Here is a 72,089-nt window from a genome sequence, read left to right as displayed (position 1 = left end):
TGTTTGACAGGGACAAACTACGACATGCTGATGGTTTATCCAGGCACCGAGTGAAGGATTAAAAAGTTTACAGATCACAACACCTCTTATGAGTATGATATATAAATCATAACCATAAGATATGTCACTTTCCTCTTTTTGGTTTATTATCCCTATTTGATATGCTGGACAACCTTTGATATGCTGCAGTCTCACTGTTAGTAAAGATCATCTCTTTTCAAAATTAACAGAGTTTGCTTGTTTTGTTTGCACCAGTGTTCAGATGAGTTTTCATATCTGCCAAATTAAAATTGACTATCTGAGGGAATAAATATATGTGTTTAAAGTGGATCGAACAGGTCTGGTTTTAAAGTTCCCTAAATCACACAAACATGCTAGAAAGCATAAACCAGAACTCAAATTTGAGGTTTATCAGAGAACTCAAAATTGAAAGACTAGCTTTTAAAATGACATATCTGATATATAATGTGTAATGTACTGGTGTGTGGAAACAACACAAATTCTACTCTTAAGTGTCATTGTAAAATCAAGCTGTACAAATTGAGCACTGACAACAAGACGCCTTCTGGATATCACCAGAGCCCTACTACACTCTCATACAGTGGCTGCACCTCTAAGCTTTTAAAGTGAACTCTCCAAGGTATTCTTTCCCTTTCAGCTGCACAGCTGAAAGGGAATGAAAGGTACATATTTTATTCTTTCACTTTTAGAATAAAATATATCCCAATTTTAGCCTAGACATCTATGGACTATATAGGCATTGTTTAGACATATTTTATAAAATGATTTAATTTGGTATAAATTCTGACTGGTTGGTTCTGAAGGCTAAAAACTAAGAGCATGTTGGAGAAGAGTTAAGTCCAGAGCAGGCTCGTACAGTTTCAAAAACGTTCTGTACTGAAAAACTGCAGACATTTCTGTGAATTTACATTTCATTAAGCCTTGAAACATGATCATGTTTGCATTGGGTGGGTTTTTACATTGAGCACAATGATTATTTAATGAAAGTATGACATGCTACGCCTCTCATTATCTACCTGTGAGACTGGAACTTGCATGCTAACCATTCCCAGTCATATATAAAAAAAAGAAAATATTTCCCTTTATGGTCCTGCAGAGGGGAAATTTGTCTCTGCGTTTAACCCATCCCTTAGGAAGCAGTGTGCTGCCAACACCCACTGGCCCATGGGGAGCAATCTGTGGTCAAGGGTCATACTCAGGGACCCAGAGTGACAGACTGAGTTTCGAACCCCCGACCTTTGGGGGCCTCTCACAGACGCAGACGCCCAGCTCTCTAACTAGTAGGCATCCACTCCCACATAAACTAATGCAAAAGTAATCTTTAGTTTCACAGGAGACAGTTATTTTTTTTTTACATGTTTCTTTCTAAGCATTTGTCACACAGGCAGATCATCAAATATTGTTGGCATGAACTTGGCAAGATCTTTTGAAATGATTGAGGTCCACTTTGGTCCACTTTTGGGGCGACTTTGGCTCCGTGTATCAGTGTATGAATGTGTGTGTGTTAATGAGTGCCATTGGGTGAATGTGGCTATAGTGTGAAGCGCTTTGAGTGGTCAGTATGACTGGAAAATGCTAAATAAGTTCAGTGCATTTACCTTTTGGTCTTGGCCCCTCTTTTAACTACTCATTAGTCTCAGCCTCCAGGTTGAACAAATCTGGATCTACAATAAAGAACAACACAGCGAGGATTATCTACCGGAGGTAAGATATTAACAGAACCTCACTTGGGAAACCCTGAACCGTTCAGCCCTCTTAGATACTGATGTCTTTGCAATACTTGAGGATTCCAACTGTACATTAGCAATGGAAACAAAACGCGGCAATGACACTGCACTGAAAGTTGTGTTTCGATAGTAGAATTTGCTGATCTTAAATTAAACTTCACATTTCACAAGTCCTTTTAGAATATTTAGACACATCTCAAGCACTTCTCTCTCCAAAATCGTATGCCCCTATAACTCCTTACAGCCTGCGTTCCCCTAAACCCCCAGTGCATGCATTAATCTTGTCGACTCAGGAGGGAAAAATCCAGCAGCTGCCATTGCAGTCCCACCCAGCAAGCTGTGTCCCAGGAGTTCTACTAATTCCAAGGTCATGTGCATGCCTCCGCCCCTTTCCTTTCCCCCCTGTCTGCTTACCTCAGAGAGGAGGTTGTAGGATGGCACGGCAAAAGAGGACAGATGCTTTCAGATATTTCTCTGTCACACAGACTTTTGGTTGCAAAGAAAGCACAGATTATTAAGGTGTGACGGGGCCAGTACATCTAGAGGTGGGAGGACAGGGGAGGCCCAGTATTGTCCTCTAGCCTGTCTCCATCTTCTGTGATTGAATATTTCATCAGTGGCGCCCAGACCAGTACCAGACATTCCTAAAATTTCCCTCCTTCTCTCCCTCGGTGACCTCTGGTAATGGCAGAAAGAGATGTGGCCTCTATTCATTTGGTTCCCCTAAAGAAACAGTGGCCTACTAAACTCTGTTTTGCTTTTATGGATGTGTGAGGAAAAAATGTACAACAAAAATGTACCTCATTAATAGTTTAGCACAAACTGATGCCTTTTTGTTAACAGCTTTATGTAACTATGAACTATGAGTTAATTCTTTAGAATCAAATATGCATGTGAAATATAAGACAAATACATGTAAAATACAATGACCATGTGCAAAGCAATCCAAATGAACTTGAGATGCTGCTTTAAAAAAAAACTGAATATTATTTACCCTGACATAATGAGAAATGAAACACATGTGTGAAATATTATATTAGAAAGTATATTGTTTATATTTAAACATGCACTCATTTTGAAATTTTTCAGATGCATTTTTCAAAACTGTAGTTTAGCATGTCTGTGATGCACTGGCGACCTGGCAGCCCAACCTACTTTCTGATCATTCAGCTGACATTTTTTTGTCCACCACTGACAATCTTAGGGCATTGAACATTCTCCCTTGGATGTCAAGGCTATCATAAGGTATAAAAGAAAAATTAAATGAGATGATGATGCCTCAAAAGTAGCAAACTCCTACCCGATGCAGGAAAACACAGAACTATACACTCTTCATCCAAATCCACAGCACAATACAAATCAGGGGTGCATTCAGAAAGCAGCACAAATGTTACTGCTAATACTATTTGGTGCAGTATGATATGTTAACATTTACTTTTTCTCTCAGTTTTGTATATTTCTCACTTGTACACCATTGTGAAGTCTTAAGGCACATAACTTAGATGCTGGCAAGTGGCAACCATTGTTTTGTTACTGTATTACTATTTATATGAGAAATAAGAAAGTGTTTGTGTTTTAAGTCCCTATGACAAAAAAGTCAAGATAACAAAAAATAAAACAGTAATATATGCTGCCTGAGGGCCCACAGTTCCTAAACACTCAAACAGCAGCTTTGCATGGTGTATATACAGTAGTTTCCACCAAAATGCATAGCATTGTGTACAACCAACCTTTGTGAAACGTATTAATTCAGACTAGAAGCTGAAATTAATTGTATTTAGTTTCTTTATTATTCCAGTTGCATATGTACCCTAAAAGTATTTTTTTAATGAACGTACAACAATTTGCCTCCACATAGGGAACTATTGTTAGCATGCATACACAATTTTAAATTAGAACAGGACGTTATAACTACTCTACCTGTCTGCTCACATGTTGCTTGGGACTGATGCTCATTTATCTGCAAAGCTGAGGTCTTTTGACCCTGTTTTTTCAGCACATCTTTTAAGTGCAGAAAAAAGGACACTGTCTGTTCGAGTAACGGTAGGGGAGATGCTCATCATAAGAAACAGTACACACCAAACTTTGAACAAAATGTGTTCACTTTGCAGCTGTGAGTAAACAAAAATCTTTTTCACCATGCAATGCAAAGTTCAATAACAAGAATGGCCATGAACCCAACAAAAGCACATTAAAATTAGGTTTCTCAGCTTTTGTTTTCTTGAGTCACCTTATTTGTTTCTTGTCTAGTATGAGTCACTTAAGGAGAGTGGCATTAATCATTGTCTTTATGCCTGCTCTGCTGCCAGCATTTTGTAAAGCTGTAGTTCAGGCTTAACCCGAGCTGTGGCGGTCATAAATCCTTTTCAGGGGCGCAGACTCTGGGATGGAACATCCATGGGAGAAATTATCAGCTCAGTCGTTCACAATTAATGGAGTTGCCTACAAAGGACAGATGTGGGGACTTGAAGGAGAGAGAAAAAGCCACAATCTAGGTGTCAACAAGGTCCAGCATCTTTAGCTCAGGTTGGTGATTGTGGGATGCTGACAGTGGGAGATGAATGGGAGGGAATTATCTACTCACTCGGCCAGATAATTGCTCCATTTGGCCCTGAGTTAGAGAATAGTTTCTAATTAGCTCCCTGCAGTCCCCTAGAACTTCATTCCACCCCCTAAAAGAAAACACACACACATGTTGGAGGTTTGACCAACTGGGTGACTTTAATGACACCTAAAATGCTTCTAACTCCTCAGCCAGTTGGCAGCATGTCGGATTCGATTGTCCACTTTGCAAGACATAGAAGGTGTTTGACAAATTTGACTTTTGGTGCAAGTTAGATTTTAAACTGCACTTGGTGACTGAATAACATTCAGGTTTTTACTGTCTGGTTAATCTGTGGGGGTTGAGGTCTCGCCGATGATCATGCAGTGAAGCTAGAGTTGAAAAAGAAAAAACATCAACCTTCATGTATCTTTTCTTTCAGGAATTACTGAAATGCACACATCTAGTTTTGTTGCAGAGAAAGTCAACTCTCCCTTTAGTGATGAGTGGGGAATGTAAACGTCAGCCAAAAGTAGTATTTCCCAAACATTGAAAATATTTTTTTATTAATACAGTTTACTTATTGTTAAACAATTATAATTTTTTTTTCTGTTTTTGTGACAGTATTTGATCTCAACACATCTGCTTTCCAGTTCAGCCAAAGAATTATGAAAGAACTTAAATGTAAATTGCTTCACTGGATTTGAAAGAGTTCTCATAATCTAATTACATTTCTGGTAATAAAATGCAAAGCTCTTTTCTCAATGGGTAATCTTCCTGCTCCGTGTGTGTGTGTGTGTGTGTGTGTGTGTGTGTGTGTGTGTGTGTGTGTGTGTGTGTGTGTGTGTGTTTGTGTGTGTGTTGGGGGAGGGGTTGCATTTACACTTCTCTAAATTAGCATTCAGTTGTCCTCTGACCCACCAAAGCAGTTCCTACCTGTTGCTTGTGAGTTGATTGCTATTAACAGAGTCACATCTGTAGTGTAATTTAAAAAAGAAGCAGCTTTGCTGCCACTAGAAAAATATTTTATTCATAAGGCTCCAAGCCAAAGAAAAGAACTTAACTCCTATGTCCCATATTGTAAACATCTGACTTCAAAATTCTGTACTCCTTCCAGTATCCAAATGTATGGATACTGTGTGCATACAGCTAAAAGTTGCTAATTAATTATTTGGATGTGTTGTATCTGATTTCATTCATTGTATCAAAAGTACTGTACAACACCTGTTCATGAAATTAGTTTCTGCAGGGTTTGAATGTATAAAATACATACAAACATTCTGATTTTTGTTTGCTTGCTTTAGGATGTCTCAGACTTGAGGTCTGAAAATGCTGTATTCTTCTTCTTATTATTTTATGACTTAGATGAACAAAAGCATTCTACCAAGAATGAGTTGCAAAGGACTTGATTGTAGCATGTTAAAACAACTCTGCCCCAAGAAGAAGATTTGCAGCATAGCTACAAGGACAAGGAAGTGATTGGAAGCTGGAAAAAAAAAATCAAGATAGACTAAGTAAAAACCAAAGCAGACCCAACCCTCCTGCAATCATTACACCAATAACTTCCTCTTTTTTAACTCCTCGATCAGTATGGAACTGTTGGTCCTTTGCTGTCCGTTGAAGTTTTGTTATTAAGAGACAGAAGTGTAATGGGACTAGTTTAGAGCTTGTGTACCTCTGGGTCCGGAATAGAAATGTCCTAGGAGAAAAATAAACATGTGGATGAAAGACAGCCAGCATGAAGTAACTCATTGCTTTAGACTGGAGCCCTTCTTACCTAAAGGTGCAAAAAATAACATCCCAATTAAGCTGCTGCTGTTCCCCTGTGGCAAAGACAGAACAGATGCAGTTCAGCACAATGTTGGTGTGGGCTTAAGTATAAGAAGCCATTATTACAAACCAGTGGACTGACAGCAATTTTTGCCAGCTTACTTAAATGTATCTGTCGCTGACCAAAGAGGATTACCTTTCACTGCCCCTGTTACTACATATACTTTAGTATGACATCCATGGAAACGAAAGCATATTAATCCCATCCTGAGAGGTCAGGTCTTAAAAAAGGGCTTGAGACTGCTTCGGTGGCCAAGTTAGAGGTGTAACATTAAAGAATGAACTCAACCAAACTGAAGATGGTAAGGTATACAAATATTTTCTTTACCATGCCAAAACTTATTCTCTATATGTGTCCAAATCTCATTCTGAAGAAATTCAATTCAATTCAATTCAATCTTATTTATATAGCGCCAATTCATGAAACATGTCATCTCAAGGCACTTTACAAAGTCAAATTCTATCATATTATACAGACAAATTTCCTATATAAGGGAACCAGATGATTGCTTCAGTCCCGACAAGCAGCATTCACTCCTGGAGAAGCGTAGAGCTACAGGGAGAGTCGTCTGCATTGTCCATGGCTTTGCAGCAATCCCTCATACTGAGCAAGCATGAAGCGACAGTGGAAAGAAAAACCACCCATTAACGGGAAGGAAAAACCTTCAGCAGAACCGGGCTCAGTATGAACGGTCATCTGCCTCGACCGACTGGGGTTACAGAAGACAGAGCAGAGACACAACAAGAGAGACAAAAAAGCACAGAAGCACACATTGATCCAGTAACTTGTTCTACATTAGATGGTAGTAGCGGGTGAGCCGTCTTCTCTGGATGATGTCACAGCTAACAGAACGCCAGACCAGGTGTACTTACTATGAAGAAAAAAAGAGAGAGAGCAAAAAGTTAAAAGCTGAAATGACAAAAGTCATTTCAATGTAATGCAATGCAAAAACTGGAGAACAGTAGGAATCAGTAGAGTGAGAAAATAGGCCCTGATGTCCTCCAGTAGCCTAAGCTTATAGCAGCATAACTATAGAGGTAGCTCAGGGTAACATGAGCCACTCTAACTATAAGCTTTGTCAAAAAGGAAAGTTTTAAGATTAGTCTTAAAAGTAGACAGGGTGTCTGCCTCACGGCAAATCCATAAGACATTTTGCATAGAAGGGGCCTCTGCAAGGAAGACAACCCACAGCTCTGGCACACGGAGAAGGCGGTGACAGTTTTAGAGCACATATCTCTGTCCCTACGTCTGGACCGCATAGGGACCTCTGACATGTGTTCGCTTGCAACGAGTGTCTCATCTCTGTCTTTCTGTTAGGGTTGAGTGGGGTTAAAGTGGGTGATGATGGCTGCAAGGATAGATGAGTTGCAAAAGGTTTACAACCTTGTGATAACCACCCTGATGATTTCTCGCATTAACCTTGGGCGCGAGGAAGACAGCAGGCCTCACGAGGCATTGAATAAATTTAATGCTGCATGATGTGTTTCTAGAACTGCCATTAAAAACTGACTTGGTTGGCGATAGGATCGGGAAACACTCCGAATGCAGGGAATGACGCACAGTGCAGTTACAGGTTTCACTTTTAAAAATCATTAATATACACATGAAACTTAATTGCTTCGCTTGATATTTGCAAGCTTTCATTAGAGCATCAGTTTCAAGTTCATACCTTCATTTTTTTTTTTTTTTTTGGAGATCCATCTCCAATGTCTGCTGTTTGTTTGAAGTGATTCAAGATATCCCAATCTAACCACAGAAGCTATGAGCTGTAGAGATTTTACTGGCAAATGGGTGTGGATAATGGGAAAGGCCGCCAGGGAAAATAAACTGCAGCAAGTTATCCCTGTAAGCAACACAATCCGTTCTCAAACTCCCTTGTTTATGGATGTTGGGATTTCATCTGCAAGTGTGACATATTTCTGACCCCAAACATAAGACCAGTCTTCCAAATAAAGTTGGGGATTTATAAAGGTAATGATTTGTCGATCAACCAGTCATGCTCGACTGGAGGACAACTCTTGGTTACTAAACGATGGCACTTCATCAAGGGTCCTCAAAGACAGTGGTACATCATTAAGTCATCAGTCAATAGTTTTGTTTGAAATCCTAGGGATTTATCTTTTGAAAAAAAGGTTTGGGGTAAATGAGGGTCAAGAGAATACAAAGATTCACCAAATAAGACAGAGACCACATAAGGCAACTAGCTGTTGCCTTATGGTTGTGTGTAACTTCAGCAGCATGTAGCCTTCTTTTGGTGATTTAAATTCCTATAAATCACCCTGTAAAGCTGGTATTGGCGAGTTGAGAATGTGTCACACATCACCTCTGTGAGAATGAGCACAGCAGAGCTCAGCAAAGTGGATGGAGCTGATAAAGCTGGATTGTCTGGCTGTAATCAGAGCCAGATGTGGTCAGGCTCTCGCCACGGTGGTCCAACCACATCTGCTATTTCAGGAGGAGGGGGCGGAGGGGGAGTCACAGCTGGGTGACCTCTGACCCAAAGAAAGAAACCACGAGCCAAGGCTGACAGCCGCCATAGCTGAGGCAGGCGACTTGCTCTCATCTCCTTCGTTAACATGGTTTATAACTCTGCTCAAAGGTTTTAGATAAACCCTGAGTTGCTTTTAACATCTCAAACAAGTTAAGGACAAATAAAGACAAGCTTTCTGATGTTCTGTATTTACAGTGTTTTCAAAATTGGAAGTGTCAATATTGAATTAATAGAAAGATTTCCAAATAATTAAAATTACATACTATTGTTAAAAGGAAAACATATATAGAGGAAAAGAGAATATAAGCTTTTCACACTAGATTGATTGCTTGTTTCACTATTTTCTAAGGAATCCAGATAGCATGGATTAGTTCTAGTTTAAAATCCTGAGCACTGCGAATGGTCAAGCTGAATTATTCTGGGTTGAACAGGGATTCTTCAAAACACAGACTGACCAAACCTAACCAGAAATACTCCACACTGACTGCAGATCCTTAAAAATAGTGTTCGAATTTGTTAAACCTATTTGTGCAACCCCCTACAATTTACGATTATTACCCCACTCCCCAAAAAATTATATCTTCACTCTTTTATAAACCCAGTATTGCACAATTGTATATAGCAATTACAACAAAAACATTTTTGTTTTGTTTTGAATATTCAGTAATTTACTATGATTTAGTCTCCTTTGTGTTTGTCCTAGATTTTTTTTTTTTTGTTGGACTGAAGTCACACTTTTATTGAGCATTGCATTTTCACCATAGGATAATCTTAGGTGGAAGAAGGTAAGAAGAAAGTATTCATTGAATGTGTTTCACATATGTCATCAGCTGCCCACAGGGTAACAGCCCATTTCAGCCGAAAGAATGCTACAATAAAGGCTTTTCATATCTGGTTTTGATGGATTAGGTGGGCAGGCAGTCAGACGTAACTCCCTATATTTGAGCGATAGGGGAAAGTCAGCATCGCTACGGCAGCAGGCCCTCTATCTCCTGGTCCCGATGATGGAATTGGCATAAAAAAGTGATCTATCTGTCTTCACAGCATAAGAGACAAATGAGGTGCTGCATAAATATCTATAGGACAACCTCTCCACTTAGTTCTAGTGCTGCAGGTGTCTCAATTTCCCCTCACTTTCTGCTGCCATTTTACTTGAGTGAAGGCATGCAGTTAAAAAGAGAGACAGTTGAAATCATTCCCTGCACAGAGCTGGGGCTTTGGAATGCAATGTCTAATTTGAGTGAAAACACAAACATGCACCTATAAATGTATGATCATCTAAATAACATAAATGGGCAGTTATGAGCACAATGTTGCTACATTTTTAAATATGAACGTGTGGCATCGATATGTGTTCAGTCCCCTCTACTTTGATATTCCCAACAGCAAATGCTGTCAAAAATAACTTCCTTAGTAAATTGAGTCTTTCTGTGAATACTTTAATCTTAGGCCTTCACAGAACAGCTGTATTTATACAAAAGGTGGGAGTGTCCAAACTTTTTTGTCACAAGGGCAAAAATTGTCAATTCAGAACTACTCAAGGGACAAAACCTTTGATTAAAAAACATAAAGTTACCAAAAAATGATATTGTGATTATTTTTTTCCTGACTCCACAAAATATGAGCTTACATTATCTAAATTATACAAAGAGGTTAGATTATCTGTAGGAAAGGGAAATGTAAATCATTGTAGATCTAAAACAAGAGTTTTGCACCATTGCCTGATTAAAAGATGTTCATCAAGTTTGCAAATTATGTTGGAATCAATTAATAAAAAAAACAAGAGAAAAAGTAATAAATACATTAAAAACGCTTTGGCGCACCAAGCTCTGGAAATGACTAAAAGTCATCGTCCAGAGATAGCCCAAAATAAAAAGAATATAAAAACTGCGGTTACCAAAAGAGAAATACATTGTGCTGTACCCAATGTTTTAAATTGTAAGAAGATTTTAGCTTGCGTTCACACTGAGCCTGGTTCTGATGGAGGTTTCTTCGTGTCAAAGGGGAGTTTTCCTCCTCAGTGTTGCTACATACGTGCTCGGTATGAGGGATTGCTGCAAAGTCAGCAACATAATGCAAGCAACTGTCCACTGTCTCTTCAGGTTCATCCAGGAGAAATGAATTCTGCAAGACAATCAGTTAATGCAATAGAACGGGTTTCCACAGATAGAAAATGTTTTAACCAGTCTGTCCGAATTATTTGATAGAGCTGATTTTGTAAAGTGCCTTGAGATGACATGTGTTGTGAATGGCCGTTATATAGATAAACAGAATTAAATTGAATCATCAGCAAACAGCATCATGAAGACCAGGGAAAAAACAGCAGGCAGGTCAAGGATAAAGTTGCAGTGAGGTTTAAGGCAAGGTTACGTTATAAAATGAGACCTCAATCTTTGAAGGTCTCACGGAAAAATGTTCAGTCTATCAGGTACCGATGGAAAGAGTGTTTCACAGCTGCAAGTATATGAGGATTCAGCAGTAAACCTTGATTGATGGACAAGGCAAGGAAAGTAAAAATGAATAGCAGCCAAGATAACCTTAGAGGAGCTGTAGAGATTCACGGTTCAGGTCTCAAAATCAGGATAACTATTATTTGTGCCCTATACTGTACAAATCTGGCCTTTAAGTAAGATTAGAAGATAGATGAAAAATCTATCCTGGAAAAAAAAAAACCTGTCTGGAGACTGAAAACAACTTGAGACTGAGGCAGAATTTCATCTTCCAGTTGGACATTGATCCTAAACATGCAGCCAGAGGTGATGTTGAAATGTTTTGGTCAAAAAATATTCATGTGTTAGAAGGCTGCTTCCAAAATTCAGGCCGGGATCTGACTTGAAGCTCTATTTAGTTGTTGTAAATTACACTTTCTTTAGGTGAATGCTTGCCTTTTAATAAATAGATTCTAAAACAAAGAGCCATCTAAGACAATCAAAATCCTTAAATTGCTACCATCAGTAATTGCAATTTCAGCATTTGTCAAAAACTTACCGTGTGGGATAATGAGCAATAAACTTTGTCACCAAAAGTATTATTCGGGCAATTATGAGGTCATGAGGTAGGGGGAGTCATTGTGATCTCTTCTGACATCCTGTTATCAGCACCCAGCACTCCATTACATAAGAGAGATAACACCCAGGACAATGCCAAATGCAACGAGGGGAAGATACAAAGCACAGGCACCTCCTTCAGACCTCAGGCATTTCCTTCTGGGATATCCCCCCATTATGACCCCTGATAGTAAAAGGAGAGGTAGTGGTGAGGCGAAAAGCAAATGTCAAACTGGCAGGGTCCATTAGGACGTGTCCTCCTGGGAGAGTTTGAGTATAGTAAGCTACACTGACCTTTAATGGGTCTGAGTGACAGGCAGTCAGAGTTGGATCGACCAGTAAGGAGTGGTTCGAAAAAGGGTCTTTCTCTATTGTTCTTTCTATGCTCCCTGCCATGCTTGAATGAGGGCAGGTGCTTCATGGTGTCAAAATAGGAAGACCCACAGACAGGCCTGGCTGCTGTCCATGCTCTTCTGACATTTGACAAAAGCTCACCTCTCACCTTAGTACAAAAAGGATATAAAGTGAGAGCTGGTCCTTTCCAAATGGTGGCTGGAGACTTTTTGCCTCACTTGGAAGGAAAAGACTAACTAACTTGGAGTTTTTTTTTAGTACCTCCTTATTTGGAGGTTCTGGAAAAAAAAAGTCTATCAGTGTATCACAGTGATCACCTTTAGGTGAAGATATGCGACTTCTACTTAATAAAGAACAGGAATTTTGCTTAGTCAAACTATACTTCAATATCTTTTGGAATGTACTTTTTTTTTTAATTCAGTATCATTCAGATACAAATAAAAACAGATATATACAGTAGTGCATTCAGCGTTTTGTAACCGAGTATATGTCACATCCAGGGAACAAACTCAGAACTGTTTCCAAATTATAGCCAGAAGAAGTAGCATAGTTGTTATCAGAGACCAAGTGATTATTTTCCACAAGATTTTCCTGTCAGGATGTTATGAATGTCTCCATTTGCAGTGGTCAGTGATAAATGGTGTCCCTTTTGCTGAGCTGATGTCATAGTCAAGGACTTTCTTCCCCTTCTGTGATTGAGAGAGGGCCAAAGAGTGCATTCACTGCGTCCTGTCCAGGACACATGTCTAATATCTGAGTGTCTCAGTGTGGCACGAACAGCTTTATGCTTCCACAATTTCCTCAACTATAAAAGGTATTTTGGGGAACTCTAGTCTTTTCCAAGCCACACGACCCCCCCTCATTTGCAGGCCTGGAAAGCCTGAGCACATTTCTGTACAGAAGCAATTGGATCTTTCATCCTCACATCCGCACCAAAGGGCATTATTTACACTGGATACAACTTTATTGATTGCTTTTAATTCCCAGTGTGAGACTGGAATGTATTTATGTTAGCAGCCAAGAATGCTTCCTCCGGAATAATTTATGTCATAGCATTACATTAGCAAGTCCCGGAGCTTTGTTTGTTTTCATTGGGAATCTAGCCTTTACTTTGCATTTGGATGACTGCGGGTTAGGTTTCCTGCTGTGCAACGAAACCGGTGACAGCAATCTGTTCATTTGACTGGTTGCACTGGAGAGGAGAGTGACATAAAATGTTGTAAACAATTATTACTCCAGTCTGTGCAGAAAAACTACAAAGTCATTTAGGTTGCAAAAGAAAAACATTAGTTATTATGTACATAATGTACTTTACCATTTATTTGAACTAGTGTCTTTACCACTTGTAATACACATGCAGACTGATTGTCTTAATCAGAGCTGGCCTGGGGCACAAGCAAACCAGACCAACAGGAGGCCATTAAGAGATCCTAAATTCTTCAACAGAAAAAAGGTTTCAAGAAAGAGAACATTTTGAAACATGCTAAAACATTTTGTGTTATAAATTTTAAAGAATTATTTCATTAATTTTAATGTATATAAGACTGTAAGGTATTGTCAGTCATATATCTTCTCACCAAAGGACAATTTCAGTATCTTGATTGTTATAATGTCATGAAAAAGTATTAACCATTTACAGATTTTTTTCCTTCCCATTTGTCACAAAAAATGTTTCATTCAATTCAGTTCAATTTTATGTGTATGGCTCTCATGGCACTTTACAAAGTCAAATACAATCAAATCTTACAAATTAGTCAAAAAATGTCCTATCTAAGGAATGCCAACAGATTGCATCGAGTCTTGACAAGCAGCATTCATGTCATCTAACAAGTCATAATATGAGACAAAGCTAACTAGTTCAAATAAAAACTTATTTTTTTAGATTATTATTTCATTTATTAAGTATTTAGATTAATTTATTGAAAAAAAATTATTATGCCCCCTTATTAAATCATGAAGTAACCACTTCTGTACACTCATGAATCACTTTAGTAGAACCTTAGATCCCTCCATTCATTATCTTCTGCTTATCTGGAATCGGGTCACGGGGGCAACAGGTCCAGGAGAGAAACCCAGACATCCCTCTCCCCAGCAACATCCTCCAGCTTTTTCTGGAGTATCCCAAGACGTTCCTAGGCCAGAGGGGATATATAGTCCCTCCAGCAAGTACTGGGTCTTCCCCGGGGTCTCCTCCCATGTGGATGTACCCGGTAAATCTCCATAAAAATGTGCCCAGGAGGAATCCTGACCAGATGCCTGAATAACCTCAACTGGCTCCTTTCTATGCAGAGAAGCAGCAGCTGTACTTTCAGATACGCCCGGATAACAAAGCTCCTCACCTATCTCTAAGACTGAGCCCAGTCACCCTCTGGATGGCCCATATAACTGCAGATGCAGCCCTAATCCATCTGTTCATCTCTCGTTCCATCCTGCCATCACTCATGAACAAGATGCCAAGATACTTTAACTCCTGTGCTTGAGACAGAGACTGACCCCTAACCCAGAGGGGCAACCCACCATTTCCCGGTCGAGGACCGTGGCGCCAGTAGAACCTGTCTGATAAAATGAAGTAGGCTAAAAATCTTATAAGCAACATCTTTGCTCTTATCTAAAGGATCCAAGACAAGGGGGGGGGGGGGATTAGTAATCCACATCTTAAAGGGATTAGAAAGCAGTTTCTAGAACTTGTGTTATTCACAAATACACAAAACCTTCCTAAGAGTGGCTCACCCACCAAAATCACTCCAAGAGGCAAAGGACAACTCATCCAGGACGATTTAGTTAAGGGCAGTGCTCATTTTGCAACAATAAAACAGAGATTGAACAATGAGGCATCCATGGTACTGTTCCAAGATGAAAACACATGCAAATAGAACTTAAATGTCCATCTCACATTTGACAAAACTGTTTTGACAAACCTCAAGACTTCTAGAAAAATATGTTGTGGACTGAAAAGACTAAAGTAGAATATGTGCATCCCATTACATCTGTGTAAAACTGATTGAACCATTTCAGAAAAGGAACATCATACTAAATACAAATTGCAGTGGTAGTTTGTCTTGGTCTACTTTGCAACTTCAGGACCAGGATGACTTGCTGACTTATAGTTGACGGAGCGATGAATGAAAATAGCCCTTTCTCTACAGTTTATTTTACAGCTGTCACCGTTTATCCAAAGCGCTATGTAAGACTTGCAAAGTGACTGATCACCTTTCCTCTTGCTGTGAATATAATGAATTTATTTTTCTGACTAAACACTTAAGAACACACAAAGCATTGATAAATCAAGCTTGCACAATTTATAAAAGATGTGAGTAGAGATTGGTGGGTGTCTGGTGGTAAATGGGCCTGCTATCCCCATTCTGCTTTGGGCCCCATATAGGCTTGGGCTGGCTCTGGTTTAATTGAAATATCTGAACGTGATGTGACCACATGTACTTCTGTAAAGGCAATTTCACTGATTACTTTCTTTTATTTTCCTGTGAACTTTATCTTCTCTTTTCCTGCCAGCTAGATTACGCACTGAGTAGGTTTTTCCCAGTACCCAGAGGGAGTCCGTGGCCATTGTTCTAGGCTCTGACGGCAGCAGGGCTGTCGTTAATGGACAGCACCACTGATTTGCCTGCACTTCCTGTGCAGACCTTGACAGAGCTCATAGACTTTTTCTCTGGCCTTATAGCATATACCACCATGCCAGAAGTCAGAAAAAAGGGGTAGAACCTGAGGGTACGACACATTTTTATCAATATTATTTCAATTTTGATAATTTTTTTGTCATTTGCTGGACAAACAGTTAATCTTTAACAAGGGTTAAACATCCTACATAGTGCATATTACTTTCATTGTTAGTGTACAATGTTGTGGAGGAGTCCAAAGCTGTAGTATCGTTTCATTAAGGTTCTGTTTCTCCCTGGCTGGGCATGATGCAACGTCAGATTGCTGTTACTGATAAGATAAGAATGTTGCAGCCATCAGCACTGTGTTGCTGGTGCACACGGAGGAAATTCCTATCTGATGGGGTTTTCAAATTGAATTCTAGATGGTCAGACTGGGAGAAGGAAAATATTTACACAAGTGACATGTCCATCCCTCTGAGTCGCTGGCACGGTCTATTGGTCTCATTATAAACAACTAAAATGCTGGGAATGTTTTATTATTTTTATTCCACTTCTCTATTACACACTACTTAGTGTTGGTCTGCAACATAACTTCTCAATAAAATACATGAACTTGTCAAGAAATTTTGAAATTGAATGGGTTTTAAACGGTTTATTCAAACATGAAACCGTTGGTGAAAGTCAGGGAACGTCTGCGGGAACAAGCAGATAGCAGCTTGGCAGTGGACACAACAGGCTTTACTCTCTGCAGCGGTGTCAGGCAGTTTGGCGGAAAACACCACAAAAAGGAATCCATGGGACAGGCAAGGGTCATACATGTTGGGGCAGAAGTCAGCAAACAAATCCAGACGTTAGGCAAGGCTCTTAGGTCAGGGCACAGAAACAAAGTCTTGGTCCAGAAATCAGAAGCTTGGTAGAGGTCAGTAAGGGCAAGGTGAGGCATGAAAATCCAGGACACAGAAACAGGGTCAAAACAAGGAAATCGGACATGAAAAAAAACATTGGACATCTACTTGTAGGAGCTATCAATAATTTGGTTTGTGCTTGTAAGGTCAAAAAATGTGAGGTCAGGTAAAAAGTGTTGCATTTCTTCAAATACTGCAGCTTTGTTAAAAATCAGTTGTCTGCTTCTCTAAGTTAAAAAATCTGTGTTTTGTCAAATAATTTATATTACAATAATAGATGCTGAAACTGGACAACTGTTGTAGTTTGGAACTTTCAACCTTGCTGTCTCTTCATAACAGTCGGGTTCCTCATTAAACTAGACAAGGGGAAAGCTTGGCACGCACCAAACACGAAGAAAGAGCAGTAAGTTCAACATGTTTTGAGACAACAGAAGCAAAGTTGTGCTTAACTTAACTGAAAGCTCTGTTTGGGGTTTTGAAATATTTTTGGAGCAAGAAAAACTCCTCAACCTGCCATTTAGTCATTGAAGACTTGATAAATCAGTTGCTTCAGGTCAAGGAATCACTCATCCTCCCAGGATGGATGCAGGGTGCATCCTGTTGATGACTTCATGATTTAAAATCAGTGGTGGAACAAACAACTTGTATATCAAAAAACTAAATAAATAAATATAAACTAAATAAAGAAACTTTATTTTATTGTTATCGCTACCTCCAGGGAATCTTCAGCCCAGTCCTTGTCCAGACCCTATGGGTCTTAATGCTCCTAGTGATTTCAAAGTCAGATCCCGTATGGCCATCTGACCCTGAATGTCATTGTGCTTTCTGAAAACCTGCTTAAGAAATCAGTGTCTGATAAGGAAATTACTATTAAAGGCTGCAAAATGTTTCACTGTGGTTGTCCAAAGGAAGGTGGCGTGTCTGTGATTTTAGCACCAGTCTCACTAACTTAACAATGTGAATTCAATGCACTGAAAGGGAAACTTTTAACAGACAATTGCATTACTGTGGTGGGGTATTACAGATTCCCCCCACCAAATAATAGTGTGCTACCCTCGTTCAACGAACCTTTAGAGTTTAATGACATTTTATTTTTTGGTGAAGAACTTATCAGAACTGTCATCTAAAATTAGAGCCCAAAGACAAAATGCCCAGGATAAAAAAGTGGACCTAAAGCTGAACCTTGAGGAACACCACATGTAAGAGGAGCTGGAGAGGAGAGGAACTGCCCTAACTACACTGAAAAACTCTTATTAGTCATGTAAGATTTGAACCAAGAGAAGGTAAAGGCTTTAACGCTTATTATTCTTGGAACAACAACATTTAGTGCTTTAAACCACAATAAGTATTTTAGGTTTAATACAAACAAATACAAACAAACACACCCTTAGCTAACTATTTGTCAAAAACAATGTGAAAACATGTTTAATTTATACCTTCATATTAAAACAGGAAGCATACTGAATGAAAGATCTCAGTTCAAAAACATGTTTACTTCAAGATTTAACTATTCCACAATTCTGAATTTAAATTTACCCTCTAAACATCCACTTATGCAATTTTCCCATCTGGCTGAAGTGCAGTGAAATACGTAATTTGTTTAAGACATGTAGAGATCTCTGATACTTTTCATTAGAAGACGTGTAGATAAAATGCTCCTCTGTCATGTTTATTTTGGTTCAGCTGTGGGTTCGGCACCGCTTGCTTTCATCACAGCCTGTATGTGCCGCTTTAAATCAGATTACTGCAAAAGTGATTAGACAACTCGTGCTGAGTCGCTTCTCGAATAGTTGTGGACGCAGTGGGAAAAGATGGATTCTCGTGTGCTTGTGAAAGCACAAATACCGTGAGAATTCAGCTCGCAGGCAATGTTACGATTTCCTCTTTGAAAGAAGAACAGCTATAAACGCTCTGTGGATTTTTCGATGGCAAGGATGTTTGTGCCTACTTACAACATTTTCATGTGATACTGTGATTGGCTAAAACCAAACTTTGGTAGGTTGGCACTAGGTGCCACATCGCCCAATCAGCTCGGAAAGTACTGCTGAGATGACATGCTTCATGAATTGGTGCTATATAAATAAAATTGAATTGAGTTGAATTTAACTGAATTTAACTGAATTTAACTGAATTGAATGTCCGTCCTTTCCCTGAACAGATTCGATGGAAACAGTTCCAGATTGATTATATGAATAGTGTGCTACACATTATCATTCTTGTTTTCCAGGTTAATTAACAACCTTTGGGCACACACTAATCACACTGAGCAGTGCATTAGGTAAAAGTATGGTAGAATATCAAAGTTTTGACAAATTAAAATATGACAACAAAGACTAGGCCTGGCATCACAATCAGTGTGGGGAAATTTTTGACCATGTCATGTTGGTATTGTTAGAAGTAGCTATTTGTAAAGCAGTCAGAGTGACCTCAGGCTACACACATGAACCTTTATTTATCCGACCTGGCAAGACAGCAGCACCGTTAGCAAATATATATTAATATATTTGTTAATGGTTAACAATTAGGTCCATACAGGGACACACATTCACATAGTTTTAAAACCATAAAATAATATAATCAACAAGAAAAAAAATGTAATGACTTGAAAGAAATTGCAGTTAGGCTCTGTTCTTCGAGGTCTTTAAGTAGTGATTTTAGCTCAACAAGTGTCATTAGGTCTGTCAGTTTGGACTCTTGCATAAATTATTCCAGGCTGAGGGGGCCGCTTATTTAACGGCTTCGTACCCAGTTCTGTTTCGATTTGGAAGCAAACATTTAAAAAGCCTTGGAACACAATCTATTCTGGTTCTAGGGCCTAGTCATAAAACTAGTCAGGTAAATAGTTCCAGGACACAATTATTCACAAAGTATTTGACCAACAGCTGCACAGATGACAACATTGAACAGGACATCCACAACCAGCAATAAAACATATAGAGCATAATGATACAATTCCTTAAGAGTGTTCTCATGTAAATTCATATTCAATAAGTCAGCAAAGTCTAAAAAAGGAACGAATGTTGCTGAGATTAAGTGATCTTATGCTGTGATCAGACTGAACATGATTTGAGTTTCAAAAAGGCGTCCAACGCGTCAACTTGGACGCTTGTCCAGAGTGCCAGCAAAGTGTCGACAGACTCGTCTGACACGCGTTGGGAGAAGCTACCCTCTTCTTTTCCTCAAGTGTGGGGAAATATCTACTGTGCTGAAAGTTTTGTTAACTTACCCAAGATCCCAACTTCCTCGCTAATCCTCCTCCAGGTAAGGTCCTTTACTGTCTCTGTAGTGATAGCTCCACTGATCATAGATAATAGGATGGGCACAACAGCAACAATGAGGTTGTTCTCCATCGTCGACTTCCTGGCTTTTCATGGTCCTTCAGTCCAATTGGAAAATTTGCCACTACATCACATAACGGGGTCTCTTTGATTGGTTGAAGCTCTGCGTCTAGCTCAGGGGTCGGCAACCTTTACCACTGAAAGAGCCATTTGGACCCATTTCAGACAGTAAAGAAAACACTGGGAGCCACAAAATCCTTTTGAAATTTTAAATGAAATAACGCTGCACATAAGGGCTTTTTTGCAACAGAATGGACCCGCACCAGAACCAATACACCTCTGCGCTTGTACTTCTACTGTTGTTTTATGGAAATCATCAACTCTGCTAAATGTTCGTTTCCTCACTTTGAAAATGAACAAATGTCAGAGATAGTAACGACTCTTACCCTGCTGTTTAGCTCTCTTCACCCTCATCAATGACTCCATGTTATTTTAGGTCACCGTGTTTGTCATTTGAAGAATTTACTAAAAAAAAAAAGAAGCAGCATTTAAAAATGCCACCTCAACTCCGCCTCGCTGTGTTTATGTCACTGCAGCCAGTGAACTACCAGTTCTTCTTCTTCTTCTTGAGTTTGACGGTGAGCAAGGTCTTTTCAGTGCGCATTACCACCACCAACTGGTGAGGAGGAGTGTTGGTCAGCCAGCATTGACGACTGCCTGTGGCTCCGCGACATAATTATTTTCAACACCTGAGCCGCATCAGAGCGATCAAAGAGCCGCATGCGGCTCCGGAGCCGCAGGTTGCCAACCCCTGGTCTAGCTGCAAAAGTTATTTTTTTCCGCTTTAACACTCAAAACAAAGTCAACCATAGACTTTTCATGTAAACCAAATGCCCATGACATTCAAAACATGTTAGGTGTGAATGCAGCATCAGACTAGTTGAACGGAGCAGGTGTTTTTTTCTGCAGAAGAAACTCATCTTAGATTTTAATTTATACACAAGAATGTTGATGTGCTCCTTGAAAAAAAGCTCATCATCTATGATAACAATTGTAAGCATTAACCATCTCGATTTCTGTCCCATTTGTAGTTTTATTTGTACGAATAACAGAAAGTAGTGATTTACCTCCTGAAATCAACATGAGCTACTTTTTCATTCATTTAACAATAGTTTGAGCTGAGTCAGATGTACCTGAACCTGATTCAAAGCAAATCAAGTAGATTTAAAAGTTTGCACAAGAGAATTGGAAAATCAGTTAATGATAGCATCATATACAAAGAAAATGGTGCATAGCTTGTCATCGGTCTTCTGAGACATCATTACCATAAACATTGATTAAAATTGGTCCAAGAACTGAGCCCAATGAAATAGCCTGAGTAGAAGGAAGACATGAGGGGCATGATCTTACCAAATTTTATACACTGAGTTTTTTTTTTTTATACAGATTATTTTTGAGCCAGCAAACAGCTTGGCTAGATAAGCCTATTTACAAAAGAATACTGTGATCTACTGTGTCAAACGTTTTCTGACAGATCGAAGAACAGAGCAGCACAATATTTCCTATCATCTAAGGACTCAATGATTTTATTTCACCACTTTGATCAAAGCTGTTGCCATTTTGTGCTTCGTAAAACCAGACTGATTGTCTGACAAAACATCATTTAGATCTAAAAAAAAAGAAAATCTGAGTGGCTCCCAAACAGGTTTTTCCACAATTTCTGCCAGGACACATACAGTATAACTTGAAGATTGGTCTGTAGTTATCAACGACACAGCATTCAACACTTTTTAGTAGGGAAGGAACAAAAGGCAACGTCCAGATTCCAGGAACCATGTTGCTGGTTAGATACTGATTGAAGTTAAGGCTTCTTTATTAGTGGCAGCCTTGAGATAAAAATCGATGAAGCTCATCCAGACCTGCAGATATTGTTGTTTTGACATTTTTTAAAGCTCTATAAACCTCAGACACAGAAAGAGGAGTAACGCTAAAACGCTGAGAGCCAGAGGCAAAGGGGGAAGGTGCTGATTAGAAATCCTGTTCCCCACATTCAGATTTTGCATGTTCAAACAAGTAATCATACAAGATAAAGTGTTCGTTAAAACAGTGAAGAATAATCTTATCTGTGACCACACAACTACCACTGTTGATAGTATTGGCTAGATTATTTCTGCATTTAGCTCCCTTGTTAGATTTAACAATTTTCTAGAAAATCTTTTGATTTTTTTTTTGTTTACACTTAAGAGGTAGTTCTCAGATTTAGCCTCCTTAACATTGAAGGTAAAGCTGCCAACATGAGACTGACTGGCTCTTGCCTAAACAGTATCCTTTTCATGTCCTTTTTGTAATAAATATAAATATATATATATATATATATATATATATGTATGTATATATATGTGTATATAAATCCAGTGTTGTGGCTAACTGGCTTTCTCTGTATGGTTTTGTTTGATTTTAAGAGTGTTCCTGCCTCGTCAAATTTAACTGATCTTCTGAACATTCACACACCACTGAAGGAACTTTAGTTTGGCTGGTTAGTTTCTCAGGATCCAAACATAAAGGTAATGGCAGTCCAGAATGTAAAGATCTTTTTTTTTTCCTTTTTCTTTTTTTTAGGTTGAAAATTAGACATGAATATTTACGCAGCATATTTTGATTGTATTCTTTGATATTGTATTTATGTATTTCACACTTTAGTTGATATCAACTTTTCTTATTGTACTTCAATGCTTTGTGTCCTTTGGCTGTAAAACCCTTCAGTTAACCTCTATTGTTTTGAAATGTGCTGTACAGATAAGTTTGTCTTTAAATTTATAGAGTTCCATCATCGATATGGATGCTGCAATAAAAACACAGGAAGCCATCAGTTTTGAAACTGCCCACATTAGAAAGGTGAAACCTCTGCCTACCCTTGAAGCAGATTCAGATATGGCCCCTGTCTCTCTGGCCGTATTGTAAGTTAGCATGCACTACCCCTCAACACACACTGTTTTTTTTTTTTCCTTTAGAAAAAAGGGAACTTGAGTTGCCTTTTCCAGATCAGATATGCAGGATGAGGCTTGTGGAAGAAACACAAGCACATGTTTACATAGACATAAGGAAATTCTGTAATGGCAGCATACCTCTGGTGAGTAAAATGAATTATTATGACCCATTCACATTATCATATCACATAAGTCACTTACATAAAGCTTCCATTGTGTGCATTTTCCCTGGAAGGAACAACACTTCCTCCGTGAAGCGTGTGCTGCTCGAATCCCTTTCAACTACTTTGCTAAATGCCAGACCACCACTAACAGAAGCTCAGCTCAAGTGAACTGGCTTACTGGACTCTTGACCTTACTGTCAAGCAGTTGTCAGACCCCGTTCATTTGTTCTCACACATGGCACAGGCAAGTCAGTTATTGACAATATACATGAACACACTGGCTCCGTGTGTTTTTCAAGAGGATAATTTGAGAGAGCAACCTCCCACAGCATCATGCCAACCAATTAAAGCACACAGCCTGGGACTTTTAGACATTTCTGAGCGACTGGAAGCTTCTGGCCCTCAGTTTGAAGGAGGTGCTTTGCCAGGTGGCTGCAGCACAGAGCTGTTTATTTCTGTGAACTGCTGGGGGATTGCAGTCCTGCAAAGCTGCCCCGGCGCTTTCAAGTTTTCCATATACTGCATGCCCCATGCAATCCGCTCGCCTGTTATGAACATGAAGTAAACAAAACATTAGGTCATCATAAATCACCGGCCAATGACATGTCTGGAACTGAGATTAGACAGCCTGAGTGGAGCAGTGGAGCACGAGTATACTGGCCTCTCCTCCAGCAGCTCCTCCTCAGTCCCAATGTGTAAGATCATTATTAAAATTGCAGCTCAATTAAGATAAGGCTAAATGACTTTCTCTGTCTCCCTCTTTGATGTGCGGGGGATTTTTCTTCTTGCGAAAGCCAAAAAAAAAAGGCGGCTTAAAAGGAGCAAAGGGGTAGACAATTGCTCTGAGCACGCTTTGATGTTTAAAGTCACAGCACACTGCACGGGGTTTCGGGTTTGATTGTAAACGTGCCTGATTATTTTTTACCCGGAATATTTTTAGACAAAGCGCCTCCTTCAGAAGTGAATGCTGCATCTCGTTTGCTTTATTGCAACGAAAATGTACCCTTCTGGCAAAACAGTGGGCAAAAATGTGAGCGCACGTGTGTATTTTCTCTTCTTTCTCTTTTTTCATTCCTAAACTGTTCATTTGAGATTCTGCAGGCCTTGAGTGCTGAAGAGTGACTTTTTCTTTCTGGGTCAGCCCATGGCAATGCTGAATCAGTGTAATTGAACATGTTTCCTACTCCTTCTATAGTGTGTAGATCCAATGGTGAAATATGTGTTTATAAAGCTTTTACCTTAATGAATGTTTGAAAAACATTAAATATCACCTTGCTGGCAAGGTGATATTTAATACAGAGGATCATAGATGTTCACTAGGAATTCATGTCTGTCAGCATTTTTTGTATGGTAAAAAAAAAAAATCTATTCTGTGTTTTTCTTTTTTGATAAAATCACAAATGCTGCATCATGAAAAGTATAATGTTTCTCTGGAACTCATTCAAGTGGCAAGCTTCTCCTTCAATTGTTCATCCCAGATCTCTTTGTCCCAAAGTTCACATATTTGCTTGACTTCTCACTGTAAACACAAAGGCAGAAACATCAGAGGCCCATGGACTGGGGATGTTTATATGACCAGAGAGCCTGGAGATGGAACTGAGATATGAGTGCTGATCTGTGAAAGGAACCACTGCTGTAAATCGCTGCTGCTCGCCATCCCACACAAATGCCATCTGGCTGTTCCACGAGTCACGGAAACAACGTCACACCTGCACACTTCCAGAACCACAGCTAGTGTGTGATTCAACATATGCGTGATAAACTGGTTTTCTTATCTGGACCGGTTTTAAGTCTCGAGGGGCTTAGTTGATTTTTGACAACAACCTCTTTCTTGGTTTCCACAACAATACTTTTCCTTTTTTTTTTCTTTTTTTTTTTTTTTTTTTGCATATTTGCGTCGTTTACATCTGTTGAGAATGTTTTGCAGACATTAATTTCTCCGCCTTTTCCTAAGAACCAACACTGTTTCAGGTCTGGATTAATGCTGCTAGTAGTTAGGAGCATGTCGCTCCACCTTTGTTGTTTCATCCGAACACTTTGGTGTGAAGCAGGGATTTTGCCAGAGTTAGAGCCACATCACAGCATATAAAAATAAGCACACCATTTTCTTCTTAAAATTCATGTTACAGCAGGTTTTTGTCGGCATTTAGCCTAAGCATCATCCAATCAATATTGCACTAATATATATATATATATATATATATATATATATATATATATATATATATATATATATATATATATATATATATATATATTAGTGCAACATAATGTATTCATAAAACCATATCAACAATCATAGTTGGAAAAAACGAAGTTTTGTTCAACTTTCAAGTTTGAACATGTATTTTGCAAAAAAATCTGAACTTTTACAGTGAATTTTTAAACAAAATTGACTTTACATGCTATTTCAACCATTCAAACTGGATACTACTGTTCATAAGTCTTTAGTGTATGTGTATGTATTTTAATTCAATAATTTATTGTTTATTTTTTTATTACGAATTTTATTGGGGCATAAAAGATATATCCAGGCGAAGAAGCACCAGTATAATGGCCCTGGTGAAGCATGTGGTTTAACTAAACCGAAAGTCTTTCAGATACCGTGGAAATGTGAACCAGCTGAGGCTCAGGTCAAAGTTATTTTTCCCTTACCTGTGTTTCAACTCACCTTTCTTCCAACAAAGTAATCCACGTCATGAACTGAAAGGTGCTGGTTGGAGGTGAGGGGGGGTTGTAGTGAGTCCGAGTATAAAATGGAAAAACAAATGTGCTTTTGCACAAGCATATATTTTATTACCAATCATTCTTTCTGTATTAGGTTTTTATAAAATTACAGAGTAAATTGCGTTTAATGAAGGTGCAGACATACTTTATACTGGGTGATATGGTTCAAGTATGGAGCACGTAACCAAATGAAACACTCGTCTGAACCCTAGTTGACTGAACATTGCATAGCCAGTCTGTCAGCAGTGCTGTAAAAACAGGACACAGTAAGGCCAAGATGAAGGAAAGGGCTGTGTGTTTCCCCACTGAATGTGATATTACTGATTCCCTGATTAGGTCTAGTAGCGCTCTGATAATTTCATAACCTGATAACCTCTGGGTAAAATCAACAGATAAGATGTTCCCCTTTTTTTTTTTTTTTTTATCTCTTGGCTGATCAGTCCAAGTATCTGTTTTTCATGAGTAATTTACAAAACAATAAAATCGCTTAATCACACAGAGCCCAAAGTGCCTACTGTTGTCTTTATTTTCCACAAAGAAGTTCCCATGCAAGCTACTTCAAAATGTTTCAACAGGAGCTCTGTAACACCCTTAAAAACTCTATTCTTAAACTTGAGGCAGCCCAGTTCATGGTTTGTGCAGAGAAGCATCTGCAGTAGGGATGTTTTAAGACTGAATTTGCTCTCCTCATACACACAAATATACATGCATGCCCTGTTAAAATCAAATGTCAAGTTTGTTCTCCAATTGGTTGCCCATCTCCACTCCACCCTCCCTATTTCATTCCAGGGAAAATTAATGATTGTCTCTGCCCCCTGGTTTGAGTGAGGATTTTCCTTAGGATCGCTTACAAACCTGTGGTTTTGCTCCATTTCTATACAACAATAAGAGCAAGCAACATTTCTGGGTCACATTGTACATGGTACAAAATATTAGACAGTAAAAATCATAAACATTTTATTAGCATCTTAGATCATTAAAGTAATGCTTCATAATGGTTACATTTTCAGTTTAATTACAAATCTCACATTTTGATAAGACTTTTGCTCACGTTGATGGTTCAGTGAGCTGTTATAGCTACTCTCATCCATTGTGGGAAGCGTCCAGCAGAGAACAGCATGGCTAATATGCTAATATTGTGAATGAATATTTTATTCGGGTAAAAAATTTGAAAATGGCATGTGGTTGATAAAGCTTCTTTTTTTATAACAATAATTCATACGTATACCTAGCTTTAGCTAGTTTCGTGGTAGCGCAATGCTACAGTAGAACTTACTAGCCAGCTAAACATTGAGGCCAGCGTTGCCAAAGAACTGCACATCTTAGTTGTGATTGTAAAGTTAAAAATAGATTTAAAGACATTAGCTGGTTTATCAAAAGTCCTAATTCTTAACTGAAACTTGCCAGCAAGTCTCTGTTTCTTAACCCTGGGGCAGTTGTTGCCACTGAACAACACACCTTTTCTGAGGTGGTTACGGAAAAGGTTTAATTCACACCTTTTTTGAAAAGATTTTAAACCTCTGATGCTATACATATGTTTCATGCCTTGGTTACAAACCTATACCCCTTTTTGTTTGTTTTGACATGGAAGATAAACTAGATAAGCAAACTGCCCACAATGATAAGCATTTACAAATTCAGTGGAGTAAATAAAGTTGTTTAGAATTTTACTTATGTCTTACACTGTATTAAAGCCTATTTAAGCGTATATTTATACAAAATATCAATTTGCATAAAGTCCATGCAAATTGTCAAACCAGTTTTATTGACTGAAAGTTTTTTGTCAGTTCACTGGATGAATCACACACATGTATTGCTTTGTCGTGGCCTTGCAGTTTAGCAGCATAAGTGGCCTGCTGTTGACGTTTACACGGCCCACTGCTCGCCTTGCACTATAAAATGAGATGGGACCCCCAAAAGACACAGACAACTGCTACTGTGGCTCAGATAGCAGGGGCCAAACTCCTTTTGAAGTGATGCAGAGTTCAAGTTTGTTCTTTTTACCCGGCTCTGAAACTGAATTTCCTGTTCCATTGAAATTCATGCCATTAACTGGTTGTACGCATAGAAGATATATGTTAAATACAGAAGCTGCTGTAAAAAAAAAAAATTAAACAGTTCACTCTCAAAAAAGTGATCCTGGGCAGTTTTCCATTGTATACATTTCCTTTCCCGCTAACACATAAAAAGTTGTTTGTTGGATTAAGATTTTTTTTTTCTTCCAGTAAACAATACATAATTGTTTGTTTTTAACCCAACAAACAACTTTTTTATGCGTTAATGGGAAATGAGATGTTAACATAAAATGGAAAACTGAAACTGCCCCGCGGTTCACTTTTTTGAGAGTGGATAGCACACAATTATCCTATAAATATTTGTTATGTTGTTTGATTTAATCGATTTAATTTAATGTAAAAGACACACACTATCCTCAACCAGGGGCACTGGTTGCTGTACTGATCTGATTGTTAAAAAAAATTCCAGACGAAGCAACCTACCATATTGTGCGGCTTTGATTTGACAGCACACATTTCATATTTGGACGTCACAAAACGTGACAATAAATGAATGAACGCATTTGCTGCAGCCCTCGCTGAAACATTCGTGTGCCTGTATAGGTGCTGCGTGGCGTGAAACGTCCCCATACACAGGCTGAAACCACCGGGCTGAAAAAGCAGGTTTTGTTTGACGGTCTTGAAGGCAACTCTGTTCCTTTTCTCAACCTACCGGGTTATTCGCAGGTCGGCAGTTTCCTCCTGCTCTGAATTCACACTGCCCCATTCTCCCTCCAGAAGGAGTTGGTTTCATTTGATACGAAGTTAGTTAGTTATTTCTCTAATTTATTGAAAAACAACGACTGGATTATTCACTTTAAAAAAAAAGATAATTTATCGTTTGCTGTAAAAAAAAAAAATTAACTTGCAACATAGGAGGCTGCATGCGGTGGTTATATTTCCCACAGAGAGACAAGTGTTGGACCTTCAACCTTTCCCTCGGCTGGCCGTACAGCGAGGCAGACAGAATTTGCGTCTGTGAGCTCCTAATTAGAAACAGATGGGCGCTTGGAGCAACCGAGAGCTAAAACAAGGCATTTTCCATCCTGAGCTGCGGTCACTCAGCCATACAGGTGCACACAGTCTGCAGGGACTCACCGATGGCCTTAAATCCATTTATATCCTCATAGTCTGCCCGTGGAAACCACGTTAGTGTAAAACTCCATTTTTTTAGGGGTGGGGGGGTTGCGATAGTAAAAGTTATTGCTGACAAAAAAATTCAGTTTCAGACAAAACGCAATGCACGAAAATATAAAATCTTGGGGGGGGGGGGGAAATAGAGGGAAGTCTGAGCAGGTTCCAGGTTGGCACACATGACCAATCAGCTCTCTCCTTATTTATTGTACTGTAATTATACAACTCTCTGCGCCAGGCTGTAGCCAAATGTTTTGGTTAAAAAGCGCGGAAAAAAAGAAAGGTATGAATCATCCAAATATTTCCCTTCAAAATTAGTGTAATTCGGCACCTGAAAAGAAAACCTCCACGCCAATGATCTTTTTTTTTATTTATTTGTTTTTGTTTTTTTATTACCTTACTTCTTTGTTCGTAACTATCTGAGATATGCTGCAAGAAATAGGTTATCAACGAGATAACGGGTTTAGTTTAGAGGTCACTAGGTAAAAGCGAGCCTAGATTTTAAATCGTCCATGAAATAAAGTTATCATCGCATCTGGGCATTTCTGGAACTTCAACCGAGGCGTCTGTTGGATCGGTCGCACCAACTTGCACATAGACCAACTAAAATGATATAGTTTTTGGATTATTTGGATTTTTTTTATTTTCTTATTAAGCGTGATTGGCGCGCTAAAATCGGGTTTCGTGGTGAATTCGATGAGGTGGATGCTCAAAAATAAAATGTAAACGTAGGGGGAAAAAACGCACCAATTCAAAAATCAAATAAACAATCACATTTCTGGATTATTAAAGGCGGCTTTTGTCTCCGCCATTTGACCCGAAGCATGCACCGCGAGGGAAGTTGCGCATTTTCAGGAATGTAGCGGAACGTTTCAGGAAGACGCTAGAGTATAAAGTCTGGAGACAGACTCACACTGTGGCCTTCACATGTCTGTGTTTGGGAGCCCCAGAAAAAAGACGTGCGCCCCAGTTTAATGACGCTCTGCCCCCTCGAGCCACTTCTGGTTCGCTGTGTGTGAGGAAGAATTGTATCTGTGCCAAAATCTGCCTGGTGGGGCACAAACAACAAGCTGGGGGCAATTCATTCTTACCACCACCTCCGAGGAAAAAAAAAAAGGGGAAATGAAAGTGAAATTAAATTTGTGCTTTATTTTTGCTGTGGCTCAGTATGAGCAGCAGGACCCTACTGGGAGAAACAGGGCCGAGTGCCAACTGTATACGTCTTGTGCCAAAATAGCCTCTTTTTTCCCCCACACGATCTGAATAAGAAAAATCAACCACTCGTGTAAGAAATGAAATGAAATAAAATCACAGCACATGAAAGTCTACTATCATGCCCCTTCCTTGTGTGAGCCTCGTCCTGTTGTATTGTTGATGATGGAGCTCTGGCGGCCGACATCCTCCTCATTGACCTCCGTCTCCCTCTCTGCCTTTTCCGTCTCATGAAAAACGATTCCAGCTCTCTGATTGAATTTTATTCCTTCCTGACCTGGTCCGTTCTCTGAGAGCGCCATCAATCTTTGGACTAACACGACGTTTGTTTATTGGGCCCAAGCACTCGAGAAGGAATCTTATGACTTCTATGGAGTCTGACTGAGCTGCAGTGGGAGCGGCTGCGCACATTAGAGGATTTTGGCGATGGCATCGAACAATTAGATCATATAAAGATTAAATTCCTCCAAATGTGAATATGACGAAGGCCATGCGTTAAACTGCGGTCTGAAATATCAACGGGCTCCACGTTAAGTCAGGACACCTCTTCTAATTGCAGTCCTGGCATTTTGATCTAAAATGACTGCGTTATAATTTGGAAGCTATTCTAATACGACGTGTAAGGTTACAAACTAACAGGAGCGTCTTGAATTATTTTTCTGGGTCAGCTGGACAAAACACCCTCAAAAAGTTCGAGCTTTAAAAAAAAACAGGTTCTAAGTTTTGGAATCAAAATGTGCATATTACTGCTAAATAGTTTAATTTTTTATTTCTTTAATTATATTTAAACAGCTTACAAAAGGCTTTCTGCATCCTATAAATAAGCATGAATTTTATTTACAAATCTTTTCCCAAAATGTAAATATATGTATTATTATTATTATTATTATTATTATTATTATTATTATTATTATTATTATTATTATTATTATTATTATTATTATTATTATTTACACGACTGTATGCGCATCATTGCGCATATAATTTTGCGCAAGTCCTATTGAAGAATCCCTGGTAACAGTAACGTCTTTTCAATATACATTCGGATGATAAATTGAATAACTACAATACACAAGAGAACAAAACAGCATATGACCCTATTAACCGCATCTGGAAAAAGTACAAATTTGGATTTTATAAATATATATATAATACAAAGTTGTGATTACTAGCTCTCGTCATAAAAAAAAAACACATCCAGTTAAACCCTACAACTAACATTTGAAATCAGCTCTTGATAAATATACCCAAATAACGTGCAGGTCACATTTTCTCTTTTTCTTTTAGGTCAGCAACCTGTCAGACTCCTGAAACATCCAAACTGAAGTGACAGAGGGAATATCTTTGGCATGTTTGGTATGATATTAAATAAGCACCAGTATGCGCCAGTAAACATACAATGCAGTCCAAGACAAATCTGTGATGTGTGTACGGCTCATCTCCATGCTCCATGGTTGCTCACTCAGCTTGATTTCATGTATTCTATCATAAATCTCGAGAATACAGATGGAAACTATCCAAATTTTTATTTTATCAACCAAAACAAAAACGTAAACGCGCTCCTTAAGTGTGCAATTTGTTTAGAAACCCCACAGCAAGATAATTCTTTTAAATCATAAAATAAGAAGGTAAACCACTTTATAATTAGGCCTATTTTGCAGCAAATATCCGGATGTTTTATTACTTTGATAAACTCACGTATTTAAAAAAAAAAATTAAAACTACACGTGGTAAGATCAGTTTAATTAAAAGCTGTTACGCACAATATATCGAGACTGAATGAAAACTGTTTCTATCCTAAATTATTGTCTATAAGAAATGAGGCGCAACTCTAAATGACATAAAATGACAATTTATTAAACAAACAAACAAAAAAAATTCCTTCAGAATACTTTTCAACATTTAATTAAAATAGCACGGCGATATACACGTTCCCTTTCTCCCTCTGCACTTCTATAATGGAACATACTTTTTGGGCAGTTAAGGCAATTCAAATAAAAAAAACAAAAACACTTTTGGGGTGTTTGGTCCATGATATTTGGCGACAGTTTTAGAAATAAATTAGTATATTTGCAATTGTACACGTCCAAGACAAATGACACATCTATCACAGCCACAAGAGCAAAAAAAAGAGCAAAAAAAAAAAAAGGAGAAACTTACGTGTTATTTGCAGTAACACTGTTCTTTAGGGGGGAAAAAAACAGGATCAAGTCTTTTCTGTCTTTTTTTGTCTCACATTAGTCCATATGGGGCAGGAAACAGAGGTAAAAGGACGAGTTTTAACGACAGAGTTCAAACATGTGGTTAAACAAAAAAACAAAAAAATACTGAGCATTTCCTTCCTTCTTTCGTTTCTCTTCTCTTTTGATTTCGGTCAGAATTTGCTGCAGTCATACACAAAAGCTCCCGAAGTGCGATAGATGGACTGGCTCGGTGGGAATGACATCTGACAGCTGTTATTCCCATTCACCGGCGAGTTATTCAAGCCAATCCTCTGGGATTCGAACATCTCACGGACCGAGTGGAAGTTCTGCTGCTGCGCCGGGTACGTTGCGCCCAGGTGACCCAGGTCTCCGGCCTGGTTCAGGTACCATGAGGCTAGCCTCCCTTGGTGGGCATGGGGCCCCTCCTGCCCCGAGTTCAGATTCCCGTGGGCCAGGGAGGACGAGGTGGTCGTGACCGAGTAATCTGGCAACGTTTCGTCCACCGTGCTCGGTGCCAAGTGGCTCGATCTGTCCCCGGCGTATAGGCTCATGTTACAATGATAGGTAGCGTTGGAGGTAGTGGAGTTCTGGTTACATGGCGAGCTATATACAGATGTCTGGCTTGGAGAATAGTTCAGGGACAAAGATGGCGTTATACCTGCTGTCCTAGTGGAGGCGGCCAGGCCGGAGGGATGCTCGGTGACCCCTTGTGGAGACCCCCGGAGTGAAGTCATGATGTTGTCCACGCTGAAGCCCTGCGCAGAGGCCTGGCCGTGGTGCTGCTGCTGCTGGTGCTGCTGCTGCTGCTGCTGGTGCTCGGAGCTGTCCATACCGATCGACCTGCTGGAGGGGATGCTGTGGGGGCTCCCGCTGGACATGCTGCTGCTGTCCGGGCTCTCGATTTTGGGCACCGCGCTCAAGGAGGGCGAGTCGGCCTGCGGAGGCGTGACGGCCCCGTTCTCAGTCTTAATATCCTGGATCCTGACGGGCTGGGAGCCCTGCACGGGCTGCTCCTGCTCCCGGCCCTGCTGCCTGGGCGGCAGGTCCTTCTGCAGGCGCTCCTCCTTCTCCTTCAGCGCGTCCTTCTTCTTGAACCGCCGCCTCCTCCTCAGGAAGCTGCCGTTCTCGAACATGTTGTAGGAGTCCGGGTCTAAGGTCCAGTAGCTGCCCTTGCCGGGCTTCTTGTCGTCGCGGGGCACCTTGACGAAGCACTCGTTCAGAGACAGATTGTGCCTGATGCTGTTCTGCCAGCCCTGCTTGTTGTCTCGGTAGAACGGGAACCTCTCCATGATGAACTGGTAAATCCCATTCAGGGTCACCTTCTTGTCGGGCGAGTTTTGGATGGCCATGGTGATGAGCGCGATGTAGCTGTAGGGGGGCTTCACCATGTCCTTGGGCTGAGGCTGCGGGGTGTACGGTCCGTACGCGCGCGCCATGCCGGCGGGGTACTGGTCGTGCGCCGCGTGAGAGTACATGTTCATGGGCGCTGCCATGCCCGTGTAGCCCCCGCCGGCAGCAGCCCTGTAGTAGCTGGGGTCGCCGCTGATGTACGGCACGACGCCCAGGGAGTTGGGGCTGGAGACGGAGTAGCGAGCCTGCATGTCTGCGCTTCGATCCAGAATCTGCGAGGGGTGAGCTCCACTTCTCCCTCCGATGATGACCCAAATCACAGCTCCTTGCTGGTTCACTTTTTTAAAAAAGGGACGACAATAATAATAAAAAAGAGAATGGTCGTCAAGCCGTCCCCATCCTTGGGACTGTTTGGAAAAAGTTCTGAACTTTGAAACATCCGTCACCACACAGGACTTTTTGCGCAGTTAAATTCTTTCCTCCCTTTTTTTGCTGGCGGGCAAGCCTCGCCCCCTTTTCCAGAGCGCGCTGGGCGTCCAATGGGAAGTCAGGCCGTGCACAACCCGAGCGGAGGAGCGCTGCTGGCTGGCCACACTCGCAGCTCTCAGGAAAGGCTTTCAGGAGGTGTCAGTAACTCCCAGCGCGCTCCTGCCAAAAAGCCTTAGACGTGACGGAGCAACTAACACGCAGACGGAACATGAATGCATGTTCCTGCACGGTGCATCCTCTATCAGTCAAAGCTATTGTTTTTTTTGTTTTGTTTTTTTATTTTTTTTTATTTGAAAGGAAGAAACGCGTTGTGACGCTTTGGTGATTCTGACATATTTTCTTTTTGGATGCAGCATTTTAATCCAAATTTTAGGGTATTATTTTACACTGTACACTGAACATACTTCACGATGTTTAAAGAAAGCATAACCACGTTTTAATTAATTATTAAAAATTTTATTAAACGATTCAGAATAATTTCATTAAGAATAAAACCAGTTAAGCAACATACATCCACCTTCGATAGGGTGTTGATAAAAGAGCAAACGTGAAATCAAAGCAGGGAAACGTGCTTTTGAGTGGGCAATTAGAAAAAAATATATCCCTCAGTTCAGAATTAAAGATGGTTTGGTCTGAAACTCACCAATATTTATTCAATATAAATACATGCAAGTCACAAAATAAACCAGCACAGCGTGATGCAAAACATTTTACATATAATTGATTTGTTGTTTTTGGTACGCCATGCTACAGACCAGACAAACATAATCAAGCATATGTTTTTAATCTTTAAAACCTAAAATCCATTAATAAAATATTGCCGCATGGACTGACACTGAGGCTTTAGTCCTGTCGCCTAAAACGGACAAAGTAAATTATATGTATGAAAAGACCAAAACACAAAAAGTTCAATAAGCTGACACCTGAGGCCTCCACATCCGTACCGTCGGCGCTGAACACCGTGAGTCCCAGCCTCGCTGAAATCCTCCTCAGGTCGGCTTAATTAAATGTCCGTGCCGTGGCCTGCAGTGCCCCGCTGGTTTCTCCTTACATGGACCCGGGCATGAACTTTTTCCACCGCCCTGGGCTGTTTACACAATTCACGACGGGCCCTTTTTACCTAATGCGACGCTCTGCCCACCCAGTCCCCCCCTAAACTCCTGATAATTTCAACTATGCACGACCGGGGCACCGTGACAGGCATAAGAGAGTTTCAATTTATTTCACACAAAAAAAAAAAAAAAAGAAAGAAAAGAAAAAGTAAAAAGGAGACGCCATCATCAGGAACGTTTCTTTTAACAGATATAAATTTCCAGGGACAACCTTGGGCCAACAGAAAATCCCTTCTGGGTGCGAACTTTACCACACGTATCGGTTTGGAGTTTGTTTTGAATTCATTTCAGTTTGTGCAATTAGTTTCGCAATTATTTTTTATACTTTCATTTTTATTACAGTTATCCAACCAATAAACAATTGGCTGAGATCACAACAAATAAACAGAAACGCTTTTTTTCCCCACAATTATAAAACCTGCATCAGATTTTGATATGTTGGCTTTGCTGCACAAGTCTAGACAAAAGACTAAAATGAATGATAACAAAAGTCCTGTTGCATAGTCCTAAATATTATTCATGATGATGACCTAACGTGATGAAAAGGCGACTAACATGCAGGACAGATCACAGTTTTTAAAAATCGTGAATTCACAGTATAACTTTCACTGTCCTGGAACTGTGAAGTGAGCTAGAAGAAGGAGCACGTTGTTCATGATTTACCATTAAAATTAGGAACGCAGTTCCCTCTGGTGGTCAAAAAGAGAAGAATGATTTGGATTTTTAGAAATTACATCGTCGTTTAATTGGATTTCCATTAGAAATTTGCTTTTAATATTGAAATACAAACAGAAATATTGCATATTCTGTTGTTGTGTGTTAGATCTATAGGCTGGAGTTATTTTTCCACAATGAAATAACTTTTCCTTCAGTCAATTTATTTATTTACCCTGATATTCTACTCTTGGTGTTTTCTTTAGAGCTAACTTTAGATTAGACAGTTTACTTTTCCTTTTTGTATTCATTTTTTTTTTCTTTTCTTATCACTAATAATTGTGTGTGTTTGCCCCTGTCACATCCGTATTTCCCCATTCAGGGACATTAATGAAATCTAACTTTATCTTATCTTATCTTAATCATAATTAGGTTGTTTATGTAACGTTTTTTATATAAATCAACTATAAATAAGGATGAATCAGATAAAATAAAAAAAAATAAAAAAACATACAATCAAACAAACGTCACATGTCACTTTTTAAAATAATCGTTATATTAATTATCTCAAATAGTTTTATAGATCACGTATTCGTGGTGGACATAGCTACTCGGCAGAAAAAATAAATAAATAAAAAATAGCTTCTCGACAAAGACAGGACATTTCTGATAGGGTGCTGCCACCTCCCGGTACACTTTAGGATTACATGCCCGCACTCAGACGTCAAAATAAACAGTCACCACCGGGAAGGGAAACATGATCTACTGGATACTGAGAATCAAGTTTATAATAATTTGTTTCTTTAAAAAAGGTTGGCACTCGAGTTTACAACGGAGGTAGGACATTTAAAATATAAGTCCAAATTTAACCCAGCGAAAAAGTCCCTAAAATGTAAACGTCTCAGCTCCACGAACAGGCTGAAAAAAAATAAAATAAAAATAAAAATAAAAAATAAATAAACATGAAGACAATGTGGTTTTATGCTGAAAATATGAAAATAACATTGTTTTCACCATGTTTAAACAATGATAACAGAATAACTTCTACATTCCACTGCAGCGGTGTGACTTTGCAGTGTGAAGTATGTCATTGATTGACGGAGAAGACAGAGACATAATGGACAAAAGGGGCAAACACATGTATACAATGCAATGTATGTGTTAAGGCCTTAAAATAAATGTAGCTTTTGTAGTGAAAAAATCTGAATATTCTGCCTTTGATTTCTAATGATTTAGTAAGACAAAAGTTCCGTGTTTAAAAAAAGGAAATTTATTGAGGGAAACAAAACCACCGGTTGCACAGTTATTGGAACCCCATAATGTATCCTTTCAATGGCTGTAAATGGAGCATTTAAAAAATACATTTCACTTTTTCAAGTTGATCAGTTTTCAGAAACTTCTAATTAGTGATCCATGACTTACGATAATGCTTCTTGGTGTATAAATATGTTATAGCACAGAGGTTCATTTTGTTTTAACCAGAGGGCATGGTGGAAGATGGTAAGGGAGGTATAAAAAAATCTTTAAAGACCACAGCTAGAGTGTTGCATAGTTACTACTCAGCAAGTCTCCACAGCAACTATTAGAAGTTATTTACAACCCTAACAGGTTGCTTGAGAGTAATACCAGACAAACGCAGTTTCTGACCCACCATCACAAATGTAAAACATGTTGCATTTGCTGGACTCTACAAGGACTTCACAGGAAATTGTGCTTTGATCAGTTAAGACGCTCAGTGACAAATTCTCCAGAAAGGTTTGATGGAAAACAGGGAAAACACGTGGAAAAGCACCTCCTACCCACTGTAGTGGGCATGAGTATGGTGGAGAATTTTGTGATGTGCTAGGGCCACACACGGGAGCAGCTCTCTTTCGCTTCAGAGACTGCATGAGGGGGCATGTGTGTGAACCTCCTGATATCGTTTACCGAGTAAACGATCTTCGAAGGAACTCTGGATTCAAAATAAGTACGATCTCCTGTTTGTGTACACGGTGACTGTAGCCTGGCTGAGAATAGCACTGGCGGACTGAGACAGGCTGTCTTAAGCTCCTGCAGAAAGAATGTGAGAAAAATCTGAAAAAGGCAGCACTGAAACCCAGGGCCCCTCACGCTGCCTGCTTGAGCCTGGGCAGAGGCCAGGTCCCGGCAGAGAACGTTGGTTTGGGATTTAAACAATATAATTAATGCTTGATGCTTAGTGCTTAATTTCTTGATTTTGAAAAGGGTATTAAGCCTGATGCTAGAACCTTCTTTTTTTTTAAGTTGTTCACACGTAAAGAGATACTTTACTCCTGTAATGTCAGCTCATTGCTATTTATCTGTGTTTTCTTTTCATGTCCTCTCAATAAATGTCATAAAATGTCTGCATAGTCCGTATAAACATGCTAAATTGAGTCTCCGTTATCTCAGCTGCTATTGCTGACACAGTACCCACCATTAGTTCTATTGGCTTTACCACGCAGCTCGTTCTATTCATGCAGAGATCACCCGTAGCACACCGCCAGCAGTCATGCACACATTGATGTTTTATAAATGCTACTTGAAGGTAAAAGTGGGACTTAAAGGATCTGCTAAATAACACTACAGCTAATATTTTCTTTGTTGTTAGCTGAATCCGCTAAATCAGAATTTGACATTATCAAGCTGCCCGATGGACCGATTCTAAGTCTATGTCGGCTTTAAGTAGTCAATTTTTTTCTTTTGATGGCTAGTTGACACAACATTAAGAATCAATTGTCCAAAAAGGTTGCTCTCTGCTCCAGCAAATTATTTTCGAACCATTCATTTCTTAAAATTATGTTTTATGTTCCCCTCTGCTTGGGTTGTGAACTTGGTTGCTTGAACAAATAACGATTGTTGTTCTCAATTAGTGTTAAAGATAATTTGACCGCATTCCAAATTCCTAAAAGAAAAAAGCCTTTGTTCTTAAACATAAATATTGATACCAAATTGTGATATATCTCTGTGTCGTCATTGATTTCAGTTTTGTTCTTTTGTTCCCCATTTTTTCCATAGTTGATTAGTTTTCCACATTCCTTTCAGTATTACTTAGTAACCAAGCAGGTATTCATAAAACAATAACAGAGACGTAAAGCTGTTGGGCTGTTAATTCTAGACAATCAGGTGGTGCCAAGACTTTGTAATTACTAACTTAATTACTGTTGATATTTACTTTTGGTAAATTTACTTTTTGATAGTCATTCAAAGGCAAATGAAGCATATTGCTCGCTTCTCTTCCAAAGGAATTAGGAAGGTTGCTTTACATGACATCATGAATCCATTGAAATTAAAGATTTTATTTAAACCCTTATGGCCTTTAAACTGAAACTAAGAAATAGATGACATCTGGGTCTTTTATCAGGACAAGGATCCATATTTGAGGAGCAAATAAACATGTAAAGAGTTAATTGGACACAAAATTAATAACCTCTTCCTGACCATCTCTGTTTTCACACATAAATCCTTGAAAACCTGTGGATAAACTGAAGAGAAGAGTTCAGAAAAAATAAAGGGCATGACTCAGGATGAGCTAGAGCAGTGCTTCCCAAACTTTTGATTATCCAACCTACAAAGTATAAAAGTGAGACGCTCACGATCCCAACTTTTGCTAGAGCATACAAGCTTTTTTACCAAGTTAGTAAAGATTTGTTTTAAAGGCCAACAGATTGGTCAATATGTTGCTTTTAATTATATTCAAGTAATATTTTTGCAACATTTGCATAATACATAACTTCATCCTTGTTGTTTTGTTATTTAGGTTAATTTATAGAAGACAAAGGCCTAATGCTTACATATTCGTGACCCGAAGTGGGTGCCCGTCTCCAAATTTGGGAACTGCTGGTCTAGAGCAGGAATGCCAAAAATGTGGACCAGGAGCCATTTGCGGCTAATTGTACAAATCTAGTGGCCCACCAACAAAGGTAAATGACTGTCTTTTCATTTTTCATTCATATTTTTTGTTTCCTTTTGTTTTCTTGTGTGTGTGTGTGTGTGGTGGTGGTGGTGGTGGTGGTGGTGGTGGTGGTGGTGGTGGTGGGGGGGGGGGGGGGGGGTCAAGGACAATTTAAAATCTTCTTAAGATTCAAATTCTTTGGTAAAATCTCAATGTTTTCAATGTTTTCTTTACTGCTTTTTTTTTTTTAAACTCCATACAAATGAGGACAGCAAACATCCAGCATCCTTCACTTAGATACAGACTTGAGCGCTTCCTTTCCTTGAACTTGGCCCAATGGGACAAACGTTTCAGAAGAAAGTGTGAACATTAGTCCCGTTCTTGTTGATAAGCTCAGATTAAAACATATTTCTAGAAAATAGAAAACTGTGGACCTCCAAAAAAGTAAGGAAACCATATGCCTTTCTTTTACAACATACAATAAAAGATTCTTGATTCCCGGTGTCTGCTGTCTTGAACTCCTGCTTTTCTGTCAAGGCACCACTAGATGGCAGTGCAGGACAAGTCAATGGGACCGAGTTGATCTTTTTTTGCTGCTTTGTGTAGCGCTGAATGGACAAGGAGACCCGTACTGTCAACCGAGGCAGATTCAAAGGAAAGCTGGGAATTTATAAAATGTGTGCGTGTGTGTGTGTGTGTGTGTGTGGGGGGGGGGGGGGGGTAGGGTTACAAAATAAAGATTTATGAACTCTTAAATAAGGACAAACACCTGAACGGAAAGAAAAGATTACAAACGGGGAAAAAAACATATATATGCATGTGTAGTCATCGAGCCATTAAGTCATCTTTGAAAGGAAATTCTTTATTAGGTGACATTCCTGAAAGAAACCCAACTAGAGTACAACATTTAGTGAGTGATTAAGGCGCATACATGGATGTGTCTTTCAGGTGTGGAGTATCTTTTTTTATTGGCTGTGAGGGCTTCAGCAAGTCTCCAAATCACATCTTAGAATGCTTTAAAAAAAAAAAAAATCAACATCCCTAACGGGATCATGAGGCAAAACTTTAGCAAGGACCTTAGATATAGACTAAAAACTTTGTCGTCACATCACACATGGCTTTACGTCCTGACAGTCACTGTGGTGGTGATGAAGATGAGGATAATAGGACCCTCCGGTACTTGGATGGAGGGAAGAGATTCCATTTAGGTTGAAAACAAATTCCTTCCTTCCCGACACTGGAACAGCTGAGCGGCTGGAATACCGAGGCAGTCCCACTGGAAGCAAAAAGGACAAATGTCAGGTTCAGTTCAGTGATGCTGGAGCTGCATTGCATGTCAATTATAGTTTTCATAGTAGTAGTAGTAGTAGTAGTCGTATATTATCTGATTACTTTACATAATGATGGTACTCTTTCACCTGTAAAGAGATTCATTTGTAATTTACGTTATGTAATATCCATCCCAAAGAATCCACTATCTCTTTAATTTTGGATAAAAAAAAACATTCTTAAAAATATCACAGTGATATTTTGTAAATACTTGACTTCAAATATATATATATATGTGGTATTTTTTCCGAATGAAGACCAGAAAAGAAGGCAAAATGATGGTTAAAGTATGTATTTTTTAACTTGATGCACTACTACACGATGGACAACTCAAGAGACAAATTTGCGTTGTTGTTGGTGGGGTAATGAGGGTGGTTTCATTCAAAGTAAAAATGACAAGAGTCATGGAAAATAAATAACAATGCGGGAAAAAGCTATATAGAGACGGCTTGGAAAGAGATCTGGCTCAATTTAAAGACTCAAAACTGTTAGGCGTGAGCTGAGATCATTTTTAATAGTGTTTGTGACCCTTCTGGGTGCTGCCTATGGTGGATCTACACTGCATTGTACATATTTTCTTATCAAATAATAAACAGAGCTTTGAAAGATACATTTGAAGATGCAGCAAAGTAGCAAATTAAGTGGAGCGCAAGCAGTGCAGGTGATCACAGCCCGCTTTGGAGTTTTCTCTGTGGTGCGCGATAAAAACTGAAACAACAGTAGACATTAGTAGACTGTTTGCATAATGGATTTAAGAGTGCACTTTTTGATTGCACACTTAAACAACTCTGAAAAAAGAATATAATTAATATTTTTAGATATATTTTAGTCCATATGTTTCGGTATTTTTTTCTGTAAACTTCTAACAACATCTTCACAGAATTCCAAAATGTTTTATCACTTATAACATCAATTTGCAGAAAGTAAGGACTTTCTGCTAATTGTGCAAAAAGAACAAGAATGGTTTTCACAACTTACATAATTCAAGAAAATAAGTTAACATTCCCTTTCAAGGAATACAATGCTGATTTTCTTTTACTTGGGAAAAGTCCTTGGCGTCGGTTTTAGATGATCACCTTAACTACCCCAAGAAGCAGATAGCCGTGTGTATGAATAGGAATTCATCAGGCGCTGAAATGGAATGGTTGTAATGCATATAAAGATGCTGATTGAAGAAACGAATGGATTGTGGGGTTGCAATAGTTTCTCTTTTTGCAGAGCTGCTTTTCCGCAGTTAAAGTGAACCTGACCCGTATTCCTTCCTGCCTATACAGCCATCAGGATGTGCAACAACTGGTAGGAGAAATCCCTGAGTTATAACATTTAATTTCCCTTTGGGGTTAATAAAGTATTTTCTTCAATTCAACCGATTCACGTTTCCAACACATTTTAGTCTAGGAAATGCTTATTTAAAATTAAATGCCCCAAATGTGTTAAAGGCAGATCAACGCAAATAATATAAACAACACATAGAATAGTTTTCTGAAGGTCGGGTTCTACCTGCCACCTCTGGCGAATCCCGTCTGCTCTGATGCAAATGGCTCTGCTCCCAGGAATAACTTGATGCCACAGAGGAGTTGGCGCAGCTTGTTGCCAGATTCTGCTGTTTTCTGTGTGAGGACATCCCAGGTGCGTTCCAGCGCGAAGCGGCGTTTGCATGCGCAGACGTACAGTCCAGCGCGCCTCTCATCGCTGGTGAGGTCTGTATGGGACTGCTGCTGCTGTCTGCGTAATGATCTTTGCTGGATGCCGCCTCACATGCCGTCATGTAGGATGCCAGGGAGGTGGACGAAAGACGCGGGACGTGGTGGCTTACTCCAAATCCCTCAAACCCACTTTGAACTGTACTACTCACTAAATCGATGTTGTAGTTATTACGGTAGGTTAATGAGACTTGAGGAGATTGGAAGTCAATGTTCTGCGTCAGCATGGACGCGCCAAACCCGATTCCGTTCATCATCCGGTGCACTGGTTTCAGGGCTTGGCATTTCCTCCGGAATCCCCTCGGTCTGCGACGAAAGGAGCCCTCCTCGAACATGAACTCGCTGCTTGGGTCCATGGTCCAGTAATGACCCTTGCCAGGTCTCCCCAGACCTTTGGGTAGTTTGATAAAACATTCGTTTAGAGACAAGTTGTGTCTGACGGAATTTTTCCATCCCAGATATGTCCCTCTGAAAAACGGGAATCTGGCCTGTAGGAACTGATAAATCTCGCTCAGAGTTACTCTTTTGCTCGGTGAGCTTTGGATTGCCATCACTATGAGCGCGATATAGGAATAGGGGGGCTTTTCGGGGCGCCTCAATCCCGAGTAGCCTCTTTTTTCCTTAACTGCGCCTCGATCGTGTTCCAGGTCTGGCAGCGGGGCGCAGGAGCGCAAAGAATCACAGGGGTCCAGCTGTTGCTGCTGAGGCATCTCAGCAGTCATGTTTGCGCTTCTGAATCTCACTCCGATGTCCTGATGCGGCACGACATGATCAACAAGCTCCTCAACGAGGCTCCGCAAGGTTCATAACCGTGACAACCAGCTTTCCTCCGCCGTCCTTCGTCTCACCAACAGAGAGGAGAAATAAAGATCGTTCTCTTCCCTTGCTTCATGAGCTACTCGGCCAAACAGGATCCGACCACCTATCTGTTTTCAAATCACTGTGGTGTCCTTACGCCCAATGCGCCCCCTGCGTTTCCTTCTAGATTCCTGAAATAGGTCAGCGGGAAATACTCCCTAACCCCAACTGGCCAAGATCCAGGCAAGAAGAGGGACACGGCGCATTAGAGGAAGACCAATCAGCCAGCAACCATTCACTTTCCAAAACAACTCTCTGTCCACGTCTGACGCCATGGGACATAACTATTTAAACAAAACAATAACAAAAGATCGCACAGCGCCTTCAGTGAAGATGTAATTTGCTAGATATTATAGCGCTCCTTTTTTCTTTGTTTGTGTGCTATCTGCAGGATCAGTGTTTTGGCAGAAAAGGGACCCCATTCTGTCCTTGTTTATTTTCCTTTGAGCAAAGTGTGCAGCATAGGGCTACCACACACAGAGCTTGTGCGCTGTTTTACCTCTCAGAGTCTGGACCGCATCCCTTAATAAGCAAACCTTCTGTCCAAAAAACGCTTAAAAAAACAGAGGCGCCTCTAAAAAGCTTTTTTACATTGGCGGCTCCATCAATAACCTTGTGTCAGGTGACACTTAAAAGGCAAGCAAAACACAAATTCAGGAGAGGTACCGTACTGTAAGGTGGACCACAAACACCTGGAACTATGTAGTTTTTTTGTCCTCAGTGCTATGTAAAAAAGAAAAAAAAAAAAAGTAGGCAACTTGGAAGCAAAGTTATCTGTCCTTTGCCCTAATTGCTGCATTTGCTTTTTTGTGGAAACAACAATAATAATAATGGCGACACGTCCAGGGTGAGTGCTGGAGATAGACACGAGTACCCCCCCCCCCCCTCCCTGCAAAGATGAGCCGGTGTAGACATAGGATGGATGAATAATAATAATAATAATAATAATAATAATAATAATAATAATAATAATAATAATAATAATAAATTATTAATAATAATATTATATATTATTATATAATAATATATAATAATAATTATTATTATAATTAATTATTTTTTTATTATTATTATTGTGGTAAAAAAATAAAAAATAAAATATATATATATATATATATATATATATATATATATATATATATATATATATATATATATATATATATATATAAAACCGATCAAAATGTGCGCCTTTACAATTTCCAAGACACCTGCGAGGAATGGGCCTACAAATAAATAAACATAATAAAAGACTCTTTATTTTCGGTTCTGTTTTTGATTTTTTTTTCCTTATTTTGTTTTCTTTATTTATTTTTTGTATTTTGCTGTCTTTTATTTTTTTATTATAAAGGTTTTTGACAGAGAAAAACAAACAAAGTGCATTCGGAGACTTTTTGTCAAACAAAGTATATCGTTTTTATACAGTAACATTTACAATTCATGGTTATTAACAAAACTAAAACGTTAAATAAAGAAAAAAAAGTGGAGATGCAATGGCTAAAAAAAAATGCCACCGTCGGTAAGATAATAAATTAAAGCATCTACGCACAGTCGTGATTTTCAATCACCAAACAAGAAAAACAACAACAACAGACGAGTCGGTTTTGTTTTCTGTTCACGACTGCATTCCAGCAGCAGGCGTTTATAAGTCCAAAGAGCAGCCTGCCTAAACGCACGGGAAAGAAGCGGATGCGTTTGAGTGATGCGTCATAAGTTCAGAGTATGGCCAGAGGAACGCAGGGTAAAAAGGCTGCCTGGTTGAATCTTCTTTGAAAGGCTTGCTGAGGATGCTATCAATAGCAAACGAGCTTGTAAACTTGGCACAGGGCTCAGTCTTGGTGATTGGGTTGGCTTTATCGGTAACCTGAGGCTCTTCTGCGCGCTGGGACAGCCCCTGCTCCCGGCCGAACTGCTTGTTGATGCGCTTTCTCCTGCGCTGGAACACGCCGTCAGCGAACGTATACTCGCTGTTAGGGTTGAGCATCCAGTAATTGTCTTTCCCCCAGGGCCTGGACGGGTCCCTGAGCACTTTCAGAAAGCAATCATTCAGAGACAGGTTGTGCCGCACAGAGTTCCTCCAGCCGGTGTAGCTACCCCTGAAGAAGGGGAACTTCTTCATCAGGTAGTCGTTTATCTCCGCCAAAGTCAGACGTCCGCTGGGAGAATCCCGGATAGCCATGGCGATCAGAGCGATGTAGGAAAGCGGGGGCTTGGGTCTCCGTGTGTACGGTTTGGATTTGCTGTTCCCGCCCGGAGTAACGAGTGGAGGGCTGTTGGCCACGCAGTCTCCATCGGACCCCAGCTCCTCCTCTGCAGAGAGAGGAGATTGTTCTTTCCCCTCTCCATCACCGGGTGCCTCAAAGTGCTTCATATCATGGTTTCCACACAACACCTCCAACTTCATGCTGCAAGAGGCGCTGAGTTGCAAGATCCAGCGTAACACGCAGAAAAGCTTCTTTGCGTAAAAGTGTTTTGTGCGTCAAGACGCGCGGTGCCTCGGGGATTCTCTCGGTGTGTTTCCAGTCATACCTGCCGGAGCTCTAGAGCTCATCTCACCTTTACTGAGTTTGAGCTGTTGTTTTATCAGATTCACCTCGGGACCAGCCCTAAAAAAGGCGGGGCTATGCGATTTCCAAATTATTTGCATGTTAACAAACTAAAAAGATCTTGGTAAAAGTTGACGGACACAACCGCGAACGACATAACAGAAATGAGAACTGCTTGATAATATATCTTATATCTCACTATTACAAAGAGAAAACATCTCCTGAGACCGTATACAGTGCACCTTACCTGCGGAAGGTGTTCAATCAGCCACTTTAATGCTATTTTACCTGTAACAACCAGGGGGCGTAACTCTCTTCTGTAAAAAAGGTGCTGAGCGTTAATTTCAAGAGGCAGTATAAACACCGAGTTACATGAGACAACACAAAGTAGCATTTAACTATGAAGAGGAAGGAAAATTATGCATATTCTCTTTTGCTTTTTTTTTTTTTTTTTGGTAATAAAAATTTGAAATATGCAATCCACAATTGGATTTAGGTCTGACTTTTAGAGTGCCATTCTAACACATGGGAATGCTATAAACTAAACATTTCCATTGTGGTTATGGCTCTATGATTAGGTTTTGTAGGGTAGGTGAACCTGTATTCCAGTCTCAAGTCATTTGCAGCCTCCACCAAGTTTTCCTGCAGGATTGCCCTGGATTTAAATCTACACATCTCCCCATCAAATCTGATCAGCTTCCCTGTCCCTGCAGAAGAAAACCTTCCCCACCAACTGATGCTGCCACCACCATGCATCTTTGTGGGGGTGGTGTGTTTAGGGGGAAGAGCAGCGTTTGCTTATCATAAGTTGAGCCTAATTACTAATAATGAGGTGACATCTTATGGAATCACGTTTATGTCATAACATCTGAAGAAAATTAGTGGGACTGTGATTTGTTTAGGATTTACAGTTATCAGAATAATAGGGGCACACCATAATTTTTGGATTTTTTTTTTTTTACAAAATAAAAAAGAAAACCCTGTATCATTTTCCCTCCACTTCTTATGTGTTGCTTTCAAACAATATGTTGATTAAAAAAACAAAACATTTATGTTTTAGGTTTTAATGGGACAAAATGTGAAAACGTTGAAGGCGGGATTAGGTTTGACATTTACCAGACCAGAGTGTGGCATTTAAACAGCTCAACAGAAATGCTGCGTGTCCCATCAATATTTAGACATTTCAATGCACTTGAGATCTGCCACATCAAGACTGTCAGCTGTGTGTAATAGCTTTCACAACCAGACGAGAAACCAGTGTTACTCCACTGAGCCCTGTGCTTCTTGTTGCTCAATGCCAAAAGGATGACTAATGACAAATTACTTGCAGTGATTTATGTTATTTTTAAATGACGAGCCTTTGGTTTTTAGACAATTTGATGCAAGGCTACAAACAAAGTGGCAAACAAACCAGTTGAAGTCTGAACTCCACTTGAAGGTCCTATAAGCTAATGTTTAGGTCTCGGTTCTTTTTCAAATATGCTACCCTCACAGTCCTGTATCTCCCTCTGAGTTTTCTTCAACTAAATCAACTCTCTTTGTTCAGATGTCAGTCCTGCTCTTTAAAAGCAAAGACGAATACTGTTTTGTCCTGAGTTGTGCTCCGACATTGAAAAGTTACCTGAAAAACAATGCCCTTTGGACACACCTGCAGACGCAGGCTGACATCATAGTCACACCACTGACACACTGATTTGTCATCAGCTCCTTCCATAGACGGCTGTGCAAACCGTAGTTTCAAACTGTTGCCTACACATGTTTGCACTGGCGTGGAGGTTTGGATTGGCCATGTAGTAATCTGTTTGTGTAAAACGTGACACCTGAAGCTGTGGTAAGGTCACTATTTTCAATGGTGGCATGTCAAGTGGAGATTCCTTTGAGCCAACCACACAATGACAAAAGCCCAAACAGCAAGTATTTGTTTGCTTCAGTGCAAGTATGAACTTGTGAGGCCACAGGGTGCACCTCTGTGTGTTCTTGTGTGCATTGTGATTTGCTTAAGGAGAGCTCAAATTGTCTGTTATGGCGTCATAGGTGGAATTTTAAGTATGAATGTGCAGTGTAAACATAGGTATAGAGTGAGAGCTGTGGTTGTTTTTAAAAACTATGTTTCTAAATGAAGACAATATAAGGTTTTAATGTAATGTATGTTTCAAACATCCTACATTATTCTAAACATGTTCTGCTATTAACTTGTGTTTTAAGTCCCCACTTTCACAAAAGTCTAGTTTTCATAAACAGAAATGTTTTCCAAGCTTTTGGGGAAGCTTTTTCTTATCTACTTACATATGTAGCTTAGCTTAAAATTCCCATATGAACAAACTTGGTAACTATAAGGAAATTAAATACAACATATTTCACTTAGAGGTTTGTTTCTTCTAATACTTGCATTATGAAACTATTGCATGGAAAAAAAAAACTAAATAACTTGTGCAGACGCAAGATTAGATAGCATCTTCCCCTTTCATGATCTCAACAAACCTCTGTAGTACAAAAAAAATGTTTTTGTCTGAGCCGCACGATTATGGCAGCTATTGTTTTCTTTCAACAGCACCAACTGTAAAATGGCTATGACATCACCGGCCTTCACGTCACGGACAAAGTCCCTTTGAGATTTCAGATCAACGTTTTGGAGAAGTCTCCTACTCTGGCTCTGATCGTCTCCTGAAAATTCTGGAATGAAGAATTCATCACGCAGATGATCTGAGCTTAGTACATAACACTCATATACATGCAGAACAAAACTTAACACGTGTCCATTTGATTCAAAGTACCTCCTTTAGACTTAAAGAGACAGCAAGAAAATGAGTTGCTATCAGAGGCAACCCAGCACAAAGGGGGTTAAAAAGGGGGAACGTGGGGGGCTAAACTAATGAAGAATTCAGACCAAAACATTGGGGTATCACTTTATATAGACCACAACTGAATGATTTCAATGTGAAAAAGAAGAGCTGAAAAGCATTATATGTCCCCTTTAACCAAAACAAATTTAGCAGCCAGTAAACAGAGAACCAATCAACTAAATTGATCCATAATTAAGATAGAAAAAAGTTTGTTTTTCCATGTGCAAGAAAATTATCTCCATGTTAACCAACTGCAAAGTACCCGATTATACAATATTATATGAGCAACAACAGTTCATTGAAGTAACAGATCAAATTATTCATTTAGCTCTAATACATTTTACAATAAAGTTCATCTTATAACACTACTACTACTACTACTACTACTACTACTACTATTACTGCTACTACTAATAATAATAATATTATAACAATAGTAATAATAATATTTTTTTGTAAAACATTTTTCATTTTATAAACTATCTTAAAGTACTAAAGGATATAACAGTATAAACAGTACAAAATAAAAATAAACTGAAAACTCATACAATAGTGTTATTTTTTTTTTTTTGTTAAAGGAAAGTCTTTAACTTTTTCTTTTTAAAAAGCACCAAGTGGGACAGATTTCCAAAGGCAAGGAGCCACTGTGTAGAAGGCCTGTTCAACTGTTGTCCGTAACAAAGCAGCAGGACATTATGGGACAAAAGGATGAGTGAGATGTACAGAGGTCCTTTATACCTTTATGCTCATTTTAAACAGTTAATGTGATTACCAATCATCTGTTTAAAAGTTGTTCCTTACAACTTATTAGACCTGATAATGGTGCTTTTATCTGCCCGCTTGGACACACTAACAGTTTTAGGTTCAGGCCCGAAGCTCAGAGACTTGCCTTGCACACATAATGATCAGATAAAATTATTAAATTTAAATAAGGGAGCCAATTTAAATGTGTGCCCTGTTACTTTAGTTGGAAGGTTAGCGGATAGCAGTGTAATCATCTTTGAGTTTGTGCATGAGTTAGAAGCTGTGACTTTCCAGGCTCCCTCATTAAATCAGTGAGCAAAAAAAAAAAAGAAAGTTAAACTTAGTTGCTGAGATTAATGAATTAACCATGCATCAGTCTCTTTATTTGCTTTGACTCATAGTTTTGCATGTAAGTTTAAGTGTTTCAATTGTTGGATGTTGGTGCCTCTCCACTGTAGTTAACAGCCCACATATTTACAAACTTGAATTCATTAATTTATGTAATTTAGATTTTTCTCTCATGTATTAGATATGGACTTATGATCAGTTATAGACTGGTTAGGAAAGAATACAGCTGACTTTAATTTATTCTAACCCTTAACCTGACCCAGTTGTTTGACATTAGCGAGAGATGGAAATATCAAAACCTATGTAAATGTTTTATTATTATATAACGCCAAATAGGCTTATTTTTTTATTTATTTATTGCTAATAAAATGGGTGTCTTATAGTGCTGTCTGCATGTCTCTGTAACTTTTGACAATTTACCGCACGTTTGTTGAAATCTGTTGTGTCTAAAACCATCTGTGTAGCTCCCTCCTCATGTTTAAGGAGTTTATTACATTTGAAGTTGGAATCAGTATTGGCTCAAAAGAAATTGTGACATCACTCAGAAAAATTTACATCCGTAGCTCTGGTGTTGTGGAGAATAACAACGACTCCATCTCCTACATATTTCCATAGTGAGTTGGTATTGGAATAGTGAGCTTCCTATTGATTTTCATGTTAGCACTTAATTAGCTTTGCATTCAGTTAGTTTATTTAACATTTATTTACCTTCTTCTAGTATCCCCTGCACATTCCCTGGTCCACGAGGCATTGCTTCCTTTCTGCACATTTTTCAAATATTAGATGTGGGTGGAGTAGGGGTCTGGTACAGGGATGAGTTACTCTTTAAGGCAAGGCACGTTTATTGTAAAGCACATTTTAGTAACAACACAATTAAAAGTGCTGTATGTGAACAGAACATAAGAAAAGAAAACATTACAGAGGAAAGTGAATTGCAGAGGAATGGTAGCAGCAGGTTAAGATATCAGACAAGGTGGACTACAAACTTCAACATCAACATTCAAAGGCAACTCTAAACAACTAGGTTTTTAACCTTGATTTAAAGGAGGTTTAAAGGTTTTTAATAAAAAACAAAACAAAACAAAAAAAATTCCAATGTTACAGCAGGGAGGATATCACAGGTGCTCTCTATCTTAGAGCATTTTGTGTTGGGTCAATACTCAACACAATGCCTAAATATTTATGACAGCTTTGGGATCCCATAGTTATTAATTAATTAACACAAGCCCTGTAAGCACTCACGCAACAGTCTCCAGGCTTATAATTAAGGAATGCTCCTCTGTCTGCTTTAAAAATCTTACTGAAGGTGCCTTGATGCTACAGAGTTGGGCTACTTGTTATGTGGACTTTATTTGTATTTTATAACTTTGTACAGTTTTTGTTCAATATCATCATAGACCTAATATCTGCTTCGGTTTTGGTGTTACCTGCAGTGGGTTGATGTATAAACATGATAACTACCAGTATGCTGAGAATGTTCATCCATCTATTCGTCCATTCATTGTCTATAATTGCTTATCCATGCAGGGCCGCTGGGTGGCTGGTACCTAACTCCAGCGGTCATTGGGCGAGGGGCAGGGTACACCCTGGACAGGTCGGTAGTCCGCTCAAACTGGGAAAAGGAAACAGACTGCTCAGGCTTTTACTTTATATACAATCTGTTCACAACATTCTGTGAAGGTATCATAGCATGTGATCCACTGAGTCAGTTTGGGCCCACACAGAGAAGTAGCATCGCCTTGCTTTTGGAAGAATCCATGGTTTAAATCCCAGACCAGAGCCATTCTGTGTGGAATTTGTATAATCTCCTCTCACATGGCTGGGTTTTCTCTAGGTTCTCCAGCTTCCTGCTTTTGCCCATAATCAAACACTTTATGTTAACCGGCCGTTTCAAATTTCCCATATAGGTACAGTGTTTGTATGTTTGCCTGTCTCATGTGTCTGTATTGCACTGAGATGTCCTGTTGGCATTTTGCACCCATGATGGTGACAACTAGAAGTGGACACCAGGTTACCCATTGTCCTGCAAGGATTAGTGAAGTAATATGGATTGCTGAATCAAGTAAATTCAAGTTCTGTTCGTATCAGCCTAAATAGAAACAGTTGAATAGTCCTAATTTTTGTGGTTTTAGGTGTCATTCGACATTCATGTCAATAGCTGTGGGAAACTACAATCGGAGTGTTCATTTGAAAACCGTACAGCAGTGAGCAAATTACCACAATAGTGTCACCAGATTTAATTTGTGTTACCACCTTTAAATTGCCATTCTTGACACGAAACAAGCCCTGCGATAGACTGGCGACCTGTCCAGGAATTTTCCTTACCTCTCACCTATTGACAGCTGGAGATAGGCACCAGCACCCCTCGCGACCCCAATAGGGATAGACGTGTTAGAAAATGGATGGATGGATGACACGAAACAAAATATCTAACTCCTCCACCTTGGTTTGTCACAAATGCTTTCCATCTCAACAGTATACTGTCCACCGTTCCCATGAGAGAACCCAAGCAATAGATTTTCATTGTTGACTTATGTAAGACTTAACTGGGTGTAATGTAGCTGAGTATGTACAATTAAGCCCAAAATTATTCATGCCTCTGGGAAATTTAAGGTTAAAACAATCTTGAAATCTTGATCACCAGCAAAGTAAAATACCAGTGTAAACATGAAAAATGCTGGAAAGAAATTATAATAACGGTTTGATTACTGTAATGCTCATAACAATGTCTCCATTGATTACTGAAAGATGTATAAATTGACTTTAAAATGCAATTTTTTTTCACCAAAATGTAAATTAAACCATAAATCTCAAAACTAAACTTCCATTTGGATTGTCTTAATATATTTGAATGATTCCCATCTCATTGCTGATCAGGGACACATATCTTGAAATAATGAAAATAATTTCAAACCTAAATCTGGCAGAGATATGAATAATTATTGACTTAACTGTATGAACATTTGATCGGACGGTTTAAACACACCGGATCCGCTGTTTAGGGTGTGTCATGCGCATCATTTCTTCCCAAAAACATACATTGGACAAGTCACAATAGCTACATTTACATGGACAAAAGTAATCGGAATAAAGGGCCGATCGGAAATCAAAATGCATCATGTAAACAAACCTATTGGAATATTATGATCGAATTAAGATCAATCGGAATGAAAGGGGCATTAGATAACTGCGCATTCAGTGGTTATTTTCTGAATAAAGCCAGATGCATGCATATGCACATTATGATCAGATTACTTAATTATGTACCCATGTGAACGGTACAATCCAACGGTGCAGTTCTCAAAAGACGTCACATTTTTCCCGAGACAGACGGTTTCCTGGCTGGTCAGACAGTGCAAATTACATTGCAAACAACAGCAATACTAATTATTTTGGAAGATCACGGCGTACCAGGAGCTTCATTTCAACCTGCTTCAAAGGAGAAACCCAGCATAGAACAGATGAAATGTTAGTTGGAATGTAGAGGGCTCAAAATGAGCAGAAAGAAAGCAGTCTCAGTAGAAAGGTAGGAGTGTCCTCTCCTCTCTCACAACGGATCAAACGGAATCCGCATAGAGTTGCAGCTAATTCTAAGAAAAAAATATTCATGGACTTTTTACATATGTTTTAATTTATTATAGAGCTCATAGCAGAAAATAGACTTAAAAACAGTCAATCATTACGCTGTAATCAGACTCAGTAAAATCACTGTGACAGAAACAATCAACTTGATCCATGAAAACAAGCCAAAGACCAGCAGCAAAACCACCACACACCGTTTCTAATCATCACAAATGCATGTATTTAGCTGGTATGTATGCACACTGGGACTTTTACTGCTCATAAAATAGCTGTTGCAGGGGAGAGGGGTTGAGCCCCACTCTCTCGCTACGTGGCACGTTCACCAGAAAAGGGCGTTCTGTCTGAAGAAAAAAAAACAAAGCCCAAAAAAAACGACTGCACGTTCAGAAACAACCCCAAGAAAAAGGTATAAGTGACTTTAAAGAAAAACAAGTCCAAAGTTTCTCAAAATGAGCAGACTAAATGCAACACTGAAGCTCACATGAAAGCACTCATGGATTGTATGAAGCTTTAAAGCTGCTGAGAAAAAGGCAAATACACATAGCCAACCTGCACAGATGCTGCAGTCACTGCTAAGTCTGGACGTTCAAGTGTTGGCTCCAGGAAATATAGAGACTACGTTTAGGTGTCTTTGATCAGATTCTACAGTAAAGTCCTCTCGGTTACAAGCTTGCATCCAACACTGACATTTCTCTGCACTCCTCTGGGGTTTTGGAAAATCAATAAAAAATAAAAACATGTCTTCATATGACGATGATCACCCTATCGCTAGTCACTCCAGCAGATACCAACGCAGCAGCGATGTTTTGTTGTTGCTATGTTATTGTCTGTTGAGGCGATAATCAGGACAGATCTGTTCACTATTTGACTCAAACAAGTAAACTATTCAAGCGTTACCGCTCTGCTTGTATGACCACAAGATGGCCGCAACGCATGCTTCTAAATTCAGTAATTTGACATCACTTTAGGAATGCCCTATTATTTAATTTGAATACATTTTAATCCAATTGTTAAATTTTGTCCATGTAAACATAGCTAGTGAAGTTTACACCTCAATTGGTTCTGCAATGCTGCCATCATTTTTAAAAGTTCACATATGCGGACATGGCCAGCTTGACTGACGCTTTCTGAATAGCCCGAGGCAGCTGAAGGAGGGATTCCTCTTCGCAGCATTTTGATCCTGGTTTGAGATCCTTTCTTTGAAAGGACAATGGATTCTTGTTTAAAATATCTCCCTCCTACACTGAACATGAGTGCAAAACATGCAAACACATAATTCCCTGTATAGGAACCTAAAAACCTCCAGTAATTGCAGCAGCACCAACACCAGCTTGCAGAAAATGGCTCCAGTAAGACCTATGTAACCTATAAATCAGTTAATAAATTATTTCGACTTCTTGATTATCAAGTAAAATAAAGAGCTCCACTACTTTGTAATTTTGGCTAAGATCAAACCTACAATGTCTGTTTTTGACCTGATGGCTACCACCATCATGTTTGTGTTTTGTGTTGTTGTTCAGGCAACTTTCTTTACCTTGCCTAGTTGGAACTTGTTAAGAGAAACGCAGCAACAGGTCAAGTAAGTTCCTTCTGTCTGGATGTTTGCAGTGGAAAGTTTTTCCAGACACCGGTTTGAAGGCATGAGGAAGAGTAAACAGTCTTAGATGACTGCAAGTGTATAGAAGCGAGCTGTCGCTAAAAACAGTTCAGGGAGAACAAGCCACAACAAAATATTCAGTAGTGTCACAGTAAAAATGTTAACCCAACTATGGCATTTTTTCCCTAATGCCAGCACTGAGTTTAGGAGTTATCAGCAAACTATTTAAACATCGCTAAGCGTGGGCTAAGCATCTCACTGACCTAAGAAGAGAGGCAAATTCCACTTTGTCCAAAATGAACCCTGTGAAGATGTCAAAAACTCCATCTGAAAGCTTACAATGCAAATAAAAAGGTTTTGAGTGCTAAACTGTGGAGAATCTAAAATTCCCAGATGTTTCGCACAACATCCCAGCTGCTGAAAGTCAAGGTCTGGAAGACAGTTTTAGTTCTACCTAATGTGTAAAAGTACAATTCAAATTTCTTCTTAATCCACAGTATTTCTCCATACTATCTAGGTTGTTGTATAACACACCGGAAATACTTCTCAAAATGCACTCTTAGTTGCTAATTATAGTATTTTTTTTCTTTTTTTTTCTGCCAAGTCATAATAATATGCTGACAAGGTTTCAGCCTTTAACTTGTGGAGACATGCGCGTGTTATTAGTCATCAGATGGCTCCCAACAATGTCGTTTTCATTGACATCTATATATTAGAGATTATGTACTTTTATATATAAAACAGCATAAATGCAACATCATAGCATACAACTAGTTAAAAGCCAATCAGAACAAGTGGGTCTTCAACTGCTTCTTAAAAGAATGAACAGAGTCAAGACAGCGTAAAGATGAAGGCAACGCATTCCACAGTCTGGAAGCCACAACTTTAAAAGAACCGATCCCTTCTGGTCCTTAAATTAGTTCCTGGAATCATTAACAGCCGGAGGATCTCAAGCTATGAGAAGTGGGGCAGTTGCTTGTTTCCTGGACTTATTAACAGCGTGGGGGGGGGGGGCATAAGGCCTGTAAATGAAGTGTTACGGGCCGATTCAGTTGTAAAAGAAATGCAATTTGTGGATAAAGAAAGTACAAGACCAACTTAGTTAACAGTTTAATACTTCAATGATCAGAATTATATATAGGTCACCTGGATTTATGTTTTGGCAAAAAAAAAAATGCAAAGACGGAGCGCTTCTACTTCCTTTTTCAAAACAACTTAACCTTTGAGTGTCTAGGAGTGATTAAGTATTACTGTGTACAGTTTGATGATACAATAACAGTTTCAGGGGATGAACCAAAATCCGTGTGCTACATTCCATCTCTCACTGATGGGAAGCTAATTTAAGGTTAAAATACGAAGGGTAGAAAAGAAAATGTACCAAACTGCTCTGTGATAAAGATCTGTCATTCTATCATGATTATAACAGCAATCGATCTGTTTACCCTACAAACAATCACCAGAGAGTTAAAGAAAGAATGCACGCCTAATTTTACAACATTCATCCAGGGACATAAAGTTGACATTGTATTTTATTGGCATCTTGTGTGATGGATCAACACAAATCATTGCATATTTTTGAAGTGGAAGGACAACTATCTAAATGTTTTATAAATTAAAATCTGAAAGGTGTGGATGTATTTTTAAAACTGCATACAAATGTATGATAGATTTCACATTTTTAACTGTGTACCATTTTTAAATGGTCATTGGAGGTTAATTCAGGTCAGGCATACATGAGTCCTGGAACATGGGTCTGTTGCAAGCATAGAGGCCCAGAGTCCAGGAACTCACTTACAAAGAAGATATCAGAACTTTTTCCAAGCCTTCTTGTAGATTTGCCTACATTTCTCAACTTTTTTGTTTTATAAACTCATGCAAACTCACCATTTTTTAAACAGAAAAGGAAAAATGAGGTTAACTCAGCAAAAAAAAAAAAAAAAACCAAAGCATCTAAAGCGGGACATGGGGGCAGAAAGCGTTTTGCCACATGGATGAGGGCATGCCATCATAACAGCCGTAGGGATGATAGGGAAAGCATCAAAAGGCCAAGTCTTTCTCTGTTTGTTATCGCAAGGTTTCTGTTTGCAGTGATGTCCTGGCTGAGCCTCTCTATGTGCAGACAAATACTCATAAGCTGTTACTGACGAGCAACAGAGCTCTAAAACCGCTGCCAGTCACACTGGATGCCAGCTAAACATCACAGCCTGTGTAAGGCAGGCAGTTTGGGAGCAAAGGAAAAGCCTCAGCTTCAACACACAAACTAGCTATCTAGGTTAGGATGATTTAGATTTAAATAGTTCTGTAAATATTCTATAATATTTATATTTATAATTATAAATTCTTATACCAGTTTTGGTTGCAATGTTACTTTTCGTTTTCGTCCATATAGATGCCGTTTAGATCTTTTGCACATTTACTAACAAAGCAGTTCTCCAATTTCATCTTCTCCCCTGATCTTACAGTTTGCAGACAGTTCCCCACACAGAAAGATAAAAAAGAAATATGAACAAAGATATGATTAGAGCTTAGATTTAATCATCACATGCTATTTTGTTGTTTCCTGAAAATGACGTCTTGTTGCATTCTATGATCCCGTGATTACAGATAATTGTAATCACTGGTCAGGGAGGGTGATATTTATAAAAAAAAAAAGAACTCTGACCATAGGTGGTAGGCCTATGTGTAATCGTTAATTTTAATCGTTAGTTTTCTGTTTTTGTGCTGAGAAGGCTTTAGAACGTGGCTCCATTGAAACATAAAAGACAGAATTTTCTCAGGCATCTTCTGTCATTTAGATCACGTAATGCACGTGTTCACAGAACCAGGCCAAGTTACTATAATACATTCACACAAAATAGAAATGTTCAGCAAGGAAGCTTAAGAATTTTCTTAACACAATGATTAAAGCAAAGCAGTATAAAAACTAAATCATATAATTTAATTATTGGATAAGCGTATATATAAATATATATATATATATATATATATATATATATATATATATATATATATATATATATATATATATATATATATATATATATATATATACATAGTGAGACAGTGATAGTGTAAGATACATATCATTACATTACAAAACCCTAGCATTACTAAAGACACTAATACATAAATCTTTCTTTGTTGATTTAAACCACAGACCATCTTCTTATGAGGATACAGTATTAAATGTTACACCATGTTCAGATGTTGAGCATAGTAAAAGTCTTTTAAATAACAGTATTGTAGTCCCACCGGGAGGTGAGCCTCCACCCATATCTCAAGTCTCAGGTCGGACTCCAAAAGGTTTACTTCCAGGATTTCCCTGTATTAATCTCCATACATCTTCCCATCAACTCTGAACAGCTTTCCAGTCCCTTTCAAAGAGAGGCATCCCCACATTATGATGATACTGCCACCACCCTGTTCCACCATTGGGATTGTGTGGACAGGGTGATGTTCTGTGTTTGTTTTCTGCCCTAAATCCTGTTTTGCTCGGAGGCCATAATAGCTTAACCTGACTCCGCCAGATGGATTTGCTTCGCATATCCATCTGGAAACCTTCCGTTGAAGTAATTTTGGGAAGGGGCGTAAATACTGGTTAGCTGATTGGCCTATGTTGGTGATAGACGGGCCAAATAAACCAATCAGATCAACGAAGCATATGACGTACTAACAGAGCGACAACGAAAACACAACAACAAGCCAGGCTACTTTTGCTGCTGCAGGTAAAGGCTCGTTAGCTCAGCACGAAACCAGTCGGGAGAAGAGCAAAAACATATTTCCCTCTGAGAAAAGCCTTCAGAGCAGTGTTTTGCTCTTCTTTCAGTGAAGGAATACTCTGTAATTCCAATAAAACTTGCTCGATAGCCACGCTAACGCTAGTTTCATCGGCTGAAGCCGCCATGTTCTTTAGACTGAACTGTCGCGCTTCTCGTTGCGTCACACCTCAACCCGCCTCAGAGATCAGGATGGTCTCACGAGGCTAATAATAGCTCTTTGTCGTCTAACGTCTCAGCTATGAAAGTCAGGTTTGTGGAGTGGATGACTGATAGTTATGCGAGCAGATTCTCCAACCTGAGCTGTGGATCTCTGCTCCTCCTCCAGTTACCGTAGGCTTCTTGGCTGCTTCTCATATCAGTGCAGCTCTTGCCTGCTCAGTCAGTTTAGACACCTAGTCATGACTAGCAGGTTCTAGTTCTGCCATACCCGTTCATGACACCTGTGACCTACAACAGTGCGCTGCTGAACTGCTGATTTCATACCATCTACTGTAGAGCTATGGCTGGAGGGGAGCTACTGGGCAATCATGGACCTACACTGGGGCACATGCACACATGCAAACACACATGAACATGGCGATAAATACACACTCCTCTGACCCACTGCCTCCGCTGTGTACGTTATGCTTATGATGTCATGTGTATGTTGCTTTTTTTGCTGAGGTTTTTTTTTTATCTGCATCCTCCTACTCTCCCCCCTAAGAGACAGTCTGTGAAATGCACCCCCCCCCCCAACCTTCCCAATGTATTCCTTTTCTATACTCTGTAAAAGGCGGCGCCTCGAAAAGGGCGGCAAGGCCTCAGTGACCTGTCTCCCATGTTTCTCTAAAAAACACACAAAATACACTGAAACGTAATTTCGCCCACGGGGGACAACAAAGCAAATCAAATCATTTCAATACTCTTTCCATTTTCAGATGACAAAATTAAACAGCGCTCTGCAAGATGTTCAAATCCTAGGATGCCTGGGGTTTTATAACCCATCCCTGCTTTAAACCTCTCCAAAACGTCACGCTTGACTTGTCTGGCGTGCTCTGGCTCTTCAACATTCATTTGCAAAATATAAAGAAAATTAGTCCACTTCACAATTACGTGGCACTTTGCATTGATCTACGACATAAAACCCCAACTATGTTGAAATTTGTGGCTGCGGTGTGACCCTTTGTGAAGAACTGTTTTAGATTACTACTTTCGTTTGATACGAAGTGATATCATTTAAGGACTAAAATCAGAGGAGGTGGACGACACACTTTTTCATTTTGTCCAGGACAGAATGAAAAAGACTGTTGGTAGATATGTGAGTTTACAATTAACCCAAAATATACAGTAGCTTCACAATATTTTGTACTGTACAAGACAAATAAGCCAGTGCATGTGTTTTTGCTTTTTGGTGTTCTTACACCTGTATGACCTTCAAACAGACATTTACCACATCAATCTGAATGGACTGATGACAAGAGCTGCATGTACCAGGGTCTGCCGCCCTGTACCTAAACATTTTAGTCTGCTTTCAGAAGTCTGTATGTGGGATCTTAAAGGAAATGATTGACACTATCAACAATCCAGGCATTTCCTCAATCTGGTTCTCAGTTTGTCAAGTTCAGCGATGCAGACAAATGAAATATTTCAGGTCGACAGTGAGACTAATGTTAGGTTAAAAACGCTGGAGTTCAGAGGTGCCTAATTATTTAATGTGGCCTGATCAAAAAGGTCTTGACACCTCGTGTGTGTTTAAAATGCAAAATCACAGCAACCTGTTGAAAAAGGGGGTAAAAAAACAGAAAGCTGTTAACAGGATTTAACCTGTTCCAACTGTGCTCAACCTGTTTTTGCAGCTTGCAGGCACTACAGTCCTATTTATAAAAGCAGGTAAAAAGAAACAAAACAAACAACAAAAAAAAAAACGTTGCGCTGGGATTCCCTTCAAATGAAGCATGCTTAGATAATATCAAAGTTACTAAGTCTGCAGGTCTTGTTTGGGTAACTTTCAAACAAGAAAAAAAAGCAGCCAGCAGAAAAAAATGGCTCAGTGTGCAGACAACAAAAAACCCTGCGTGCCAACGCGAGGAGGAACTCCCTTCAGGTGAGTGCCTGTAAATTGTTCCCTTTGCACGAAACCGACACTGATCTCCTAACACACACCTTATTCACACCTACTCCGAAAGGAGTCATTTAGAGGCCAAATGTCATCTTGTCAAAATGATTTAAGGCTGTATGTATTCAGGGTGATCATAATCTTAATGATTCAACTTTATTTTTAGTGTTTGATTGCTGTATTATGTACTTGTTTTTTGCTGTTGCCAGGGTTATCTACCAAGTTTAATTGCTTTGTTTCTATAAAACACCACAAAAGCATAGTTAAAAAATATTAACCTGCACATACTATGCCCAAAAGCAGTCTTTATTGTTCTCCTTGTTTTTTTTTTTTTTTGTTTTTTTTTTTTGGTTTTTGTTGTCCAATGACAAACCAAGATTTTTGGTAGATATGACGGAGACAATATGCAAATAAAAGTAAACCAAAACGTAATGCGGTTTCTGTCAGATTCAGTAAACGACACATCTCACTAGTGGTCCCTGGATGCAGAAAATTGTGTGTATGTGTCTGAAGTAAGATTGTGTCATTTTTTGTGATGGCGAAGAATGTTTATACTAAAATAGATAGTAAAGAGAGAAAACCAGCACCCTCACAGGAAGACAGCCAAGCTCTTATGGGAGCAGAGCCAAATGCAACCTGACAAGCAAAGTTGACTGACATTTATTTCCCAGCAACTTCCTTCCAGACCTGTTCTGGATTCTTTCTTTTGACCAGACCTCAGCTAAGTTTAATACTTAACGTCTTCTGTGAGTTTATTCATACTGTCTGTGAACAAAGACTGTTTACAGCATGGTAAATAAGTGTGTGTGTTCCAACTACACGTGAGCGTGCGGGCACAGTGTGGTGTCTTTACTGACTCTTTGTGCTTTTGCACACATGCTGAAAGTAGAAATGTATCATATATATCAATTTAAATACACAAACTATCCTGATGGTAAACACTTTCTTCTACAGCTGAGGGCTAAGCACCTCAGCTGTAGTCCACACACTGCTTCATTAGCTCAAGATCAGACCATATTTCACAGTAAATCCCCACTAACAACCATTCTGATTTTTATTTTGCTCAGATTTTGTCTGTACACCACTGGTTATTTATGCAGTGCCTTGTAAAAAGCATTAATACCCAAGCAATTTCACATTTTATGATAAACGAGAACAATGAGCAGGATTATCAAGTAAAAGTACAAGGATTAAGCTACACACACATATATATATAATAATCCTGCTCATTGTTTTCGTGTGTGTGTGTGTGTGTGTGTGTGTGTAATATTCATCTAAGTGAAACATTTGAGAAAGGAAAATTAAATCCACATTTTTGTGAATTGTTAACTTAGCCAGCAGCAGTCCTCCACGGAAGGAAGGATGGAAGACCTTAGTTAACTACCAGGGCCATTAGCAGATCAAACTGGATTATAAACTAAGACTTCATTATGGAACAAGTCAAAAACAAAGGCACAACCTTGTCTTATTTGCAGGTCTATCTGGTGCAAGTGCACTTGCAGCTATAAAAATTCAAACATGTCATTAAGCTGTGATAAGAAACAGGCAGATGTGGTATAGCTTTACCATGCTCTTACAATGCTGTTACTCAGCCTTTGTTCCTGAACATACTAGAGTATATGCATCCCTGCCAATGGATCTGTTGGCTCCTTCTTAATATGAGGTCTTGAAAGGACATACAGGCCTAAAAATGTCCTTTCTTTTGAATTAAAAATAATTGATTATTTTGTTTTACGATAAACTAAACATGCAATATTCTACCAAAATAAACCATGCATTCTGATTTCCGTAGAAACTGGATCTGTAAACCAATGTTGTTCTAAAACACAGAAGGGTCTTACAGGCTTGCCTGTTAAGAGAAAGACACATAAATTCCAAATTTATGTGATTCAATCAATTCCTACTTTTTTTAATCTAGAAAATTACTGTTTTTCCTCTGCCACAGAAGTAAATGTGTCAATCTTTCTGAAAAAAAGCCTTGCCATCTTTATTAAACAAGTTTAATAAAATGGTGCCCAAGTCTGTGTTTAAGTCAAATGTTCTTCAGTTATGTTGTCCTACCTACTATGAAATTAAAATAATGCAAAAATGATGGTTCTAACATTGACTATTTGGGAATATTTCAAGGTATTAATGCAGTCCTGCCCTAAAAATTACAAAAACACGCAATTTGCATCAATCGCCTGCACTGGTTGGCTGGATTTGTACGATTCTTGTAGTTGTAGTTGTGGTCTTCTGGTAATTATTCTGAGGGTTGCAAATGGCCAAGGGACCACACACTGGATACCCCTGGTTTACACAGAAATTCTTAATTTTCTTTTTTTTTTTTTTTTTTTTTTTTTTTTTACAAACTAAACATCAGTTACATTTGGGGGCAGCTGTAATAGAAATGTCACAAATTACCTATTAAATCTATGGTAATAGGTAACACAGACTTTACTTTCTGATTTCTGAGCTTTAATCTATTCAGCATTGAAATAGTCTGTTGCTATTTTGTGTAAGCTCCTTCACACGCCCATTTTTATTGGTCTTATAATCTTTGACAAATCATGTTTGAATGTCAAAGGGTTGACGTCACAACCTTGTTTAAACCAAGGTCAAAGTTTTCAATCTTTTTATAGAAGATTTAGATTTTATAAAGTCATAGGATCAGATAAATAAATAAAAAAGTTTGCATAAATCAGGAAATACACTTTCCGTGTTGCATCATCACAACAAGTAGAAGAGTTACATTAAGTATATAATGATCTTTAAGACAAGCAATTTATAGGTTTCTTTAAAACTATTTTAAAATGCATGCCTGTCTCACACCAGTCACAATTCCAGATTTGTATCTTTAAGTGGTTCCCTTGTAAAGAAAATTAAATCCTTGCTCAAAAGCAATTTACCATCTCTCTTAAAGTTTTCCAAGAGACTAAGACCACATTTTGTAACAATTCCTCATATTAATGGAAGTCTTACAATTGATGTTACAATGTACTCAATGTTTACTGTTTAATACTTGATGAGATAGCAGCATCCTATGTAAGATTGTGGCTTCCCTTCACCAACTCAAGTCAAGTCAAAAGGACATCATTGCAGCAAAATATCTCAAATGAAATTTTGCTCAATCCTCCCCTCACAGCCCATGCCAGTTGGTGAAGGTGCGTGACAGACCTGGTTCAACCGCTTTTCGTTAATCATTTCTCGTCTAACTAATCAGTTACATCAGATGAAGCAAAAATGATTCAGTTCTTTATATAAACATTCCTGATTAGGACTAGTTGGGTTGATATGAGTGCTTGAAAAAAAGCCAAGTCTGCTCATGAATCATGAGGCCAAGGCTCAAACTCTATAACAGAATCTTCTGAACTCCACCCAGGTTTTTGAACTGGAAATTCATGCATGTAAACAGAAATAGCTAAAGAACAAAGAGATCCAGTGAGCTGAGGAAGGCGTGGAAAATGACAAAAGAACCAGAAGAGCTAATCAGAGGAAATGGGGAGCAGCCAAGGCAGAATGACAGCAGAGATGCTGAGGGAGATTAATCAACATGAACTGAGCTGAACTGAGACACAAAGAAACTATCAAACCAACAGAGGTCTAACAGAATTGACTACAACTGTACACAGGACAAAAAGCGAAAATGAATAAAAACTTAAAGAACATACAGAACAGGAAAATGGAGAAAACAGAAACACAAGTGAAACCCAAAACCTAACCGAGACTGTGACAGATGTGTCACAATGACAAAAAAGTTCACTTTATTTTAGTTAATTTATTTTTTTGCCCTGCACAATATGTGTGTGAAAGAATTGCAAAAAATATGTTTTGGACAAATGGGATTAATAAAAATGTCTTATAATAATGCACACTACTATGTTTATCCAAACAAAACACAGCACAACAGCAAGCTTTAAGTATGATGATTGAGGGATGCTCATTTAGTCTTGATTTGCAGCCATAGGACCTGGACACCTTGCAGTCCCTGTTGAACATAAAGTCTTCAGCATATCAAAGCAATTGAGGGTCGAATGTAGGGTCTGTCCAGCAGCAATATATTGGCTGAAATTGTCATCAGATCCTTGTATCTGAGCTATGAGTCTCTGCAGCTCCAAGGGCTTCCTGAGTTTTCCTCTGAAAAATGGTCTCCTTGCGTGCCGTGTCAGTTTAGGTAGAAAGCCATGTTTTGGTCGGTTTGCAGTTGTGTCTTACTCTGTTTTAATGGATCGAACAGAGCTCTGTGAGATGTCTGAGGCTTGGGATATTGTGTTATATCCCTAACCCTGCTTTAAACTTCTCCTTCACTGAATTCCTTAATAACTGCTTTAGCGTTTATTTAGGGGCATTGAACTAAAGGGGGGAAATATTGTTTTTAGATTTTGCCTGTCCAAAATTGTAAAACCATTCATCATTTCACTTCCACTTTACATTTAGCAGTACTTTGTGTTGTTTTATTACACAAAACTCCAATAACATACTCCGAAGTCCAAGGGAGTTTGAATATTTTTCAAAGGACTGTATTACCCCTCAGATAGTTGTAAGAAACAACAGGTCACAAAATGATGACTCTGTTTCTAGTAGATCCTTTGATGATCCAGGGAACTCTAAAAGTGCAACATACATAAACACAATGCAGGGCCAGAGTCAGTCTCGACAAAAGCGTTTCCCATCAGTAAGCTCGATCATTCCCAGCCTGTGAAGTTTCTGAGGGAGATCGAAACAAAGCGTTTGTAATCTGATCTTCATTCAGTATCAAACAGCCAGTATGAGCAGAACACAAGACAGTAAAAAGACATCCTTTGCTGGAAAATGGGCACGAACATAATGTCTCAGTGAGTTTAAAAAGAAACTGAATATCAGATTTTTTTTTTTCCCAAGTTGGAGCAAATGTTTTTATATTTTTCAATAATTGGTTCAATTAAGTTTGGAAAATTGTAAGTTGTAAGTACAGAGCAAGCAAGTTTTTTGTTGTTGTTTTTGACAAGCATTTAAAGCTCAAGTGTCCTCCGAAGAAATAAAACGATCTCACACGTTCAAAAGACCAATTAGCAGTCTATCAAGTTACAACAAAGAAAGCGGAAATAGAACGACGGAAATTCCTCATAACTCAGATTTAAGCCAGAGCATTTTAGTCACGACTAGATTGAGTTCAAATTACTCAGGTTAAGGGAATGTGTTCCTTTTACCGCCCATTACAAATAGGTCAGCTGGAGAAGTCTTTGCATATCTTTGCTCACTTATAACTTATGTTGCTCAGGTCTTTAATATAAATTTAACATAAGTTAAGCACAGAAAAGGTGGAGTCCAGAACAACAAAAATCTTCTAATGAGTGCTTACGGTTGAAAAACCAGTAAACACTCCCTGATTGTAGGAGGTGATGAGCTCTTTTTAGAAAAGCACAAACACCCTGTGACTCACAATGACACATTGACTCAGCTTTACAAAAACAGTTTTCCGCGGCCCTCTTTTGGTAAACACAGCATTCAAACATAATAGAGAAGGACGTTGTTTAAAAAGAACAAAACAATCAGAGTTTTAAAAAGGCTCTGAATGAATGCTGTCTTTAGCAGGTTTAATGGGACAAGAAATGTTTATAATACTTTCTATACCATCAATGCCAATGCTTGGAATATATATATGTTTGAGCTGTTTTTTAACAATCATTAACCACTGGAACTGTATAGGATTGTTTACTAGCCAGCCTACAAGTAAATCCAATTGTATTAAGATGCAGTCAAAAACAAAAACACATCAGTCCCATTACTTGTAGCTGTACATGCTGCATGTTTAACTGCAGCTGACAATTATACATCATAGCATCTGGGTAATGGACATGGAGATATGGACATTAACCTATGTACACAGCATTAATCGATCAAATATGGGCAAAGAGTCTAGTATAAATGTTTCAGATATTTGGTCAGACGGAAATGTTTTAAAGGAATGTGTTTAAAGTTATTTAAAGAGTGCATTAGCCTCTTTAAAAAAGCTTTCAGTGACTTTTACTTTATGGCCAACCTTTACTTTATAATCAAAGCTGTGAGGGCTATTGCCCACTGCAGAGAATCAAATGAACCACCAGCCCAGTTCATAGTCTATTACATGTTTACAAATATGCTGCTGATTCCACAGGTTCTTGGTGTGATTGAGATTAATTTACACTGTCTCTCACATACTAATGTCCATGTGTAAACATTTAGCTTCTCAATGGGTGTTTGTTTGGACATCCATGCAATTTGCACAGTTCTTAAACTGGAAGACTTACATTTTTGCCAATGATTGTTTGTACACTTGAATGTTTGTCTAATACAGTCATACAATAGCACAGTATATTACATCCTCCTGTAAACATTCCTGTCTTTTTGACTTGAAGACCAATTAACTTGAACATTAAAATTTTTGCGAATGACTATTTCTCAACCTCTCAGGGAGAGTTTTGTGTGATCCAACCATGCACTATATTGTCGATGTATACTGTCTTTTTTGACCCAAACATTTAAATCTCGTCAGATGATAAGGACTTGCACGATTTTAGATTTTCAGGAAGTGTTGTTGGTGCATTCAACTATTTAAAAACTGTGTCTTGTTTGTGTCTGTGTGTGAATGTTTGAATCTGTGTGAATTCTGAGCTGATGTCTCACCAAAATTACATTATGGCTACATAATGACAATAAAGATTCTTCATTGATTACCATCTGACACTCATGAATCATTGTGCCTCTGCAAAACAGCATTCTAATCCTCCTTTGACCAAAGACTGATTTGAAGTACTCCAAAACTTTTAACCCTGAAGTCCTTGAAAACTTTAAAATACTCGGGACCTTCGCTAATTTGTCAATGAGGCAGGAGATTGATCTAGCATGATTGCTGTATTTTGAACAGACAGTTTAAGCAAAGTTGAGCAAACTAAATGTTTCCAAATTCGTCTGACATATGCAGCATGCACATAAGTGCACTTGTGCAGACTGCACCAGGGAACGCTTCTCCAAGTCAACTTGCTGCGGATGTAACCCCAGAGAAGCAGGCACTAGAAATGGTAACGGTTCTATGTAACCATTACTAGTGGGAAGACCTAAAACATGACATGTACCGAAGCAACTCCCCATAAGTTGGTACTTGTAGAAAAGGGGCAATAAACTTAGAGGAGTGGAGAGATGAACATGGTAACTTTAATAAAAATCTGCTAAAATAGTAATAACAAAAACAAATTCATAGCATTTAAATGTTAAGTAAAATATGGATGCATTTGACTATTATAGTCCACATTTTTGATGGTATCACTTGTGGTTGCCTTAGTCATAGTTGATCCACTGTTTGTGAATTTCAGCCGAGTGGTGCTTGTAACTGCATGAGCATTGGTTGTTTTAACTTTGATTGAGAATATATATTTGCTCATCATTGAGTTTTATGGGTCAATTTCCTCTAATTTGCAGCATTATGAAAAGTGGAGAGAAAAAAATTATGATTTCTTAATTTACATGGATACCAACTGCTGCTTTGGTTCATTGTAGTAAAAATAAAATAAAAATATCAGCATTATCTGAATGCCCTTGACTTTTGAGGTTATGAAAGATTAGAACGCAGTGTGTCAAACAGGGTTATAAATCTTTCACTGTGCCAAAGAAAAGTCTATATTGTAAAACAGTGCATATTTATTGCCTCATTAAATTTTATCTAATTGTGTCATGTCCAGCAAACATGGAAAATACTTTGACAAATACAGTGTGATGATATATGATGAAGATAACACCATCCAAACTAAGAAAATTAGAGAGTAGTTACCATGTTATCAAGGCTACAACTTAAAATACAAATAAACTACATAAAAAAAGTTGTGTCTCTTGAAACATTAGAGAAAGATATATCGTTTGACCTATGCTATAATGCATATAGAGTGTATAGTTTGTACACTATAGAGTATACAGTACAGTTTCAAGGCACAACAGGAGACTTATAATTACATATCCCAACTCTCAGTTTCATTTTAGCAGGATGCTTTAATGCATACTGTGTAGAAACAATACATTATGTTGCACAACTGCTTTTGAAACAGAAAAACACATCTTGGGCCAACACTCGTGGCTGAAGTGTAAAATAAGATGATGTCAGCTGTAGCAGCAAACATCTTCTCGTTAAAGATTGTGTCAAAGGCTGACTGCACTTATTGCACCCTTGTGTCATGAAAGGCTATATTTGGTGAGACATAGCAATTAGCCTTATGTTTTAGAAATAACTATACTAAAAATGAATAATCATTTAATAATATCTTATATATGCACATTAAAGAGGAATAAACTCTGAATGAAAGTTAAAGAAATGAAACCTGTTTAGCACCCGGACATAGAAATTAAAGTAACAGAGAAACAGTTCCACAACAAAAGCTTCTTCTGCGGGGGCTTGTCAGTTGGGGTGAGGCCCGAATCCAAACAATCCAACGAGACGCAGCGAGGCATGCATCCATAAACGCAGCCATGAAATTCCTCAATGTTTTTTTCTCCTGGGGATTTTACAGCTTATTTAATAAGCTGACTGATGACCAAGACACAAAGTAAAGACACAGACGTTGCAAATAGTAAACAGTAATGACTAATGTCTCCATGCAAGGGAATTCTATGCTTTGGGATCGGTGTTGACATGGGTGACTGCTGTCTGGCACGCGATGTGGGATTAAGGACATAAACAAACCTGCGTCTGGCTCCGCCCAAGACTCACATTCCCAAACTCCCTCATTTAGGAATGTTTTCCCAGACCCACGGAGAAGCAGGTTTCCGAGCGTCCCATCTTAAGTATTGTCTATTCAAAAACACCTCATGGAAATTTTGTGTGTAATTCACATCACAAAAATTATATTCTACGTTTTAATTTGCATTTATCAAAATCATTTCGGATCAAAAGAAGATGTGGAAAATAGATGGAAGGAGAAAGTACCGTTGCAAAAACTTATTTTGGGTGCTAAACTACCACTGATCCAAGCTTGGAAATAAAAAGTCCGAGGAGATAATAATAGTAACAACCATAACAGCAATAATAATAAAGATAATAATAATTCTGAAGATAAATACCAGCCACTTTATTCAGTACACCTGTTCAATTGCTTGCACATAAATAGTAAAAGAAAACAATGCTACACAAGGCATTAAATCATCTATAAGTGTTAAAGATACTTTGTTTAACTGAGCAACACAAGGAAAAGGAAAAGGGATTTAATTCGACTTTGCACATTGCACGGTTGTTGGTTTCAGATCTGAGTACTGTAGAAAAAGCAGATCTACTGATATTTTCACAATCATTGTACCACCACCTCTCGGTTTCACAGAGAACTGTGTAAAAAGTGAGAGGCAGTTATGTGGAGGGAAATGCCTTTTAGATGTCAGAGGTAAGAGGAGAACGGGCAGACTGATTCAACATGGTATAAAAACAAAAGGAGCTTAAATGACCCCTTGTTACTACCAAAATATGCAGGATACCATTTCTCAGTGCATCATTAGGTATTTTGTTGGTATACTTTGGCCACAGTTGAGCACCGTTTTAACGTCAAATCTTACCTGAGTATTGCTGCTAACCATGGCCATACCTTCATGACCACAGTGTACCATCTATTAATGGCTTCTTCCAGTAGCCAAGCATAGATATAGATAGATAGATAGATAGATAGATAGATAGATAGATAGATAGATAGATAGATAGATAGATAGATAGATAGATAGATAGATAGATAGATAGATAGATAGATAGATAGATAGATAGATAGATAGATAGATAGATAGATAGATAGATAGATTTTATTCCGGACTCATGGTCCAATAAATACATACATAATTCACTATGTCACAAAGTTTTCTCACAATGTTTTTTTTTTTCAGATAACATGCAATATTCAAGTTAAAAAGAGGAAACACAGCAGCTGATTTACAGAACAGTGTGAGGAAAATCTATGCAATATGTATGATTGTATAAGCCAGGGGTGCCCAACATACGGCCCGCGGGCCGGTTCCGGCTTCGTTTAATTGAAAATCTGCAGTTCCTATATTGTCCACGAGGGGCGCTGTGTTTTAATCAGCAGATGGTAGCACTGAGCTTCAAATGTGGAAAATAGATTTTAAATAATTTCTTATTTTTTTATCTGTTTGATATATTTTGTCATGCAGGACAGTGTTTTTAAGTTCCAAAAAAGGTGAATAAATGTTTTTCAACATGGTACAATCACTGTGATCAGTTCTTATGCATAATGCACAAGTAAATGTTTCAACTGAGTAAAAGTATTGTTGAAATTGCACATACTTTTCTTAAAAACACTGAGGTTATTCATAATATATTGTGTAAAAGTGAAATTCATTTAATATAAAAAATCAACAAGTCCACTTTTATTAGTTCTATTTAATCTCAATGAGTTTACTCATGTGGCCCTCTTGAGATCAGATTAAGCTGTATGCGGCCCCTAAACCAAAATGAGTTTGACACCCCTGGTATAAGCAAACACCTCAGACTAGCTAAAGTATGTGCAGATGGACATTAGCATCTGAGTGACAGTGTAAATTATTTTTGATCAGCTGAAGAACCTATGCAACCATTAGCATGTTTGTAAACGCCTATTGAGCCTGTTGTCAGCCGCAGAGATTATAGAGTCTAACAGCAACTGGGATGAAGGACCTTTGGAGGCGCTCCTTTGAGCATCAACGCTGCAGCAGGTAACCCAGTACATCAACTCTGGAATGCTGTGGAGAAGGAAATTTGAATCATTGGTTGACAACTGATAAATCTGCAAATGTGTAATGCTATCATGTCTATATGAACCAAAATACTTGGGAAATATTTCTAAAAAAAATATAGAATTTGTGCCATTAGGATTAAATGCAGCGCTGAATTTAAAAGTGGTTGCAATGAAGTCCC

General features: G+C 38.8%; 3 protein-coding genes and 1 long non-coding RNA gene across 4 annotated transcripts; 1 reads left to right on the top strand and 3 right to left on the bottom strand.

Moving 5' to 3' along the window:
- Positions 1-22,269: 22,269 nt before the first annotated feature.
- LOC118563341 lies at positions 22,270-24,815 on the top strand. Its single transcript, XR_004931155.1, has 3 exons — positions 22,270-22,377; positions 22,634-22,943; positions 24,498-24,815. It is a non-coding gene; the product is annotated as an uncharacterized LOC118563341 (long non-coding RNA).
- Positions 24,816-31,923: 7,108 nt separating this feature from the next.
- On the bottom strand, positions 31,924-34,118 carry foxc1a (forkhead box C1a). Its single transcript, XM_012875673.3, has one exon. It carries the CDS (start codon positions 33,894-33,896, stop codon positions 32,466-32,468), a length of 1,431 nt encoding a protein of 476 aa, XP_012731127.2. The 5' UTR covers positions 33,897-34,118; the 3' UTR covers positions 31,924-32,465.
- Positions 34,119-40,817: 6,699 nt separating this feature from the next.
- Positions 40,818-43,918, bottom strand: foxf2a (forkhead box F2a). Its single transcript, XM_012875063.3, has 2 exons — positions 42,622-43,918; positions 40,818-41,068 (listed from the first exon to the last, which is right to left on the bottom strand). Exons 1-2 carry the CDS (start codon positions 43,544-43,546, stop codon positions 40,896-40,898), a joined length of 1,098 nt encoding a protein of 365 aa, XP_012730517.2. The 5' UTR covers positions 43,547-43,918; the 3' UTR covers positions 40,818-40,895.
- Positions 43,919-45,002: 1,084 nt separating this feature from the next.
- Positions 45,003-46,246, bottom strand: foxq1a (forkhead box Q1a). The gene has a single exon (XM_012875661.3). It carries the CDS (start codon positions 46,084-46,086, stop codon positions 45,349-45,351), a length of 738 nt encoding a protein of 245 aa, XP_012731115.2. The 5' UTR covers positions 46,087-46,246; the 3' UTR covers positions 45,003-45,348.
- Positions 46,247-72,089: the final 25,843 nt, after the last annotated feature.

Source organism: Fundulus heteroclitus, chromosome 6, assembly GCF_011125445.2.
Source record: "Fundulus heteroclitus isolate FHET01 chromosome 6, MU-UCD_Fhet_4.1, whole genome shotgun sequence".
Classification (NCBI taxonomy): domain Eukaryota; kingdom Metazoa; phylum Chordata; class Actinopteri; order Cyprinodontiformes; family Fundulidae; genus Fundulus; species Fundulus heteroclitus.
The sequence above is the reverse complement of the archived record's forward strand: the minus strand, read 5'-3'. Positions and strand labels throughout refer to the sequence as shown.

What these genes read in the sequence shown, in the direction of transcription:
- foxc1a (XM_012875673.3), bottom strand. Translation starts at nt 33,896, where the DNA reads ATGCAGGCTCGCTACTCCGTCTCCAGCCCCAACTCCCTGGGCGTCGTG.
- foxf2a (XM_012875063.3), bottom strand. Translation starts at nt 43,546, where the DNA reads ATGACTGCTGAGATGCCTCAGCAGCAACAGCTGGACCCCTGTGATTCT. An exon ending in GGATTCGCCAGAGGTGGCAG is followed by an intron (nt 41,069 to 42,621) that starts GTAGAACCCGAC and finishes TTTTGCTTCCAG; the next exon opens with TGGGACTGCCTCGGTATTCC.
- foxq1a (XM_012875661.3), bottom strand. Translation starts at nt 46,086, where the DNA reads ATGAAGTTGGAGGTGTTGTGTGGAAACCATGATATGAAGCACTTTGAG.